Below are 72,089 nucleotides of genomic sequence, written 5' to 3' on the forward strand. Positions count from 1 at the left end.
TTGCGGTAGAGTAAAGCCTGTTATTTATTTTTTTTAAAGCTTCAGGGCATGGTTGTGTATCCTAGTTGTTGGTTTAGTTTTCTCTGTGTGCTGCCGCCACAGTATGACAACTGACAGACAAGTAGTCTGGTTCCACAAGGGGGAAATAAACCCCAGGACGCAGTGGTGAGAGCCCCAGATCTTAACCACTGGCTTGCGGTTAAGGCTGTTATTTTGTTCTAAAGTTGTTGCTTGACTTTTCAGAAATGACTAATGATTTTGTGGCCAAATATACATGGCATCTAACCTTTAGTCAGGAAATTTAAAGAACCAGGTTCTTGCCATGATTGCAAAAGATTCAGCTTAAACAATGGTGAAACCAAATGCATGAAAATTATAAGAGAATAGGCAACTCTAAAAGAAAGTAATTGCTATTTTGGGAGCTGGATGAGTGTAAGATAGGCCCAGTTCTCCAGGAGCAAAAAGAGATGAAGCTTTTGTGAAACTCAATACCAAATTACACAATGAAAGAAGAAATCACAGATAGAAAGAACTGACTGGAATTAGCAGACTATAAATGTAAAGTACAGAGACAGATTAAGTATCCCAAGTTTTCGGTATCTATTGGACACACTTTACCATTATGCTACTAAATGACAATGTCCCTGTTTTATTTTTAGCATTTTCTGTATATTTCACCTTAGCTATTTCCTCAGTACTTAAAGAGAATTTCTCTACCAATTTTCTTCAAACCTTGGAACAAAATGATGTATTGTTCAAAAGTGCAAAACTTTAGGCAGAGATAGTTTTAAAATAAATGAGATATTATTTTAAAATAAAAATATTTTTAAGGATTTCAAGTAAATTAATTTTTATCCTCCAATTTATAACATCTCTAAATGTTTAGATCTCGTATGGAATTTATCAGAAGATTAGGAAAAAAAAATAAATGATTCTGCAGCCTTTGCTTTGGGCTGAAAGCAAATGATTATTTGCCTTTCACTCTAAGTGAAGAAACCTAGTATGCCATTTTTATTGTAGGTTAGGTTGCCCTATATTCACAACCGGACTAATTTTCAGAATTATTTTGTATTCAAGGATACTGGAGAGAAAATGAAAAGGAACAACAGTCGGGAAAAGGAATAAAAAAAGGAAGGGAACTCTCATTGCTATGCTAACATTATATGCCTAGCTCTGTTCTAAGCCCTTAAAATATATTTTATATTTATTTTTTTGAAACAAATATGCTGAGAAATATCGTTATTCTAAGTTTACACAGGTGGAATCTGAGACTCAGCCTTAAGTAACTTTCAATGGCCAACGGTAATTTTTAAAAGTGGGTTTGAGATTCAGGTCCAAATCTCTCTGGAGCCATCCACATTTGCACTATGGTCACCAGTTCAGGCAGAGGGGAAATTTGCTTTGGGACGGATGGAGCAAGCTGGGTAAAACTCATTTGAATAAAAAAATGATGATGTAGAGATCCTCCTAACAGCTTATTTGAAGGGAAGAGATTCCTACTATCCAAGATTCGGTTCTGAGGCTGAAACAATTTTTTTATTCATTTTGAAAGAGCCTTAATAGAACATATTATGTATGAGGCATACACCAGAGGCCAGAAATACGGATTAACACAAGTGCCATTCCTAACCCTGGGAAGATCATATTGTAGCTGGAGACATCACTTAGATTGTATTTCTTGGTTATCGTGACTCAATAAATCACGTGATTACAGTGGTTTGAAGTTCTCTTGGGAGAAGTGGCGGAATCTCCCCCAATATGATAAGATTAGAACTGATTTTGACGTCCAAGTTGGCTAGGTATGAAAAAGGGAAAAAGTATTCCAGGCAGAGGAAATAATACAAACGAACACACAAGGGAAATGTTTCATAGTTTAAACATAATTTACATCTGCTCTGAATAGGGAAGATTTTTTTCCCATGATTTTTCTAGAGAAATAAATAATCCTTACATGGTCATTTGAATCAAATAAGAAAAAAATCCTTAAGATTATTCAGTTTTGAAGAATTAAACATAGCAGGCAGGGAAAATTGATGGAGACAATACACCAGACTGGTGGAAATTACTCTAAGATAAAATTAAGCTGATGACATTTCTGCTAGAATAAATCGCAAATAATCCTATGTGTATATAAAAAACTATCTATGTATGGAAATTTTGCTCTCCTAAATATAAGGAAAACATGATCATTAATTCATTTACTCATGATCCCTTAAATTATAATTATTACAATTATTTTTGTATGTTTCATATTTAAACTTGGCTGGCAATAAAAAGCCATAATTAATCTAAGAGCAATACGTGGGGTGGGAAAGTCTAGATCAGATGATGACAAGAGGTAGATAATCAAAGGAAAGTCAGTGTAAATGTAACTTTTGCCCTTTTACTGACTAGAGTTCTTCTGGTTTATAGGAGCTGCAAGGAATTCTACATATTTTATGTTATTTACTTCAAGATTTTGAAAAAGCAAATCACTCTGTTTTTGCAAACCCATAGCTCGTCAACAGGAAAAGAACTGTTCCACTTTGAATAAAATCCAGATTGGTTTCTCTTCTAAAATGCTAATTGCTGCCGTGAAAGGAGGGATTTGCACAGGAGGTTTGTCAAGAAGGTAGTATCAAAGTAGAAAACCTTCCCGATGGGAGGATTCGAACAATGAGGCAGGAAAATGGTAGCAGGATGAGAAATGGTAAAAGCACAAAAACAAAACCCAAACCCATATTTTTGGTTGCAAAGGAACAGTCATAGTAGGAACCACAGTAGTAGATTGGAAACAATTTTGTCATCAGAGCTCTCAGATCCCGTGAGCTCCAATACGAATGAAAGAAACAGGAAGGCAAGACGAGTTCACCTTGAATTTTTTAAAGGATAATGACATAGAATCTTCAAAAATTTAAGAAGAAGAGAATCCTTTATGCACATCATAATAACGATTTCCTTTAACCCGTTTTTGAGAACAGAATATTTCCCTTATTAATTTCTTTTCCTTCTGTAATATATCTGATAAATTGAAAACACTTTTCTACCTATTTATCCCATTACACACACCATCTCAATTTCATTTAGTGTCATTCACAGTAATCAAGAAAATGTTCCATCACAACTTTTAATCTCATATCTCAGTTTAATCCCTACTCTCATGAATCAACTTGTTTAGGATAAGAGTCTATAGAACTCAGGGGAATGTAAGAGCTTTTCTACCTCTCAACAGCATCCTTCTTACTCACATCCCTTAACAATAAAGACAAGATTAGACTTCAGAGGTTTTAATCTTGGTTTTGAGGGAACTATGAAAGGCTTATTGTTCTACTCATAAACCAACCTGACTATGATCCACTTTATGGTTAACAGTAATGTGGATAGTATTTTGAACTTGCTTACTCAAATGTATTGAATTAAATCTTCCTATAAATTATTGATCCAAAATGTCTATAGAAATATAGTATGAATTTGAAAGTCAACATCCAAGGTTATTGTGAAAATGGAGGGACTGTTCTTAATATTCAATTCTCTTCTTACACTAAACTTGTAGTAGGTAAACTATATACTTATATAGTGGGTCAAATAACTTAGTAGCATACAATATGTTTTTAGTTTGTTGGGGTTTTTTTCTTCATTGTATAACTTAAAATCTAAGAGCACGTGGATAGATAGCTCACTTTGTATACAACGAGCACATCACTTACACAACTGAGAATTTGGAATTTACATTTTCATCATAAATCCACAAGATTCCTAACATTAGGGCTTAGTCACTGTAAAGGGGACTCTGCCTCAATTTCTTGGCCTCATATTCCTCTTTATTTATTTACTTGAGGAAAGTAATTTTAAAATTATAGACCACTTAAAAATATGGAAAAATACAGAGACTAGATAAAGAATATCCACGTATCCACTGACAATCTTAACATTGATACTGTTTGTTTAATGTCTTTTCATAACTTTGATACACAATATTTTACACATAAAGAGAATATGTGTAACACAAATGTAAATTAAGAAGCAAAATGATGAAACAAACATCTACAAACCCAAGCTACCTATGTTCTCCTACCCCATCCCATTGCCCTGCTTCAGATCGCTTTTCCTAAGGAATAAAATATTCCCAGTTTAGTTGAACCCCCCATGTGCTTCTCCCAATTCTCTATCCTTTCTTCTCCACTCTCTTGAATTTGTTGTTTGTAATTCTATGTAGTTTGTTTTTCCTAACACTTTTACAACAAATATATGAAACTCTAAACAATGTATTTTTGTTATGCACGGATTTGTTCAACTGATACTTGGAATTTCAGTTAATTAATTTTATTCATATATTAAATGAATATATCAATATTATTTATCCCTTTTTCAGTTGATAGTGTTTGGATGGTGATATATATAATATAATAATATATATTTTTATACATATGTATAAATACATATAAATATAGAACACATTTTATTATAATATATATTAATAATAATAATAGATATATTTGCTGTTTGTGTTAATGCTTCTATGAACATTCTTATGCAAGTTGCACACAAATGTTGATGTTTCTCTAAGGTAGAGGTTCTTGACTTTGCACATTGAAGTCACCCAGAGAGTGTTAAATTCTGATGCCTGAATCCCATCCCTGGAGATTCTAGCTTAACAGAATTTCTTGTCCATTGAGATTATATTAAAGGTTCCCATGGTGAATTGAGTTAGGTTTAGGATTATATATCTAGAGGAAGAAATATTAGGTTGTAGGTAATTGTGTATAAACACCTTCAACTTTACCGCATATTACCACACTGTTCCTCTGAATCAGCGTTCCCTTTTACAATTCTAGCAGAAATGCATGAAAATTCCCTTTTCTTTCTATCCTTGGCAACGCCTGGTATTTCCAGGCTTTTATATTTCTGCCAATTTAATTAGAGTACAACGTTTTATCATCTATTGGTTTTAACTTGCCCTTTGCCTGATCATTAACAAGAGTGAGTAATTTTTCAATTTTATTGGCCATTAGGCTTTTGTTGCATGGATTATCTTTTAATATTTTTATGCATTTTAATTACTGAACTTTTTCTTCCACACTTAAGTCATTAATCAGTTCTGCATTGTTATTTGTGTATCGTGTAAAAAATCTAAGTTTATAAAACACTTCTATATGAATGAGCGTCCCCGCATCATAAGTCTAAATAATCCATCTTTTCTCCACAGATAAGGCAGTGTTACTTCAATGGTATATCAAATTTCCATATTTGTGTGGGTCTGTTTCTTGGCTCTCTATTCTGTTTCAATGGTTTGTGTATCCCTGCATGAGTAAGACTCTTCTTTAATGATAGCTTTATGACAACTATTTATATCTGTTAGGATAAATCCCTTTGTCTTTTTCACCTTTAACATTGTCTTGACTGTATTTGATCTTTTGTTCTTCCTTACTAAGTGTAGAATTAGCTGGTCAAGTTAAGATTTTGATGGTAATGATGGTAATTGCAATGAATGGCGAAACCTGGGCTGCTGAAGCAGAACATGCGAACTTGACGGCTAGCGCCACCAGGCTGGCCCCTCTAGCTCATCTTTTATGGAGGGTGAAGGCTTCCAAGAGTCTCAGCTTAGGATGATGGTCTTGAAACCGGCAAACAGCCATTGATGATTAAGTATCTAAGTACTAAAGTTGTTTTTCCTTTCTGCAATTACTGATTATAGCTTTTAGCTTTTTAACCCACCCATTGTTAACTGTGCTGCTTAGGCAATATGCTATCTGACTCCCACTAGGCTCCTATAGATAACATCTCCCTGGAGCCTGGATCACCATGGAAATGGGTGTATGAGCTGTTTTTCAGGAATTAGAATTCCTTGTCCACTTCAGGCCAGTTGAGACCACCAACTCAACTGGGCATGCAGAGATGTCTGATAGCCGACCTTTTCACGTCAAGAGGCCAGAAACTCCACGCTCAGATCATGCTAACGCCGCCATTTTGTGAACATGGGTCCTATTGATGTGGATTAAGGCTGCCCCAGCTAAAGAAGCCCAAGGTGACCTGGCCTACATGCCAAACTATATAACCCTGTGGATTTTTTTTATGGTATGAATTATGGCTGTCCCAGAGAGAGAAGCGCAGGGCATCCTCACCTGCATGCCAATCTATATGACCAGATTCGTACCTAAAGTTATACGACCGCAGAATAACCAGACCTCATCTGCACTGAAATCATTTAATGACTTTTTACATCATCTTTTCTTTTTCCAGTAAAATTAAGTCACGTACCCATGCCTTATAAATTTAGCCCTAACCCTCAATTCAGGGCAGCAGCAGGAGCTCTGACTGCCCATGGGTCCTGTCCCCATGCAGCAGCAGCAGCAGCTCTGACTGCCCATGGGTTCTGTCCCCATGCAGCAGCAGCAGGAGCTCTGACTGCCCATGGGTCCTGTCCCCATGCCTGCAGCTCTTCACTGCCCATGGGTCCTGTCCCCATGCGGCAGCAGCAGGAGCTCTGACTGCCCATGTGTCCTGTCCCCATGCAGCAGCTCTTTACTGCCCATGGGTCCTGTCCCCATGCCTGCAGCTCTTCACTGCCCATGGGTCCTGTCCCCGTGCTATTCCGTACTATTCTCTAAATAAAAGAGCACCACTGCCAGACCTTGAGAGTCCGAGAGATCTTTCTTTCGACTCCTCGGCTCACCGACCCTGCATCACTATGAAGAGGTATGAAGTCTGACTATGCTTGCACAGATCATTACCTCACCTCGCCTCACCTCCAATCACCTCTCTGCACGTTTCAGACCACCTTGCCCCCATCCCATAAATACCCCTGAGTCCCTACTTTCAGGGAAGTGAATTTGAGGCTCATGCCCTCGCTTCCTCACGTGGCTGCCTTGTGATTAAACCCTCTCTTTGCTGCAATCTTGTCGTCTCGGTGTTTGGCTTTCTGGGCAGAGGGCAAAAACGAACCTGGTTCGATAACAGTCTCAGTTTCAACTTGCTGCCTCAGGAAGACTCTATTCCTACTAGTGTGTTGAAATCCAAGCTCTTGGTTCCTGAGATGAGCAAAAACCACCCCTTTAAACTTCTTTCCCAATGACAGCATAGTGTCAGCTTGTGTGCTTGTAACTATTCTTTCCAGATCTGCAAAGATTTCCCCAGTTATTTGAAAGAGCTCACCAGAGTCCACAGAGCAAATCACATAAGGTTTCTACCTAAAGGCAAAGGATGTGGTGTGGTAAGAGAAAGAGAATGCAGCAAAGATCCAAAGTCCTAGACATCTCCTGGACAAAGTCCCCAAGGATCTTATGGACTCACACACTGGGACTGCACTGTGTCCCCAAGTTGGACTCCCAGGATCTGTGTGAGGAATTATGGCTTTGAGAGAGCTCAAAGGAAAATTTTCAAGGAGGCCTTTCAAGGACTTAAGCTAGGCTTATCAAATCAGTCTAGTTGCAAAAGGTGGGCAAAGAATCTGACTCTGGAAGCCACCAGGGAAACTTAAACAGGACATTTTAAACAGTGCACCTTAAATTCTACTTCCCTTATCTTGGCTCAGAGTAAAAATCAAACATACAAGCTTCTCTAGAGATAAAGACAGAGCTTTTCCACTCCATCTGTAAATCAACTCTATCTCTACAGGGTCTCTTTTTGTTTTGGTTCCTGGAATTTTCTCTTATTTTATGTGAGTTTAGTTATACAATTAAAGGTTGTTTAGGATGGTTGCTGCATTTTACCCAGAATTTTTAGGTGATTTTTAATAGGGAAATTTTCGAGTTATCTAGATGTTATTCAAATCAGTAGTCCTATTATTTTTATCAGTGAGAGTGTAGGGGAGGAAAAAATTTTTCCTCTATCCTTTTAGGTTCTTCTGGCTAGTCTAAGAATTAAATTGACGTGAGATTAACAAGAGAAAACTAAATTTAATTATGTATGTACCGGGTCGGGGGGTGGGGGGGCACACAAGAATATGCCACCCAAAGATAGGCAATTGAGGCTTATATGACATCCTGAGCTAAGGAGAAGGAGGTAGGGATCTGGGATTTCAAAGGGGAAGAAGATAATTCACAGGGAGATGGGAAGAGCAAACATTTGGTAAACAAAGTTTTCCCCTGCCTTGCGGAGAAGTCTTTCTTACGTAAAAGAAAGTTATCTTTGCCGATAGCTCTCTTCTTGGTGCAGGCTCCCTGTCTAAATCCTTTTAGGCAGTTAAGGGGGAGGTAAAAAGCTCTTCTTGAGTCTGTTAGGTTTTGATTGTTTTCCATTGGAAATAATCCACATGCCAAAATGGCACATTCTGGGGTAGCCTGCCCTGAACCCCATCACGAGAGAGATAATTCATTGGATTTACTACAGTCCCACTGGGCCGGAATCCTCTGAATCGAGGCTCCTTATTATGTTTTTGATCTTCCCTCTGAGGTTACTATGTCCTATTTCTTATACTTTAGGCCTCGGGCTGGGCTGGGTTGCCATGTGGAAGAACTGTTTTCCATCATACCTCATCTATTTTACTCAACTTCTGTTATTGAAACTTGCCTCACTGGTATCTGTTTTCTTTTCTCTCTCTCTTTTTTTTTTTTGGCCTTGTAACTAGGACGGTTCCCCAGATGTTGTTTCTTGGTTCTAGCAATCTCTTTTTTCCACAGGCCACAGCTACTGCTGTTTGATTATACCTGCTGCTCAAATCTGTTCAATTTATAACAGGGAGCTTAAAAATTAAAGATTAAATGAGAAGAAAGAGCATATTTTGATCTTTTTTTTCTGTATGAAACAAATGTTTTTCTTCAGTTGTTTATCTTCTTGAGGATTAAAAATTCTACCACAAAGAGAGATCTGTTGACAAAAATAATCCATAACCAATCTATAAATGAAAATTTGGGTGAGTTTATTCTGAGCTTAAATTTTAGGATTATAACCCGGGAGAGTCTTTCCACAAAGGAACAGAGCACTCCAAAGAGTGGGGCACACAGGGTGGTTATATACCCTCAAAGAGGGTGTTTCACATATGATTGAAATGTCCCTCCCACAATAGTCACAAGATTGCCCTGTCAACACAGCGCTTGATGGACGCAGCAGGTAGTGGGTCTGCTATCTCGGTGGATTTAGGAGGTGGCAAGTCTATTGTCTCAAGCTGGGCGGTCACAGGTGAGCACAGCAATCAGTTTCTAGCCTAAGGAAAGATACTTAATCCTTAAGGAGGTGCCAACGTTGGGAGGAGGAGAGACGTTGCACCTTTATCTCAAGGGCCTTTGCTCTTGCCATAGGGAATCTCTAAAGCAGATATACAATGCATGCTCAATGGCCTCGGTCAGGCCCTTTTGGAAAGACAAGGTCAGGCCGAATTAGGTTTACACCAAATGGCTTCCTCATACACTCCAATATATCCTATTGCTTGCCATTTTTATTTGTCAGATCCCTCCACATAAACGTAGAAATAACACTGATTTCTTATTGAATCAGCATAAGAGAGTACATACATGTAGGTGGAACATAAAAGACTAGGAGCCAGGATGAAATTTTATACAATTTATACAGCAAAGCAGGTACAAAGTTCACTTGGGAATTGTGGTAGCTATTTGTTTAGTTAATTGACTTCCTCCAAAAGAATAACAACACTTCTCTTATCTTTGCAAAAAACCAATGATTGTAGCTGGCACTGTGCGCCTAAAGATCAGAGGAGGGAATGAAGGAAAACTTCTTTCATTCCTTAAGATCTATACTTTCCCTTTCATTATCACGTCTGAACCTCAGTGTCCTGGGGAAGGAGAAAAAAAACCCGTTTCAGATTGGGAAGACCCCAAAAGGCTGAAGAGACTTGCTCAACAACACACGCTCAGCTGGTGTAGTGTTACAACTCCTTCCTCTCATCCATCCTTCCTTCCTCATTTGTTTTTAAACAGTATGTTGGAGTCTCATATCAAAGTAAATATAGGGATGTAAGATTGTCAAAACATCGCTTTTGGCCACTCTTTAATTTTCTTTTATATCTTTTGTTCTCATTTTTATTCTATAAAGTTAAGTCATTATAATTTTCTATACATGATTAAGCTCTAAAACTATTGTAACATTTTCAAATCTCTTTCTCATTATTGAAGAAATTGAATTTTCCCTGAAGGAAAGTTATAATTAAACTTGATTTCCTTGTATCCAGAAAATAAAAGAGAGTAATATAGAACTATTTTCTAAGACAGGCTTTTAAATAAATATTTCTCACAATTGATTAAAATAAATAAATGTTAAGTGTGCTTTGAGCCATACATTATTTATATAAATATTCAAAATTGTTTTCTTTATAATTTTACCAGGAATTCTTTTGGGTGTTCCTTGATTCTATAACTATCCATTATATGCCAATTACATGTGCATATATAGGTATGCGTATATATATATATATATAATTTGTAATATGCCAAGAAGAGATTTTGAGTGAAAGGCTACAGCAATGGGTAAAGGAAAGTCTCAGCTTTCAAAAAACATATACCTCCTTGGGGGAGAGAGATAATATCCAACTCAACATGTAATATTTTTGGTGCAATGTTCTGCAGTGGTAACAAAGAGAAGCAAGTTATAAGCCTCCTGGTAACTTAAACATAATAAGCATTTAGATAAGCTCACAAGCTTCACATAATATTTGCTGCAGGCATATTGATTTATTAATCTTAAGGGAATCTGCAATGCAGACTAGTGTCCTCTCTAATAATAGTTAGTAATTATTAAGCACCTTTTCTTATTAATATACACACTTGTAACTCTGAGAATTCTGAAACACAAATCTGATAATGTCAATTTTGTGGTGAATTCCATAATAGTTTCTTATTTCCTGTAACAGTCCTTTCAAACTTTTCCACCAGAGTACCTGTGGTGAGAGTAAAGGATAGGAGAAGCTACCTTTTTGTAAGAGACATTTATATTTATAAGGAAATCTCCACTTGTAGGATGTTTCTCTCTCTGTTCCATGAAGAGGAAGACAACTAAACTCTCATCAATGAAGAAGACAACAACTTAAATCTATGCAACAACTTTACGTTTGTTTACTATACTTTTCCTGGTCACCCCCTATAATGGCTTGCCCTCTACTCCCAGCATCAGTTGTCTTTAGCTGGAGATGGTATTTAAGGTGGTGGCTTGGGCCATTTTGGGGAGTCACTCAGTTTGTCTTAGGTATCTCTCATGTATACAAGGGTTACACATGTTATTAAACTTCTCTTTGTTTTTCTTCTGTTAATTTGCCTTTTGTTACAGGTTGGTCTTAGCCAAGAACCTAGAAGAGTAGAGGGAAAATTGTTTTTCCTCCCCTACAGGCACAGTATAGTCACTCAATAAATGTCCTTTGAATAAATCAGTGAATGAATATAAGTAACACTTATTTGGCTGTGGTTTGTAAGAATGGAATAAAACATACCTACAGAGAAGTTCAGTTGGAAAATGATTGAGATATTGTTGGCAACTTGGAAGATGAATGAGGCAAAGACATGATTAAAGATTGACTCCCAAAAGTGGAACCTTGATGTAGCAGATGCTGTAGGTGTCTCACTTCTAGGTCACCTCTCTAACAGTTCATCTCTCCACAGACCCTAATACTTAGTAATTAGGACTTTGACATAATTTACAGGAAAAAAATAAAACACTATGTTTAGCATTTATCCCAGTATTTAAGAGTAGAGTTTTTATGTTTTTTCTTTTTTTTAGTGTGTTCTTAAATTCTAATGCAATAGTAATACAAAATAGAAGGATGGTACCCTGGATGATTGACTTTCCTTAGGTAAAGTTTACTTTTTGGTCCTCACCCCAGGAGATTTGAGCTGAGCAGGTAGAACTGAGATTGTTTAATACACGTCAGTCAACACAAAATAGCTGTCTTCAGTCACCCATTGATTAACAACAGGGATACAATCCGAGAAATGTGTTGTTAGGTGATTTTGTCGTTGTGCAAACATCACAGAGTGTACTTACACAAGCTGAGATAGTACAGCCTACTACACATGTAGGCTATATGATACTAATCTTATGGGACCAACATAGCATCTGCAGTCAGTCATTGACCTAAATGTTGTTATGCGGCACATGACTGTACTAAGTTCTCAGCTTTGCACCAAATCCATACAGAGAAAGCTGAGTAAGACACAATCCTACTTTACTTCAAATAACTGGTAATGTAGTCAATGAAGTAGAATATATCTACATAATTACATTTCAAGATATGTAATAGACACTCTAAGGTAAAAACCCAGAATAAAACTTAAGATATTCTATGTCAATACTGAGGAAACAGAAAATTTTTTTATTTTATGGTCTTGAGAAGGACTTCAGGGAATCCTGTGGGAATAAGTAGGACTTTGGGAAGGCATGCAAAACTGAGATAACAGCAAAATAGAAGTTAACCTTTAATTCACTCCAGCAAACTTTCATAGGGAGATGCATATATGTTGGACATATACCCAAGACCCTGTCTTCTTGTATGTATAGATTACACAAGAGACTAAATAAATGAGAGTTAATAGATGATAGAACTCCATTCTTACATTAGACGGATGAGAGATATATGTACTATCCTCTGCTCTTTTCCAGTTAATCATCAACTTCTCTGACAGTTTTAAAGTTATCTAATGTGTAAACAATGATCAAGCTAATATCTCATTTTCAAATGGTGTTCAATTATGTGAATCTTCATCTTTCATCTTTGCTTTTATTAGCATAGCAATGTCCAGTGATTATAATGGGGGAGCATTTTTTCAACTATTCAAATGTCATCTATTTAAGGAGCAAAAGTTTTGCATAATATACCTATTGCCTTCTACAAAAGATCAAATAGATAAATAATTCAGGGAATATTTATGAGTCTATTCATTTGTTTTGCAAGCCTTGCTTATCTGTAGGTGAATTAATGTGCAAATTAAATATTCATGAGCCAGTTTGTTATTGGTTTATTTTGTGATATCCAGATGTTATTTCTTTCCTCTTTGTATTCAGAAATGATTGTTTGAGATTCAAACGCAAACACTAGGCATGGTTGTCATACCTGTACATCATTAAAAAACGAATAGTAAAGCACCATAAGAAAAAACATTTAGCTTATTGCTCCACTTCACATAAGACAATACCACTGGGAATCCTATTTTCTCCCTCAGAATGATTTTGTATCTACAACATCTGTGTTTATGATGGAAACATTTTATAACGCAGTACTTGAAAATTTTTGGTCTCCAGATCCCTTTAAATTCTTAAAAATTACTGAAAACTCCAAAGAATTTGTTTTATGTGCCTTATATCTAATAATTTTGGCTGTGCCAGAAATATTATAAATTAAAATTGATGAATTTAAAAATATTTATGAATTTATTTTAAAAATAGCAATTATAAACCAATTATATATATTAACATAAATAACTTGGCTTTATAAAAAATAATTTTATTTTCCAAAACCAAAATAAAAATAACACTATCAGTCACTTGTCAACCTGAAGCTGGGTACCTGGGGTTACTGTAAACATTCAATAAAAAGGTGATTACCTTTGACCTTGTTACCAGCAAAGACATGGATGAAAAGAAGTTAATCTAGTTAATTTTGCTATTTTCTTGTTTAACCTGAGGGGTGACTCAAGGGTCATAAGGATTTATGAGCTTGTTTTGCAGAAGAAGATGAATGCCTTCAAAGAAGTTATGATCACCAGATAACCAGCCCCCAGGGGCCCTTGACACCCAGAAGTCAGATTGTCCTAAGGGCTTATCTTGAGTGAAAGCAGCAAAGATTTCCCCAAAACTCCTCCTGCCAAGCCCCTTAGCTCTATAAAACCCCTGGCTTTCTTTTGTTAAGGCTGATTTAAGAGAACCTATCCTCTCACCTTCTCATTTTCATCAATTTGAATAAACCGTTCTCCATCTCCAAATGTTGGTGTCTCAATGATCAGCTTATTGTGCTTTGGCACATGGATTTGAGATTAAGAGCTTTGGTATCAAATCCATAACAGCTGGCCTCTCTTCTTCATATTTCATTGAAACTTTATTTGACAAAGACAACCAATATTCTCCATACTACTGAATCCAACAAGTATTCTCTGTTCTTATGTCTTTATATTAATTGATTTTCTCTGTTGCACCTGAGAATAGTTATTATCATTATTTTTTTTTGCTTTAAATGATGAATTGTTTTGAAAATCTTTTTTAAATAAGAAAAATAATCTGATAACTTTACTCACACATTTATCCTTTCCACACATTCTTCATTCTTTTATGTAGAGTCGATTGTTTTAAAAATCTTTTTATTGTTTTTGCTTAGCCTGAAGAGCATCCTTAAATGTATCTTGTACTGCTGTCAACAAATTCACTTTCATTTGTGATATAGAATTCTAGTTTTCAGTGTTTGTTGGTTTTCTCTCAGCACTTTAAAGAAGTATTTTCATTGCCTTCTGACTACACTGTTTCTGATAAGAAATTGTTGGTCATTATTAACTTTAGTCCCCTGTACATAGTGCATTTTTATTATTCTGGCTTCTGTGAATTTTTTTAATAATTGCTTTCAGCAATTTGGTATATGTGTCCTGATGTGGATTTCTTTCTGTTTATTCACCTTGGGATATGTTGAGCTATCTGGGATCTATGGGTTTATGGTTTTCAGAAATTTGGAATTTTTTAGCCATTATTTCTTCAAATGTTTTTCTGCTGCTGCTATCCTTCTGGGAAACTCCAATTAAGGATATATTAAACTGCATTTTTACGCTACATGTATCACTAAGTTCTGGTCATATTTTTTTTCAGTATTTTTTATCCCTGTGCTTCAGTTTGAACAGTTTTTATTGACCTTTCTTCAAATTCATTAGCCTGGTCTTTTTTCCTATAACCTCTGATCTTCTATTAGGCCAGTTTAGTGAATTTTTCATTTTCAGATATTTTATTTTTTCAGTGCTAGAAGTTCTATATAAGTTAGTTTTATTCTTTCCATTCCTCTTTGTATTATGTTTGTATTTTCTCTAACTCCTTGAATATATTTGTAGTAGCTGTTTTTAAAGTCTTTATCTGCTAATTCCATCATCTCTGCCATTTCTGGTTCCGTTTCAAATTACTGATATTTTTTCCTGGTTGTGGATCACATATTTTCTTCTTTGTATGTTTTATAATTTTTATTGGATGCTGAACATTGTGAATTTTGTGTTATTTTGTATATAGATGCTGTCATCCTTCAATGTATTGAGTTTTGTTTTGGTGGGTAGTTAACTCACTTGTGGATCAGCTTTGTCTTTTCAAGTCTTGTTTTTAAGGATTGTTAGGTCTAGAGTAGCCTTTTTTCAAGGACTACTGTTTTAAGTAATTAAATCTTACTTTTTGTCCAATCTAATGAGCATTTTTATAATTTTAATTATTAAAATATTGATAATTTTGTCAATTAATTCATTATTAAAATATTACTAAATGTATTAACTGTCAATTATTAAAATATTAACAATGTATTAATTGTCAATTAGTTTATCAATTATTAAAACAAAGAATTTATTGAAGTCATATTTTATATGATATTCTATGATTACTTTTGAGATTGATAATTTTTCATTTGCTTAATGGCCATTTTTGTTTTTCTTCTATTCCTTGTTTGCAATCTCCATAGCAGCTTCAAGCTTTGGTAATTTGGCTAGGCTAGGAGGGGCCAATTCGTTGACAATGATCTTATATATCCTTCTAACCCTTAGTTTCTAAAATATCAAGAAAACTGGTTGATTTATTATCATCCAATCCATATATGTTTCATTCAGTTACTGGATTAAGTTGTTTCATTATAACAACTATTTTTAATGAACTAGATACTATTTAATTGTTTTCTGGTTTACATAAATGGAATAACTTAAGGTTTGTCTTGATTTTCCAAAGCTACTGCCAGTCCATTAGCACAGATGTTATAGATCTGGTTCAAGCCAGGTTACACAAAAACTTACACAATTCAGCTTGGAATTATTTGTCCCTATTAGTCCATATTCTAAAATCATTCCTCACAACGTAGGCTTTGACAAAATGTGGGAACTTTTGAGAAAAGAAATATAAATTACATGTGTCATCAAATAGAATGGAGAGATACGAATGGCAATTCAGTTCCCTCAACATGGAGAGCCATTTAGAAATGCCTCAAAAAACGCAGATGACTGAAATCATTAATGTTGAAAGCAAAGAATCAGTATTGCTTTACTTATTAATATTTTATGTTCAAGTAAAACACACATTGCTTGCAAACAATTTAAAATATTGATAACACGACAGACTCTATTTAGAAAGTCACTAGGTGGGAAGGCATAGTTCCTATCTTATGTGGTTTTAACAAAATGAAGAGATTAAGGTTGGAATTTCTGGGTTTTGTTCTGGGGTCAAAACTCTGCGTTGACAGTAGCTAGTTGTACTTTGTACGGCAAACTGTCTAAGTTTTCTGTAAAATAGTCTCTATGCTGTAGATATTTTGTTAGAATTGCATATCTGAATAATGTAAATGGTGATTTACAAAAAAAAAACCCAAAGTAAAACTCTTTTTCAACTTTAAAGAGCAAACTAATAAGAGAAAGATATCCTGTAGTCTAGACACAAAAACCACAAAGAACAATAAAGTTTCAAGTATATTAGATGATTGTGATCTTTTCTTTTTTCAATATGTATAAAAAATAGGTTTACAAGTGCTCCTGGGAAAATTAAAGTAAAATAAAAGATAAAAGAAGTATGTGAACGTAAAGACCAGATATTCCCACAAAGCGTGAGCTGTTTTTTCTGTACTTTGTGTATTTAGAATATGTGCTTCATGTTATTGTTAAAAACGATTTCTCAAAGATGAAAAGAAATTCTCCCGAAAGAGATCAGTGACTTATGAAAATAGATGAAGTCCAGCCTTACAAAGTAAACACGTCAGTATGTCTTCGGGCTGTTTATTGAGTTATCATATCTTTCTGTTCTACAGTTTTAGTTTTCTACTCTATCTTCAAATTTATCTTTTTATTTGAACCCAGATAACCAGAAATTATATGGAAAAAATGGCTGATAAATATGACTTTATAGATATGAAAGGGATGACAATTCTTCTTCGGATTTTACAGTGTGACTAAGCATCAGATAGATGCATAAAGAATTGAATGATATTTGGCACTGTGAAAGTGTAAAAGGAATTGAATGATTTTTTTTTTCCTGTCTTCAAAATTTGTACAATCTAACAGCTAGAGGATCAACGCAGGTAAAGTTAAAAAAAAAGAAATTATTAGGTAGCAATTGTCATAATCTTATATGTTTACCAACATATTGAAATTCCAAACATCCTTTATACTGTGGTCCAAATATCATTTTTTTCAACTCTGCTAGTTAAAAAATGTATAAATGTGGGCAAGGTACATAATCTTTTGGTGCTTCCCTTTCCTTATCTGAAAAATAGTGCTACAATAGGACCTGCACATGGCATGGATTGTTAATTTTTCCCGATATCCATCTCCTCATCTTTGTTTCAGTAATGGAAAACTTCCCCTCTCCTGCTCTCATCTTCTCCACCTTATAGACAAAGTGTAGGCAAGGAAGATGTCCATCTAGCAGGAGACCATAGTTTCTATCCTTGTCTCCCAGCAGCTCTGTGTGGCCATGTCAGCTGTGTCTGGTCACATAACTAAGTTCTGGCTAATGGGATGTGCACAAGCTCCAGATCATACCTTAAGCAGTAGGTTAATTTCTCTCATCTCCCTTTTCCCCTATTTCTCGGTCTGGAATTCACACAAAGTGCTAGTGAACCAGCCTTGTGGATAAAAAATTGGTAAAACAATAATCTCAATCCGTGCTATCCAGTTCAGCGCCCACTGGCTATACGTGGCGACTGAGCAGTTGAAATGTGGCTAGTGTGTTAGTTTTAATTAATTGAAATGAAAAAAAATTGATACGAATTTAGTTATTGGAAAACCTTTAAGTATGTTTGCAACATACACAAGTTAATGTATTTCTACAGCAAAAATTTTATGAGATCTAAATACGGGCCAAATATTTCCAATGAAATATATCATCCTGAGATGCAGTGCGTGTTTGAAATGATAATATTTTGGCTATCTGAGGCTAAATCAAATGTATTATTAAAGTTAACTTCATCTGTTTCCTTTTACTTTTTAGAAATATGATTAATAAGAAAATTTAAAATTACACATGCGACTCTCATTTCTTTCTTTTTTATGAGGAAGATTAGCCCTGAGCTAACTGCTGCCAATCCTCCTCTTTCTGCTGAGGAAGACTGGCCCTGAGCTAACATCCATGCCCATCTTCCTCCATTTTATATGTGGGACGCCTACCACAGCATGGCTTTTTGCCAGGCGGTGTCATGTCCACACCCGGGATCCGAATCAGCGAACCCGGGCCGCTGAAGTGGAATGTGTGTACTTAACTGCTGCCCCACCAGCCGCCCCAACAGCTCACATTTATTTCTGTCAGCTGGCACTCATCTAGGGAGTGGAAGAGCCACAAAATTAGAAGAAACCAGGTCTTTGGATGATGTCATGGAACAGAAGAGCGTGACAGCCCTGAACTACCTGCAAGTTTAGACTTCTTTATAGGAGAGAAATAAATATTCTAATTGGCTTAAGTCATTATTATTTTGGTTTCAGTTAAAGCAGCCATATGCTATTTTAACTAATAAACCACTTCATAGAGTTAGTTGTTGGGAGGACTGAAGGAGTTAATGCCTATGATAGAATAGAGCATGCCACATACTAAAGGCACAAGGCCTATAAGTTATTATCATTCTTATTATATCTCTTAATTTTAATGAAATTTCCCCATGCTCTATGGCACTTTTTATATTTGTACAATATAGTGCCATCATCATTCAATGTCATGTATTTAAATCGGAATTCACTTTGAAGGATTTTGCAGAAAGCATATGTTCCCGTCTCTACAGTCTCTGTTAATCCCACAGATGATAAAGAACTCTTGCTCCAAGTTTTACTAACACACTTACTTTCAACCACTATCCCTTCACCATTGTTTCTCCGACCATTGGGAAACCAGTCCTGTCACTCAGCTTAATCCCTTCTCTGGTTTTATACTGCTTCAAGGATAAACACCCAACGCATTCTCATGCCTTCCCACCTCCCCAGGACCATGTCTCTCTGTTGGTTTTCTGGGCTGTCCCATGCTCTCACTTTCTCTTATTTCCTCAATTGGAATCTCAAGATCTTGTGCATTTGTTTGGTTCTCCCTTGAATATGCTTCTCCTCCCGGATCACCCAGTTAAACGCTATTTATCCTTCCTATCTCACATGTCAACCTCTTTAGAGAGCTTTAGATGGCCTTCCAGACTGTATTAGTCTCCTGCTAGATACTCTCAGAGCACCTCGGTGGCACCCTCCCATGCCACTCTGTCCCGTGTCTCTACTCCAATCTATGATTATAATCTTACTGTCAATGTAGCACTTCTCTGCATTATTAAAATACAACACTTTTTTCCGTCCATTACTCTCTTTTCCGCTAAGTTATAACTTCCATGAGGGCAATACAGATTGTATGTTTTGTACATCCCCTCCTACATCAAGATGAAACTTCTAATAAATGCATTAAACTGCCAAATAAACCGTACAAAAATTGACAAATATTTGGTGTCATAATTCGGAGGAAAACAAAGATGACTTCAGCTCTGTGGTGGAGATAAGGAAATATTTATGGAGCTGCTAAGATGTGAGTCAGACCTTCTAAGATCCAAGTCAGGGTAGGGGTTAAGAGAGTGGACTCTAGAACCAGCATGGCTGGGAGGGAATCCTAGATCTGCCACTTCCTCGCTGGTGATCCTTGGAAAAGTGCACGATTTCTCTGTGCCTTAGGTTCTTCATCTGTAAAACGGAGACAGTACACAGCAGTGTTATCTTATAAGATTGCAGGGAGAATTAAATGAGTTAATATGAATCTAGCTTAAAAAAGTGGTTTGCGCATAATACCTACTCAGTAAATATGTATTATATGTGGGCTTTGGATTAGAAAAAAGAAGATATTTAAAGCAGATGGAACTGCATGAAATATAATGCAGGGAGGTAAAAAAAGGTGGCGTGTACGAGAGAGCGAGTGAATCTATATTTGAGACGAAGAAAGTTCCCGTAGATGAGCGGCAGGAAGTAAGGCAAGAAAAGAGCCAACATAAAGACTTCATAATATAGTGTATGGGAAGTCACTGAAAGGTTTTTGGGCATTGTGGTGGTATTATCAAAATTTTCTTTTTGTTTATTTTTGTGTTGTCAGTAAGGATTACCAGGGAAAATAATGATATAAAGAACTAATAGATTGTCAGGGGCCAGTCCTGGTGGCCTACTTGTTAAGTTTGGCATGCTCTGCTTTGGCAGCCTGGGTTCAGTTCCTCGGTGTGGACCTATACCACTCGTCTATCATTGGCCATGCTGTGGTGGACGGCAGCTCACATATAAAATGGAGGAAGATTGGCAACAGATGTTAGCTCAGGGCAAATCTTCCTCAACAAAAAAAAAAAAAAAGAAAGAATTAATTGATTGTCAAAAGCACTTCAGAGGCATCTTCTTGATACCATAAACCCATGAGTTGGTATTATTTAAATGCCCACTTTATTGATGGGGAAACTGAAGTAAATAGGTATGTGAAACAGAACAAGGCAATATAAACTCCTAATTCATAGAACTTCTATAAGAATACCACATATGAAAAATATTTAATACTGTATGCAAAACAGTAAGGGTCCAATGAAAGAAATCTATCGGTTTTAGTATTAGTGTTATTATCAATCCTAAGAGGAGAGTACTATTCTCTTTTCCCCCTTTTTAGTCCTGTCTGATGTGGTATAATATAAGAAAGCTTTCACCACATGCTTTGTAGAGAAAAACTGTGAGTTTTAATTTCAATTTATATGTGTTTTATAAATGTATAAAATTAGGCTAAAATGAAAAATTTTTTAAAAACGACATTAATTTCCCTTCGGGCCTTGGAGGGTCAGTTTCATGCTCAACATGTCTACAAGTAAACGTCTAATTGTCAAGAGCTAGGACATGAAGGGAAAGAAGTGGAATAATAGCTAGAGAGTGCTTTCTGGCTCAAAGCCCATTTCTTCAGAATTGGGATTGTTTGAACCTTTTTGAACATAGAGTGCTATCGGTTATAATATAGGAAGAAGGAATGGTTAAGGATGAGGATGAGGAAGGGAAAGGAGGGAAGTTTGCAGAATGAACTTCATGCGTGAGGGTTATATCACAGCTAATGCAAGCAGTGGGAGAATGTGGGTGGGTTTATTAACAGACAGGAGCAGATGTCCAGGAGTCATGAGAAGAGATCATCTTTCTGAAGGAAGACAATGAGACCATCTTCCTTAGTGGATGTAGTGGCATATTAGAGCAAAGAAGCTCTGCAGATCATTGAAGGAAATGGAAAAGCAGTTGTGGACTCCTTTGAGCTTGTTTTTTCTACCTTAGCACTTGTATGCCACTTCCACATCATCAATCAGCTCCACTGGAAAGCAGTCAAAGGAGGAAGAAAGGAAAAGAGGAACTGGTTTTCAAGTCATCAAATATATATATATCTGTTTGTTAGAGGCTCTAGTGATCTCTTTAATAGGAAAAAAACTTGCAATAACTTGCCCAAATTAGGTTGGAATGGCTTTTGATAATCTACAATATCTTTTCTATTATTATTAGAATGAATTAAGAATTACTTAATCTTTTAATAAATTGCTCCCCAGTGCCTAGGCTAATGTATTCCCAGGTGCTTTTGCTATGTGAATAATCCATCTTTTCTTGCTCTTTCATTAACAGGCTTAAAACTTGCTTAGCAAAGAAAAATAATGTTGACCAGTGCATTATTCAACAATTGTAAAACCCACGAGATAAGTTGACATTTGATAGATTCTTGAGACAATGTGTATCTGGAAATGGGGCTCAGATGTGATGATCATTATGTATTTTTGGATTATTTTAAATTTTAGAATTTTCAGTCCACAAGCACAGAGTAATTCCTGTGTTACAAAGATGTGAGTTGTACTATAATATGCCCATGCATTTTTTCATTTCTACCCTTGAATGATAAGTATGTAACACTTCACTCTGTAGATAAAAGTTGTAATCCTTAAAGGGGAAGTTGAAGCCCATTCCGTTTTTTTACACTAAATCATACTTCTAAAAAGCAAGTGATGTTTACACACAAATATCTCACAGTCATCTCTCAGTCTATTCTCTAAACAGATAAAAGCATTGTATCCCTGGCTGTTTTACAAATAGTGGAATTGCTCCAAATTTCTATGCCATCAAAAAAAGGACTTTGAAAGGCTCTGCGTTATAAGATACAGCAGGTGCACACCTTTAACGGTCAAGTTCTTTTTCATTGCCTAAAAGCACACTCTGGCTCCAGGTATTTTTTTAAAGCAGATATTTTTCTCACAGTTCATGGATTTCAAGGAGCGTGGACATAGCCTGCCAAGTAAGTTGAAATTTTGTGAGAATAAATGGTAATTAAATGGGAATTATTATTGACCAAGAAAGTAAATGTTCACAGGGTCTTTGAGTGGGATTTTGTTACTTGTCAAAAAGTGCAGACAGTCAAACAAGTCTTGCTTATTTCATAAGATGATTAATTATCAACATATTTTGATGAGCATATTAGCAATCTTTGTCTTACTTATGCATTTAAAACAACTGTTTTTTATCAATTGTAAATTTAGCATAGTTTTAGATTGTAGATTCAATGTGTAGTTGAATTATTAATGGAATATAATTCTTATGCCAATATATCACACCCTTTGGTTACATAATTTCTTCATAAACTTTCTGTAATACTGTTCCATGTATAGGGTTTTTTTTTTTTAATTTCAGTTTTTCTTGTGATTTTTGTTTCCACTAATTATTTAGAAGGAGTGATACTTCTATAACTTTAGTCACTTTAGGATTTATTTATTAATTTTTATTCACTGTTTATAGCAGTGAAACTTTAAAAAAGCAATTTTCTTCCAGAAAAAAAATTATGCAAAGAATTGACCTCATATATGTATACTGGATCAACACGTAATATAAAAATTTATTGATTTATTTTCTGTGAGGAAGACTGGCCCTGAGCTAGCAGCTGTTACCAATCTTCCTCTTTTTGTTTGAGGAAGATTGTTGCTGATCTAACATCTGTGCCCATCTTCCTCTATTTTGTATGTGGGGTGCCTCCGCAGCATGGCTTGATGAGCGGCGTGTAGGTCTGCACCTGGGATCTGAACTGCGAAGCCTGGGCCTCCAAAGTGGGGCGTGTGAACTTAACCATTACTCCACAGGGCTGGCCCTTGAAAATTTATTTTTAAGTATACTGCTAGCTTTGAAAATCATCTCACATTTCTGTAATTTACACAATCTTTTCTTATGCATAAATCTTTTATGTATTAGGATTTTATTTTTTATGGAAAAAGCTATGAGAACATTATTATGTCATACATAAGCATTTAAAAATGCTTAAACATTGTATAACCAAATTATCTTGCTACCATCTTAACAAATGCAATTCTGAAATATATAGGGAAAGACCTTATTTTATTTTAAGAAAAAAACATTAGAACTGGAAGCAATATTAACCTTGTGAAATCAAAACTGCAAAATTTAGCTTTAGATCATTTTCTGAGTACTTCATGTTTTCTCTATATAGCTATTGGTAGGTACTTTGATTTTAAGAATTATAGTTTGTACTTTCTTTTTCCCCCTACATTGCCTAGAGCATTAAAAGTTGCTTAAGAGTGACTTGTTTGCTTCCTTGGATTTTGGTTTAATATTTTTATTGGAGACGATCTTAGGACTTACTATTTTCAACTATTAATTTTTAAAGAGGATAACAATGGTTTTTGGATTCAAACATTTGTCTATAAACTCTAGTTCCACCATATAAAGCTATTTTTGTTAATAATAAGAGTATCTACGTCATAACCCTATGTTATAAGGATTGAATAGAATAATACATGTGAGATATGTAGTGCCTGGGCCATAGTATGTGCTCAAAACGTGTAAATTATTTCTATTACTTCATTTTTTAAAATCTGTTTCTTTATCTACATACTGGGAAAAATGTCCTTCTATTATAGGATTATTCTGATGATTAAAATGTATGCAAGGCACTTAGGGCGCTTAATATATAGTAGACATTATTATATACAGTTAAACGTTAATAGCAGGATCTTGCTATGTAGTAGGTATTGTTATTTATAGTTAAACATGATATGTCTTAATTACTATATTCCCAATCCTGGACACTAGGCTTATATGAAAATCACAATCAAGAATTGTACCTTTTGCTCTCTATGTGGTTATAAAAGAGCCTTACATAATTCCAGTAGAATTAATGCTTCTCTCCAGTTTACACCTCTCCACCAGAGATCACATGTGAATGTAAATAGGAATTTCAATCATTATGAATTTCTTGGAGGCATCTATTTGATTACAGATAAAAGCGGTAAATACACGTTATCAGCATGTTTTAATACTCACAAAATATTTTCCTTTTTTTGACTTAGATAAGGAACAGATGAGAAAAAAATCTGTTCATACTTTTGAATCAACTGAGAAAGATGTGAAGAAAGATACTCGTCCTGAGAATTTAATGACTAATTTATCAAATGCTTATGCTTCAGGTATGAATGTCATTAACAAGTGTTGTTTTAGTCTTTTCAATAAACTCAATGTCATCTATGCAGGTCCATTTGAAAGACCTTGAAGGACTCGTTACTCCAATGGTATTAATCTAAAAGAGCTTATTTTGGGGGCTGGCCCTGTGACATAGTGGTTAAGTCTGGTGCACTTCACTTCAGCTGCTTGAGTTTGTGGGTTTGGATGCCAGGCACAGACCTACACTCATCAGTCATGCTGTGGCAGCGACCTGCATACAAAGTGGAGGAAGACTGGCACAGATGTTAGCTCAGGGCTAATCTTCAGCAAAAAAAAAATAAAAAATAAAATGGCTTATTTTTGGTAAAAATTATTATCCAATTAGACTTCAAATGAAAGGATATGAGCAAATACTACTTCACTTGCAATTTGACCTGGCCTTTCAATGTCTCTAATTTCCGATGATCAAAACTCTATCTCATGGAGATTTTCTTTGGCACGTTACTTACTGACCTTGTTGTTTATCTCTTTTTTCCTCTAGATTTGTTGCCATCCAAGGATGGCAAAGATTTAACAGAAAGTTTTCTGCTACATGTAGTAGATATTCTTCTGCATTACATCCAAAAAACCTTTGATGTTAAGAGTAAAGTGCTGGACTTTCACCACCCTCATCAACTTCTTGAAGGTTTGGATGGATTTAGCTTAGAACTATCTGACCACCCAGAATCGCTGGAACAGTTACTTGTTGATTGCACAGATACCTTAAAATATGGTGTGAAAACAGGTGATTTTCAAAATGGTGTGTCTGAACTGGAGACTGGGTGAATGCAACAGCCTTGAGTTTACATTTGTGTTGAAAAATGGTCCAATTTTACTCATTTTTATTTAAAACATTTGTCTAGTTTATTTTCAAATTGGTGTTATAAAATGTGAATTGCTTATTAAATAACAAATAAAATAAAATAAATGGGTTTGGTTTGGGGAGTTATATCCCAATGGAAACTAAATGTACAATATTTATTTACCTTTTTTCATTTACCAATTTCATTTTATCATATTCAATATTGATGCTCAACTGATTATCCTTCTATGTCAACAAAATATATAGCACCAAAATTATCATATAGATATAGATATACAGAAATATAGCTTATATTTTAGAAATTGTCTTTTTAAATTAAATTAGCTCTATTATAACTTGATTGTTAATCACTTAAAGCAATAACGTTTCCAGGAGCAAACAATTTTGAATAGGCTCTATGAAACATTTTTTCTAAAATCTTAAACATATACTAAATAATGTATTGGCAAGAATATAGTCTTTGGAAAGAAAGAAACAAACAAACAAAGGATCCAAACACAACTTGCATCCCTGGGTTTATTATTCATTTCTTATTATGTGATCTTGGAAAATATTTTATGTATTATTTCAATAATTAGAAGTTATTTGTGTATGATGCCTTGCCTTGTATTTGATAGACATCAAGTAAATGAATACGTAACAATGTATTTTTAACATCCCAGAAACTTTGAGCATAAGAAATATTTTGTCTACAGACCAAACTGATCAACTATGCCAAGAAACAAAAATGATTCATATTTGAGAATGCTCATTGCTGCTTTAGTTTTAATAACAAAACCCAAAAGTATCCTTATTTTGACCTTTACCTTACATAAGCTATATACATCCTTTGAGAGGACTATTATGCAGTGTTACTACTTAAAGAACTAGGAAAGTCATGGGGAATTTCTCATAGAATTTTGAACATTATAAGAAGACATACCACAGAATAATATGCTCAATATGATTGCAATTATATTTAATTATATTTTAAGTTATATCTTGCAAATGTATTTATTAGAAATAGTTGGATAGATATGTAGATAGATCATCTTTGTATGTGCATAGAAAATTACCGTTCTGTATGTACTGTTTCCTATTCTATGCAGAATATTTACAACCAGAAAAATATTATTGAATAAGACAAAAAGAAATCCTTGTAATATTCCAAAATAAAAGACACGTATAAAGACTCAAATTCAACCACGTAAAGTAAATGTGAAGTAGAAATAAGTTTTAGTTAGAAATAAAAATAGTAAAAGGAAATTCTGAAAAATAGGGAAGCAATTGGGAAGCACTTCTGACAGATGTAGATCAAGGTCTTTCTCCTTCCCTTATGCAGCGCTGCAAATGAAGACGGAAGCTCTAGGAGCCCATCCCCCACTATCTATTGCCCGATGTCAAATGAGAGGAAAAAAGCAAAGATGTTAAGTGAAAAATAAATAATAAAAAGGAACACTTTGCTAACACAGTCACAAATTTCAGACATTACATTCTTTCATATTTAAGAAAGATTTATGGAATGCCTACTCATTAAGAAATCATACAGGTGCTATGGGGGTGGATGAAATCATGGATAACTCGCTAGAGGAGAAAAGAGAGAAATTTACAAAGAGCTATGATGCACGTCATCTGTAAGAAGTACAAAGAACAATCTATTTTGTAGCTAAGGAGGGGAAGATTAAACTGAGTTAAATATAGATTGTTTAGTTTGTCAACTATTGCTTGATATTCTTATTAATATAAATCTTTAAAAAATCATTGTAAGAAGAATAATTTATCCAAAAAATGTATACATAGCTTTTGAGGGAAAATTATTTCATCTTTTAACTGGTCCCTCCACATTTGCTGAGGTGGCTTTACACACTCCCATCTTTGGTCTTTCTACTTTAGACACAGGATGGGTTCCTCACCCTTGATCATACTGAGCTCTTTCTCAGCTCGATGCCTTCTCATAAGCTGGTCCTCACACTCATATGATCTTCCTCCGCTCTTTCTTTGTCTGAACACAAACTTTTGATCTTACCTTAAAATATCACTTCCCCCTAAGAAGCCTTCTCCGGAGATTGCCTCTCTCCTGACTGCCTTCTACTTTCTCCAGGGATGGTTGTATGACATCCTGATGTTTTCCTTTGCAGCACTTCTTACAATTGTAATTAAACACATTTGTGTCATTATTTGAGTAGTGTCATTCTTCCACCAGTCAGTGAGATCCACACGATAGTGACTATGTCCACCCTGTTTACTGCTGTATCACGCGCCCTGTCCTGCATATGATAGTGGCTCACTGATGTTTGCTGAATGAAATAATTAGTTTGTGTGCTTAATCTACAAATACCTGTTAACTGAGAAACTGCTATTAAATTTAACCTCTTTTTAGCCCTGCGTTTTTATTTTGGCCCATTTGCAATTCTGTCCTTTTTTCTAGGACATCCTCGCTTTTTAAACCAGCTCTCCAGCGGGCTAGATGTGATTGGACTTGCAGGGGAATGGTTGACAGCCACTGCAAATGCCAACATGTGAGTATCCTTCTGTGCCAAAGAATGTAACAAGATTAGACACATGTAAGCAAGAGTGAAGATGTAGATTGTGGAAGCTACCTTTGACTAGATATGACGGTTGCTATAACAAAAACAAACGGTATCCTTAGAGAAATCCAAAGGAGCTGCTAAGTGTTCCCCGGTGATGTGTTTGAAGTTTGCCCCATCCTCTGGACATTCTCTCTCTAGAAACTTTCAGGATCTGAATCCCCTGGTAAGAGGTAAACAGTTGATTAGCCTGAGTCATTTGTGTGCAGACTGAAAGTCTAGTTTTGGGATTAGATTCATTGCCACACTACTCAAAACATCCCACAGTACAGAATATTCTAAAGACACGTGTAAGGTTATGAAAAGTTGCCTGAATATAAATTGGAACCTCAATCTGATTGAAAGCGAATAAAGTAAACTTTTAAAGAAAAGTTAAATCTAACTCCAAAGTGATTCTTTTAAAATTTTGACCTTTGCCGCAGCAAAACTTTGGCCCTAAGAAAATTCAATAGACTGCTACAATGTTTTGAGGTAAAGTTAATTTTAGCGCAATATTTTTCAGGGTTAAAAGGGATAGGGAAAAGATTGGATACGAAATTGGAAAGAACAGTCTGTGTCAGATGTTAATACAATTTAACTAGCAATCAAAAGAGGTCGCTTGTAGAAGTTTAAACTTAAAAACCAAGAGCTGAACATTTATGATGAGAGACTGCCTTGCTATGTGGGAAAAACTGAGGTTTATTTTAACTGTTTAGATATCATAGGGATTTTAATGATGCCTAGTTCATGGTAGTAATCAACATTTTATAGATGTGAAATGCAAATAAAAACTGTGTGTGGCCTACACAGTTTACTGCTATTTTTAATTTTATTGCTTGATTATGTCCCTTTATTTAAACATGCATAAAGTAATACTTTGCTTAAAAAACTCTTTTGATACAATATGATGCATTCTATATACTATATAAATTATTACATAAAAATTAATCTATAAATCTTACTCCGTTGTTTGGAATTCCATCTTTATGAGACTTAATCATTCTCTATGTGAAGAAAATATAGATTTTTGGTTTAAACAGAGAAATAATGGAAAGAAGATCTGTGAGACGCAAAGAGAAAGGATTTAAGAGATGGTTCTTTGCCTTTGAAGTTTCTTCCTTCTTTAATGAGTGGATATCTCTTTCTGTAATCTGAGATAGTGTAAACGCATGCGAGATGGAGATGGAATTAAAGAGACCCAGATTCAAGGCTTAATTCTACTGCTGCACCTGCTGTGAAGTTTAGGGAGTCTTTGTTGTCTGAAAACAATAATACCTACTCTGTGGAATTGAAATAGTATCAAAAAGGTAATGTGTGTAGAAGCTGGAATTGATACAGCACGTTTGGGTGGAAATGAGAGCCTTGTTGAAATAAAAGTGCATAAGGCTTGCTTCTTACTTTGTTTCTTTTAGAACTAGGATTTTAATCCAAATAGACAATGGGTTTTCTTACTGGCTGTCTGTGTAGAGCCCTGGGTAAGAGCTTATGTGTTACTACTTTATTAGGCCATGCCATCTCGAGGAGCAGGGCTGAGGAAAACAGAACAGGCAGAAAGGCAATGTGAAGGGTGTTATAGATCTGGCTACCAGTTTGTACAAACGGAAGTGAGTGCTCAATCTCTTGGCATGTAGCACAACCCTGTAAATGATGGCTTCTGAGGGCAGTCCATCTGTAGGGAGGAAAGAGAAGAATTTATTCCCCACCAGGTCTCCTATGGTTCTCCACACATAACGGTTGGGCATTCTTGGGACTCCCAACTGATTCCATGACTTGTCCTAAACAATGGCAAAAGGAAGCCCCTGGGCTGGAGCTCAGTGACTGCAGTGTGGGTGGGAGGTGATTCTCTATTGGGTGTCGCTGAGAGGTAGTGGTCACAGTGGTGGCTGGGCCTGAACAATGTCCAAAGACCTTACAGACAAGGCAAGCTGAGAACATCTGAAGTGGCACATAAATGGTGCCTGATACCAGTATCTCTCTAGAAGAACACTTAAAGAGGTCTTCAAATTTCTTTTGAGGACAAATAAAAGGATTTCTTGAGAATGACTGCACCCACTCTGATTTCAGAACTGATTGTTAATCCTTCGTTATTGGTTGTAGATGGTATGTATAGAGAAAACTTTATAGCCTTCTTTTTAATCCCAGCTTCTTCTTTCTGTGGAGCTGACTCTAATCTCATAGTGTGACTCAGAGGAGAGTCCCCATAGTGGTGCTCTCTGGAATTCTTTTCCAGTGGTCTCCCATTGTTCTTCTATGGTACCATCTCCCGTCTTCAAGCTGTTATTGAAAACAATAGTTTTTAGCTTTTTTGGGTGTGTTTGTTTAAAGTACAATCTTGAGGTAGAAAACATCTATCAATAAATTTTCAGAAAAGGCTTTTTCTACCTTTTTCACGCTCTGCAACACATTGTCTGTAACTCTAGATTTCTGTCTTTCTAACTTGCCCACTAGGGAAGGTATATATATTTTCTTGATAACTGGACATTTTCTGACCCTAACAGTATTGTGTGTGTGCTGAGGGGAGAGGAGTTGCTTTAAAAGTTCTTTTCTTGGGAAAAAAATTCCCAGCTACTGTACAAGACAATGGAAAGCATGAAACTTTCTTCTTAGAACTAATAAACTTCATCTGGAAGGGGCAATTCAGAGCATATAAAATTTAACTATTTCTTGTAGAGTCTGCTACAGAATACAAAAATGTACAAAATCTTATTTAGGAAATGATGTTATTTATTCTCTTCCATTTAATATAATTCACAGTAGAATTTCTATATATGTATTATAGGTTTACATATGAAATAGCTCCAGTATTTACAGTCATGGAGACAATTCTTCTCAAGAAAATGTATGAAATTATTGGTTGGGGAGAAACAGAGGGAGATGGATTATTTTCACCTGGTAAGAAAAAGCAAGAAATCATTTCTATATGCTAAATGAATTACATGTTAGGAGACACTCAAAATATATTTTAGCTCATACTGTTATCTTTGAGACAGAAATGTTCACGAGCCATTGTGTTGGTTATAATTGCAAACAAAGTTTCCAGAAATCTAAAAGTTGTGAGTTGTGTTGTCTGGTCTTTCTCTCAGCACTTTCAGGAAGTATCTTTCAAAAATAACATCACTGATTTGGCACCACTTTAGTTTCAGAAAGCTCTCAAGTTGTCATGATTTCAGTGAATATTTCTGATTTTGAAATTAGATTATCAGTTGCTGTTTCTCTTCCATAGGTGGGAGTATATCAAACCTCTATGGTATATTAATAGCTCGTTATAAACAATATCCAGAGATAAAAAGAAAAGGCATGACAGTGCTTCCAGGCATCGTATTATTTGTTTCCGAACAAGTAAGTGTCAAGTCCAGATTTTTCCAACTTTTAAGAATCTTCTAAAATAAACTGATAAAGTAGTTGGAAGACTGAGAATGTTAGCTTCATTTTTTTCATTAAATATATTCAGTAATCTCTCTATCTGGATCTATTGATATTGGAAAGGGAAAAAAACAACCTTCCAGTCAATACAGGCTCTCTAGATTAGCAATACCAATAATTCAGGATTAAAATTTAATTTCAACATATGAGAAACTACAGAAAAAAATGTGATTATAAATATAAAACGTTCTGCTATCTTCACCAAAAAAAGAAAAATTAAGCCATAAAAGTTTCAAAGATTTAATGGTTCTCTTTAACATTGAATGAAGAGAACAAGAATGTGATTAATGTTTTATTTTTCCAGTTGGGACTAAAGAAACCAGTTGAAAACAAAGCTTTATTTTTATAGACTAGGCTATCAACCGAATGTTTCTGATATTGACAATATATCCTCAGATGGGTCTGTTTTAATGTTCCAATCTTGTACAGAGCATCAAAACTTCTTTAAAAAAATTCATCCTTCTAATAAATCTGGTCACTTTTTTCCTTCTACCACAGCAGTGCTTGTAATCTTAAAGCGTAATAGTAGTTCCAGTTTTAGAATTCTAGATAAAAATACCTGGAAAAACAGGATTTCTTTGAAATGTGTTTGCAATATGCTTCTACTACGGAACTCAAATTAGCATTATACATATGCATGTTATCAAGTGGGAGATCACTGCTGCATATGTAATTTACTATAAAGCTTAACTTAAAATGCTTGTTTACAAATGTCGTTTTCATCATTTGACATACAATTTTTAAATATAATGAGTAAATAAGCCGAAATTCCATTATGTAAATTTAACCTGTATTTTCTATTGAAATGAAAGCATGGTTAGGGTTTTAAATTTCTGTATTTTTTTTCTCTCATACCTGTAGTCTTTTCTTGGCAACTAAAAATAGGCCAGGCCAATTTGTCTTTTGCCTGCTACTATCTCCATCTTACTGATATTATTTATATCCGGTAGAATGATACAAGGAAATAATAGTTATCTAGAAGGCAAGAAATCAAAGTTGGTGTCAAAGTCAGAATTAAGTATTGCAAATATCACAAGAAGGAATGCGTTTCTCCAGGAATTGCTCTTTTTTAAAAAAAACTTTGTAATGCAAGAGTGAGAGCTGTCCTGAATATGTAAGGATTTCCCTGGAGGCCATTATCACTAAATCTATAAATGACATGTCTTCATGTGTATACAAAGAACTAGAATATTCATACACCTACTGCACTTGAAGAGTTGTGTTCTGTGACAGTGCCTTCTAGAAAGAAGAGCTACAATCTTCTTCATCTCAACAAGCATCATGATGAGGGTCTGGAAACAGCTTGGTACCTGTACTTGTGTGTATACATGTATACATGCACAAACCCGTTCAAAGTCATGCCTTTATGCCCCGAATGCCCTAGGGTAAATGATTATTTAACGCAGAAAATTCATGCCTTTCTCATTTTCATTTTTGCCCAAGGGTCATTATTCAGTAAAGAAAGCTGCCGCAATCCTTGGTATTGGAACTGATAATGTAATTGAAGTAAAATGTGATGAAAGGTATGTTTCTTAATATATTCTCAAAATTTTTTATCAGAAAATTTTTTAAGTAATTTAAAAAATTATTATAAAAATTTTATTATTATAAAAAATTTTTATTAGTCTTCGTAGACTAAAATTCCACTTTCTTATTATTCTAATCTTTAGCAAGAATACTCTACCAGATTAGTTTCAATGAATTTTAACTAGAATTAATTATTAAGAGGCACCAAAGTTATCCTATCCTATTGTTAAAATTTCTTCACTAAATATGGTCTCATGTAAGTGGGACTGCCATGTACCTGTTCCCTCTTTCGAGTATATTGACATCAATATAATGATGTTTGAAGACAAAAAAATTGTTGGCCTTTGAAACAATGAACATCTTCTAATATTAGGATCTTTTCCTATTTTATTTGCTATCTATCTATCTATCTATCTATCACCTACCTACCTAATAGATTATTTCATCAGAAAAAAATACTGTAATGTTGATGGAAGTGAGCAGTTTTATCCTATTCCTGACTTTAACAGGAACCCTTCTAGTTAATCATCAACAGATATGCTGGTCTTTAGTCTGATAGCTAAATGAAGTAGAAAAATACTGGCTTTTGTTTTTTCGCAGAAATTTGCTGTGAAGAAATGTGAGGCCAACTGAATTCATACCACTCTCTTTACCCCCTCTCAGTTTGGATACTTGATTTTTCTACTTTGATGTCAAGAGGGCTTTATTTTATAAAGAGAGAGAGAGAGAAAGGAAAGAAGGTAGAAAAGAAAGAAAGGAAGAAAGAAAGAGAAAAATAAATTTTATCATTCTCTATCTTTCTTAGAAAGACCAGAATCTTCTGATTAGTAAGTAATGCAAATTTTAAGATGACTAAATAGTAAACTAAGCACTCTTTAATTCAAACAACGTGATATGTAACATTGGTTTTAGGCAACTGAGCATTTATCTAACACCTATTTATAAACCAATAAATACCTTTGAGAGACACTAAAAACTATTTTTTCTCCTGCATATAATTTATTCTCCTAATTTATAGAATCAATATGTTTTTTCACTCATAATAGATCAATGTATATTTGCATTTTTAAGGGGAAAGATGATTCCAGCTGAGTTAGAGAAAAATATATTACAAGCTAAAAGAAAGGTATGTTCTACAGTTCCATATTTAACATGCAAATGCATCTTATTTTCTTGACCTATATTCATTATTGGAAAACAATTGATAAGATAATTGCTAGCAGAAATAAAATAATCCCTAAATGGAGGAAATTCCTTATAAAATTGAAGTGAAATAATTAAATAACAGTGCAGTATTTCTCTAATAGTTTTGTTTCTGTTAAATATCAAAAGAAAAGTTATCAAACTATTTCCTAAATAAAGGAATTTGGTCATCTCTATTTTTGTGGTGTTATTTTATGAAAATAAATTCACGGAGAAGTAGTAATAAGTGAAACTCAGGCGTGATGGTAGGGATAGCACTTCATCTGGTTAAGCTCCTTTCTCCAGCCCCCTGAGAATATCTGAAGTCGTCAGGTTCTTAACGCCCTTCAGCAATGTCACCCGGCTTCCTGAGGTGCAGACATGTAGTGGTTAAGTAACAATATTAACATGCCTGTGGACTCCATGAGACTGTAAGAATGATTTAGCTTTTGCCATCACCAGGGCCAGACTCCTTTTTGTGTCACTGCCACAGCTGGCAGCACAGTGTTGGGGGCCTTCGACCCTCTCCAGGACATTGCAGATATTTGTGAGAGGCACAACCTCTGGATGCATGTAGATGTAAGTAGGTCACATCTTTCAATCTGGTTCATCATTTCCCTTTTAAAAAAATGTATCCTGTGAACAATCCTTAAAATTTCTTAATTGGCATTGTGGGCAAGACGAAAATTTCTCTGTAAACTAATTTTTATAATGAATAAATATAGAGAAAGAATAGTCTTATTTGCACAAGTGATTTTAAATGGACTAATACAGGATCATGGAAAGAGCTACACTAGTATCAAGTGATTTTAAAAAGTCCAAAACTCTACACATATTCAACCAACAATGTAGAAAATCAATGTGAAAAAATAGCTAAACCCAATTTGAAATCCAAAGATTTAGCCCATTACTCTAATATACATTTTTTAATTAATAACTGTTAAGGAAATCGAAACTTTTGATGCTATTAATTTGGTACAGTGACGTTGGGCAAAAATTTCCTTGGCTTTGAGTAGAGTTGGACAAATTTAAAGTTATATAATATGATAGAGACTTTAATTTTTCTGTAGCATTGCCAAATTTGATGCCAACTTTTTTTTATCTGTCTCTGGCAATTATACAGAAGGTGTCTGAATTAATTAGAAACCTAAAACTTTACTGTGTCATGAATAGACAATGAGGATTCATAGGAGGAAATTTTAAAATGCATTGTTCTTGTAAGTAGGATAATTATAGCCAAGTTTATAATTATCTAGCATAGCAATTAAATCTTCATCAACTTTTGAAATAAATTTCACATAGAAAAAGTAGTCAATGCAAATTAAAAAGAAATTATTAACATAAGAACTCGTGTCCTTTGTATCCTGTTGTAGGCAGCTTGGGGAGGTGGATTGCTGCTGTCCAGAAACCACTCCTATAAACTCAGTGGCATTGAAAGGTGAGACCTGGGCTATTGCTTGTGAAAGCAAAAGAAGCTGCTTAGGCTTCTATTCCCTTCCATTAGACTGTGAGTACTCACTGGAGCTGTTTTATCACCTAGGGCCAACTCGGTGACCTGGAATCCACATAAACTCATGGGTGTCCCCCTTCAGTGCTCTGCTATCCTGATCCGGGAAAAAGTAAATGATCTCTATTTTTAAGTCATGACATAATGGATGTCTTAGTGATGACTGGCTTCATTGTGAATGTTAATAAAACCAAAATAATTATGGCCTCATTGACTTAACATAGTGTACCACAATTTGCCCTACTGAGGAACACTGATCCTTCCTCCTTGATTTTCAAGTGGCCACTGGGTAACTGAGGTGCCACAAAATCAAACAACTATGGAGCACAGGTAGTAGCTCAATGTGTGCATAAGACCTAGGATGAGACAATAGACAGTGACGACAAGGTCTGTGGAAAACCTGATCATTCATGCCCCACTTCCTAAAAACACCATGAAAAAACAAAACATTTCCTAGGTGTCAAATTTGACGCACTGGCCAATTTGTTATCTCAGAGTGTAGGACCAAAAATAGAACTTCTTTTAAGTGCAGGTAACCGAGTAACTTCGATATACTTTTAGCATAAAAAACACAAATTTACGGGTTGTGTGAAATTATTTTCTGCTTATGTTTGTGTACTTTATCTCTGTCAATAGTAAAGGTGATGCCGTACAAGGAGATAAGCCCATGATCTCCTCCAAGGAGAGGTGCAATTAAAGCTCAATGAGAGAATTCTTATCTCTACTTAGCTGTCAGAAATGCAAACAGATTTTACGTAGTTATCATTTATAGCTTTTTTTCTTTACTCAAAAGCAATCCAAAGGGTTTGGATATAAAAATAGCCTGTCTTCCTATTGTACTGCCTTACCTGGTACTCCTAGCTTACTCCTGAGTACGTAATGCCTACTTCACCTCTCCTAGTTCTAAGAGAATCTTTACCCTCTCCCAGTCTGGGCCATTGCCACCAACTTAGGCTGGAACTATTAGCGCTGCTTCAGAGTCTGCTTAGTTGGCCACATGACAGCAGAGTCTCATCAATAAAATGCAGCTGCCTTGTGTTCCAAGCCTGCAGGGTAACAAGCTAATCCTTCCTTCCCACTGGTGTGTGTCCAGTACCCAGGAACTACAGTGTGGCTGCATTTTTTTTCTTTAAGAAGCTTTTGAGTTTGTTCCCCTTTCCCCTTGCTAACACGTCTATATTAAACTTTCAGATTTCTGCTACCGTTACGTGTAGGGCTCAAATACAAATTTTCTGCAGTCTTTTCTGATTTCTTCACCCATGATATGTTGAAGTAGCCCCACGCTTACCCACCCAGCCTCCTGCAACCCAGATCGTAAACTCATGCGGGCAACGCTCTGCCACCGTTTTCCTTATCACGAATCCACTGTCCCAGCAGTGTGTGACAGATTGTAGGTGCTACAAATATTTGTTGCCTTAATGAGTAAACGTAACTTAATCTTCTCATTAGAAGGGATAGGCAGAAATCATATTGATTATACTGTTTTAGCTATTTTAAATAGTCTCCAACGCTTATCTAACAAAAAATTAAAATGGGAGTTTGAGGTAGACTAAAGAGAAAATAATTACATGTGTAAATAGGACACCCAAGATATACGCACATAAAGTACTCTCCTTTTCAAGGTATCATTTCTATTCCATTTCCCCCAAATCCTACAATGCTTCCCACCACACTGCGGTCGTTTCCCTAGATCAATAGCCTACCCTAAAAAAGAGTGTGAGTTTCCTTTCTTTGGAAGTTGGGTTTCCAGATACTCCAAGACAAACTGCCCTTTTGTCAGCTCCCAAATCCATCACTATGTAGATATATGACCTTGAAAATTACTTAACACATTAAAGTACTAGTTTCTTCAATCTGTAAAATGATGTACTAGTACCAATGTCATGAGTTTTCTGTGAAGATCAAATGATACAATATTTGTGAAATGTCCGGTGTATAATAAACACAGAATAAATATCTTATTTGCTCCCTATAGAAAGAGTTATGCTTGTTATATATTTAAACCACACCCTGTCAGTGCGCACAGATGTTGCCTTTGTTGTGCTGTAGCAACACACAGCCTTTGAGAAAAGTCTCTCTTTAATGGGGTGATGGAAAAGATTACTTCCTTCTACTGAGTATTTCTTAACCATCCAAAGCAAATGTTTCTCCACTCTTTAACACTGAGGAGGAATGTTTTTAACATCTTTTAGGTGAGAGGAAATGGCTTGGAAAGCACAAAATTAAATGAACGGATTCCTTTGTTCTCTACCTACTGTGGCCATGAGAGCAGTTTACTGACTGGCACGTACATTGGTGATTGAGGGGATAGTTTAGTTAAAGTGACCCAGGCACTCAGTTCTCATTAACTTCAAATTATGATAGGCACCTAATTTCAAAAGAGCAGCAAAACTTCAATGCTTTTGAAAAAGTTAAAGAAAAATAGACAAATATTAATCCAATTACACCACCTGCTGTTCCAGATAAATCGTAAGAACAACTGAATATACCAAAATCCTAAGCGCCTAACATTTTTGTATAGAATAAACAAAATTCTATTTAGGTGTGCATGTAAAGTAGAAATGCTAACTTAGTTGAAATAAATAATTGTGATTTCTTAGTGAAATGTATATGACTTACATGTAAGGTATATTATTGCTTTTTTAGGGTCTTCTGGAAGCCTGCAACCAGATGCAAGCTGGATATCTTTTCCAGCCTGATAAACTCTACAATGTTGACTTTGACACTGGGGATAAGACTATTCAGTGTGGGCGACATGTGGATATCTTTAAGCTATGGTTAATGTGGAAAGCAAAGGTAGGGATTTGCCACCTCTTTTATTAGGTCTTATTTATTCAGATGCAAAGTATAGACTATTCCAATTTTTTAGAGCTCTATTAGCCCCAAATTACAGCCCCATTATTTTTCTAAACATCTCCCAAGGAAACTGCTATATTTCTAATTGCAAATGGAAAGCTTCATTTCTCAGATCAAAATTCTAACTGAGTTGGAAAAAATTGGGGTATATTCCACCATTACTATATACTCTACCAAATTGCAGGGATAAAAATCTGGCAGGAATATAAACTGGTTTGCAGTTTTTTTGTTTTTTAGTTTTTCTTTTTGGCGAGGAAGATTTGCCCTGAGCTAACATCTGTGCCGATCTTCCTCCATTTTGTATGTCGATGGCCACCACAGCATGGCTGATGGGTGGTGTAAGTCCGTGCCTGGGATCCAAACCCACAAACCCTGGGCCATCAAAGTTGAGTGCACCGAGCTTAGCCACTATGCTACAGGGCCAGCCCTGCAGCTTTTTTTCATTTTGCAAGGAAGATTGACCCTGAGCTAACACCTGTTACCAATCTTCCTCTTTTTTCTTGAGGAAGATGGTCCCTGAGCTAACATCTGTGCCAGTCTTATTCCGTTTTGTATGTGGGATGCCACCACAGCATGGTTTAACAAGTGGTGCTTAGGTCCGTGCCCAGGATCCGAACCTGTGAACCCTGGGCCGCCGAAGCAGAGTGCAAACTTAACCACTATGCCACCAGGCTGGCTCCCCTACAGCTCTTTTTAAAAACTGTTTTTTCTCCTTTACTGATTGGAATTGGTAATAGGTCAAGCTACTTGACATCAATATAGATTCTCAGATGTGAACGCTTTATTGCCCGAATGTTCAATCTACCTTATAGTCAAGGTCAGCAGATAGAGTCTCTCCAAAGATTGTGACAACAGTAAGACATGTTCTGCATCTCCTGCTCCTTGCTTATAATTATTGACTTAGATAATTGACATGCTTTTAGGAAGCTATTTCTATCACCCTCTTCCTAATTCAATCCTCTATAGAAAGATGGACATTAGATTCTGTGCAGATGAAAGCTTTGGCATGAACTGACAGCATCTTTAATATATTACTGACCCTATTATTTAATCTGAAGTCTCTTCTTTTGTTAGAAATCTACTACTCCAAAACCAGAGACATCACTTTTCATGGAAATCACCCAGCAACAACCTGGTGTATAATCAGCACTCTGATATAGGAATCTATGTAATCAGTTACCCCGGAAGACATTGGCAATTAGTTCATCTTGGAGGTGTCACTGATAATTTTCGTTATTCAAAGATACGCATTCTGCAAGTTCTTTTTCCTGAAGATTTTTAATTAGCCAATTTGGAAATTTGTTAAACTTGCTTTAAAAATCTTCTAAGCTCAAATTTTTGTAAGCACGAAGCTCAAATATTTATGTAGACCTTTCAGACACTGATAATCCAAATATCCCTCAATCCGATTCTGTACAGCTTTATTTATGTAAATACTTTCATGAACCTCCTCAGCTTTTTAAGAGGTTGACATTTCTCCCATAGCTTAGCTGTCAAAGCATATAGCTTGACTTCGCTTAGATCAGAGTATATGTACCTAGACACTTGTCATGAGGTTCATCCTTGAATTCGCAAATGCTCAACATGTATCAAAACATTTTAAAAAGAAATTATATGTGTAAAGGATTATGTAAAGGGTCATATAGTTCGTCTATTCCTTCATGCAATAAAAGAGTGGCATTCAGACTTTTTAACACAATCCACAGTAAGAAATGCATTTGATGTTGTGGCCTAATGACATACACACACATACACACACACACACACACACACTGTAATTAGAACAAAAGTTTCAGGAAAAAATCTATAATTTGTGAAATTCTTTAGTATTTTCTATTCTACTCTATCTCATTGAAAGAAAAACTTAATTGTTTCTATTACCCACTTACAGGCTACTACCTACAGTTTAAAAGACACAGATAAGCAAGTCTGATATGGATTAAGCCAGACCCTCAGAGAGTTGTGTACCTGGACCACCTTGTTTGGCCTTCTATAAAACAGACTTGACCGATGATTTTTTAGTATCTATATGTATTTATTTCATCCTTCAGTAAACATAAGGTTTCTGGGTCAGAGGAAGATCAATTATTTACTTACAGAATATCTCAGTGTCAATTTCCCACACCCCACTTCCCCCTTGGGGGAACACGAGGAGGGCATGTCACATCACCCCACGTTTGCAAAGGGGATTTATATTACAGAAGAGGGAGCCCGAAGTTGGGAAGCTGGAATCTTATATATAAGCTGGCACACCCACTCTGAGAGGGAGAGAGGGAAAGGAGGAGAGAAAGAGCTTATGTTTATTCCCGAATGCAATGCAAAGAAATCTTTTGGTAGAGGAAAGAGAGATCTCTGCCCACCTTTGCCCCAGAATGAAAGCATTTGACTCCTGGAAAGATAACAAAGATTTTATTATTATATTTATTTATTATTCAATGGGAGCAGAGATTACAGAGAAACTCAGTATAGGGTGAAATGGAAATGCTTTTCTCAGAAAAGAATATTTCTATACAATGGAAATCAGGTTCAGGTAAATATCCACAGCAGGCTTAAAAAGGAGTTGACTTGCAAGTTTGTTAGCATGATTTATGACTATTAAATATTTAAACACTTGAAATGTGAGCCTCCATCAGCATTATTTACAAAATAATGGGCATTAAGAGCAAAGTCTAGAGATATAAATTTAAAAAATTCTGTTTTGTCCTTGTTTACTCTAATTACACAATAACTGCTTCATTGATAGTAGAAAGAGGAGCCATCATTAATGAAATTTATGTACCTTATAAATAAAATTAATTATAATATTCTATGATAGGTTATAAAAATAAGTTAAGAAAACATACAAGATTCTTCAAACACTGATTACATATGCAAACTCAAGTATAATGCAAAAGCTTCTTTTTGGATGGATTCTCTAAATGGGTTGGACTGGTTTTAGACTCATAACATGAATCTGTTTGGGCTGTGAGAATGCTATAGGGAGCTTAACTGTCCAAGAGCTCCATCTGCTTCTCTTAAATTCATAATTGCATTTGCCCCAAGGCTATGCTTTCCACAGTTTTTTCCCAGCCAATGACTGAGCATGGCAGCAATTCTAAGGCATTCCCATTCCTGAGAGACACGAGACTCTTCTGAGAGCTGATTTGGTGTGAAGACTCCCCAGTGGCTTTTCAAATCTTCCTTAAACTTGGTGGCAGTCTAAGATGCTTCTACCCCACCTTTCCTCTTCCCCTTCACTTAGGGTCAGACTTATTCCCAGTCTGATAGCCCTCCAAGTCTAAGTGGCTCCTTCTCCCTGTCTTTCGCACAGGTACTTTCATTAAGAAAATCCTTGCACTTTAATCTTATCTTAGTGTCTACTTTTTGGAGGACCTGGTCTAATAGAGTCCAATATAGTTCAGAATAGAAGTGCTATTGTCTTTACTATTCAGTCTCTGTAGACTTTTTATGAAGAAACTTAAAGATGCATTCACAATAAGGACGTAAGTCCTGATAGTTTTCATTGCCAATTTAATAGGCATGAATGCCGCCAAAAGTTCTATATGGAAAATTCCTGGAGAGTAATAAGCTCTATGCCAACTATTTCAAAGATCCTTAGCACCACTTCTTCAGAATCAAGAGTAGGAATATTCTTTATCAATAATTTCTATTAACTTTTCTGCAAGTTTTTCTTCTTTTCAACTACATACAGCTTCCCTCTGAAACAGATTGCCCTCAAGGAAAAATATCTGGCATAACATCAAATGATAAAGTGGTTATCTCAAGAAATTAGTCCATTCATATTTAATCACTCCTATTTTTAAGCATTTCAAAGATTGACAATGCCTTTTCCAAACCAATATTTGTTCAATATTGTGAGGGTTGGTGCTTCTGACCACATGGTCATATAATCAAAACTTTTTGCACATTTGATCCATATTCCTATGGAGAAAAACAAGCATTGAAAAAGGATAAGGAGTGAAGGAGTGCTGGGGGTGAGTATTTGTAATCTTAAATGGGGGTAATTGTCAATAAGAAGGTTACATTTGAGCAAAAATCTGAAGAAAGTGAAGAAGGGGTCATGCTGATATTTAGGGGAACTGTGGCTAAAGGGAATCTCAAATTCAAAGCCGTGAGACAGAAGCATGCCTGTTGTGTCTAAGACACAACAAGGAGATCATATATGGTTAGGGTGGGGGGAGCTGGTTAATAAAAGACAAAACTTGAATAAGAAAGATATGAAAGGGTTCCTCAGTTATTAATGCTTCTTAGAATTCCATCACCTTCTGTTTGTGTTGGCAATAAGCTCTGACTTAAACAGAAAGTGTGGCCTCTTGGGACCCTTAGTATCCCTGCTTACTGAGTTGTAGATGCAGCATGTTTACCTTGTTCTTGCATTTTGTGTCACTGAGCTCCCACTTATTGTGAGTTCAGTGGAATTCTATGCTCATTGTGCACGGTAAATGCTATGTGTGAATGGGGTGGCAAGGAATGGGAGATATGTATGTTGCATGCATCACCTTAGCTCACATGTATGATCCGTTATCCCGTTGGACTTCACTTACAAAACACAGTTCAAGATAAACTTTTAAAGTATTACAGGACAGTGACAGCACAGCATTAAATTAAACATGAAACCCTTCTGCGTATGGGGGCCTATGTTACTGCACAGGCTGTATGCCCGTGAAGCCAGCTCTGATCACAAAGGCTTAAGTATTGAGAACACACTGGAGTACCACCTCATACGGTTGGAAAGGCTCTACACTATACTAGCCTAGAATAAATGTTACTGCATACCCTCAGCATGGACAATAGATGTATGGACAGGAGCAAAGAGATCAGCTGGGGAGCACTTTGAATAATGCAGGAGAGAGTGAATGGGCCTGCATAATGGCAGTGAATAAGAAATATTAGATTCTAATGAGATTTTGAAGGTAAACCAAGTGGAATTTGCCAAAATATTAGATATGGAGTGTGAGAAAAAGAGGAAGATCAAGGATAAGAATCACTTCAATGTTTTGGGCCTTAGCAACTAAAGAGTAAAATTGTTATATTATTGAGATTGGGAAGATTGTGAGAGAAACAGTGTGTATAGAAAGATCAGGTGTTCAGTTTTGGCAATTCATTTTGAGACGTTATTACTCTTGTCAGTGGAGATTTGAATAAGCAGTTTATTATATGCCTGAGGTTCAGAGATGAGGTGTTGGATGAAATATAAGTAGGCGAGTCATCAGCATATCTGTGCTATTTAGAACCACGACATAAGCAGAAATAACCAAGGGAAAGAAGGTGAATGGAGATAGTGACTGGTCAGCTTGTCTTGGCCTTAGTTCCCCACCTCATAAGGTTCTTCTAAGAGTAAATTAGACCAAGTGTATAAGCACGAAACCACATGCCAAGGATACAGCAGAAGCTCAGCAACCGTTAGTTTTTAAAGACACTATCCCGACAAGTATGCCAAGGGCTTTATTCCTAGTATTTTTCCTACTCCTCACATCATTACATATAATTTTTAAAAACTTGCTCTACATAACAGACAGATAAAAATTTTCTGTCAAAATATTTAGCAAACATTTGTAGATCTAGGCTTTTGAAACTTAGAAAGGCTAAGTAACTTGCCTCAAGTTCCACAGACAGTAGGGAGTAAAAGCAGTTCAAGGAGATAGAAACAAAAATGCAGTGATGTAGATAACACGTGCTATTAGTAAGATAATAATCACATTTTAAAAGTAAGTACATTTAAATAAATTTAATAAATTTCAGGAAATTCTTCAATGTAGTTTAAAGAAACTTACTTCAATGGAAGCTTTCTTTTAATTCTTTTTTTAAATTACAGGGAACCTCTGGCTTTGAGGCACAGATCAACAGATATATGGAACTTGCAAAATACTTCTATAATGTTTTAAAGAAAAAAGATAACTTTAAGCTTGTGCTTGATGCAGAGGTAAGGACTCTTAGTTTTGTTTTTTTTGAGATCGTTTAATGGATGTAAACTTTCTTTGCTGGATATTCTTACCTGACTCTGTTCCCTATCTAATACTAAGGGATAGTTTTAAAAGTATACTTAACAATGATCATAAATATTTTATTTGATCTAAATGCAAACTATTTAGATTTTAAAACCTTTTTCATTTAAGTTCTATATCTTACAAGCCAAGGGTCCAAAAGCCTTAATTTGATGATTCTATTCAGCCTTTTATTTTTTAAGACAATTAAAATTATTTGACTATATTTGCTTTTCTGATTTCTCTGGCACTGAATCAAGAGTAATTTAACTGTTCCTTTAAATTATATGATCATCTTTGGTAAATCGTTATTAAGGTGCTAAGTAGATATTAATGACAAATTGAGAATTTTGCTAGCACTGTATCTGTCTTCCTCTTCAAGGCCCAGTCAACTATCCAGTGGCAATCACTGTTATGCTAATGAGAGTAACTATAAGGAAACAAAGGTGCTTTGTCTCTCTTCTAAATTGTCTTCCTCTGATTACAGCATGGTCTTAATTTTCGTTAGCTCTCTCTCAGTCTTAAGTGGAAACTAGAAGTAAAGGGGTTTGTTTTTAATACTATGCATCCTCTGATAGTTTATTTTCCTCTCTGCAAGGAGCTTTTCTAATTGATTAAATTTTATGATTGAATCAGTAGAAAAGTTCCTTGCAGAGAGGAAAATGTAAGTTCTCTTTGTCTATGTGAAAGACATCCAGTCACTGAAACCAGAAAACTTGAATTTATCTTGAAAGCCCAACAAAGATCAATTCTATGCTTTGAAGATTTTGAAAATGTAAACCCTCCTATCTATACCCACAGCCCTTGGTTTAGTGAAGTCCTCTCCGTATCCTGAATTACTATACCATCTTATTTATTAGTATTCTCTCTTCAATTATTCTTTCCTTTAATCAGTAGTCCATACTCCAACCCCAATGATCTTTCTCAAATATAAAATTGGCATTATCATTAAAATATTTAAAATATTTTGTAGAATGGGTATGGGATGGATGGCTAAAGATCTTTGAAGAAATTAATAGACCAGAGCATGGGGAGGACAACCTGCATAGATAAGGGAATCATGGAAAATTATGGTAGGAGAGGTGTTGGGGAAAGACAACAAGAGCCCATGCCAGACTGGGCTTTCTGTGGGGACAGTGGCTATTTCTTTTATTTCCGTATCTAGTGCTTGACATGTATTAGGCCCTCAAAAATTATTTTTAAATGTATCAAAAATTAAATTAATTAAAATACTTCTGAAATAATTAAGAAATTAAGTAGGGCTTTAAGGATGCTTATAAAATCACTAAGGAATTAGGTAGGGATTTAAGAAGACATAAAATTTATCTTTGGTTTAGCCTGAGTTCACCAATGTCTGCTTCTGGTACTTCCCACCAAGACTTAAACATATCCCAAAAGGTTTTGAAAGAGATCAAGAACTCCAAAAGGTAAGTGTGTGTGTGTGTGTGTGTGTGTGTGTGTGTAGAGTTTTTAATTCTAATATTTCCTTTTAAATAATGTGTCTGGTTAGTTTGATTGGTTAGTTTTTAGCGGTCATGTGGTCCCAAGCCATTGGTTTAATACTCATATGGAGCCAAGTGAAATCTCAACCTATCAGTCATTTTGCACATTAATCCAGTCATCATTTATATAATTGAAAAACATATATTGAGTGCTTAATATGCAATCAGCTGAATTTCCTCCCCTTTGGTTAATTCATTCATCAATTAATATTTGCCAGGTATTCCACTAGGAGTTAGAGGTATGAAATGAGTAAGACAGAATTCTGGTCTAAAGTTGGCTAAAAGGCTTAGTGGGAGAGAAGACAAGAATATAAATAATTATAATCTCTAAGAGCAACAGAAGAAGTACTTTAAGAAGTGTTATCAGATTTGAAATACTTATGATAAGGTCATCTGAGCAAGAATCTGAGAGAGATTTTATTACAGATCAATGACGATCTTGAAAAAAATCCAGATGAATATCATGGTAATGGGGTATTTCATCTTTACCTTAATAATATATATTAAAATAAAGAGAATCACCACCTTTATATGTTATTTATCACCTATATTTATTGTAAGTTTTTAACTATATTAAGCATTCATCATATATGTATATACATTTTATAATAATACCAAAACTTTTGAGTTATGCTGATATCACTACCACTTATCTTAGGTACTGTGAGGTGCCCTAGGATAAGTTGCACAAAACCGATACCAGTGTTTCAAGGAATCAACTTTTTCTATCATTAGATAATTTTACTTCTTTTTTAAGTTCTAAGAGAAAATAGAGATGTTTTTTTGTTTTGCTTTCTGCTTTGCATAATTCCTCTTATTTAAATATTTTATGGTTTGAAGCAAGTATTAAGTGAAGTTCTTAATTTTTTTCTTAACATATCAATGTTATCTTCCACTAGAGTGATTGCTACCAGCTGAGGGTTAGTGAGGGACGTATTTACACAGACTTAGCAAGCTGGCTCCTGGAGGTCCACACAACCCATTTACCAGACAGCTGTCTCTCTTAGGACTCTGTACAGGTTCCTGGATGGAAGGCAAGGCGGAACTATGAGACAAATTTTTTAAATATTGTGGGCAATAACTAATATTTATTATTTTATGGCCATATTGATTAATTACAATATTAAATAGGGAAGGACATTAAGTGAAATGTCTGGCTATTAAAGGAGATAAATGTATATATAAATATATGTATATATATATTTACTTCTGCGCTGCCATTATATAAATACTTATGGGAAAGTTAAATAATGGATGGCATCTGTAGCATTTTAAAGGTACACTATGAGCAGAAGCAGAAGTTTTGAGGAGGGGCATGTTGAGTAGTTGTAGACTGTCCCACTCTGGCTTTCCTGAATGTCAGTGCCACTGCTGTAAGATAATAACCAAAGAATGTACTAATGTGATCCAATGCCACATGCGTAATGTCATTTTAGGAGCTGTACAGGACAATTAAATGGAATTTGTCTCTGTGAAATTTACAAAGAAACTATGATTTGCTGCAAAACAGTGACCTTGTAGGAAAACTCAAGATGTAGTATAATAATTCAAATAATGAAACTTACAATACCAAAATATACTACTATTTTTCCATTCCCTATTTCATTTTACCTCTTGCCTAGATACTTCTATTTGAATTGCCATATAAATATAAGGAAAACGGCACACAACTTTCTTTAATGCATTCTAGCACACTTGAGTTATTTTATAAGTTTGGTAATTGTGAATCATGGAGTAGCGAGAGCTACAATATAAATATAGAAAATGCTGGGTTTTTTCTGTACTAAGCTGCTTCTTAAAAATTATCTCTGACAGATTTAAATTGCCTGTAATTTATTTTAAGATAATGATAGTTATGTAGCCATCTAGTATGTGGAAGCATATTTACTTGTAAAATTCCCTTTTAATAATATTTACATTTACACACAGATTGCTCCAAAGATTAAAGCACAGATGCTAGAGGAAGGCACAGCCATGATAAGCTACCAGCCATGTGGGGACAAAGTAAATTTTTTTCGAATGGTCTTTTCTAATCCTGCTACGAGACAAACAGATGTTGACTATCTTATTGATGAAATTGAAAGGCTTGGGAAGGATTTATGATACTTCAATATGAACTTGAATACCAAATGCAAACACCAACTTAAAAAAAAACCTACGTCTGACGATAATACGAAAGGAATACTACAGATTATATCTTCTCTCAGAACTTTTGGTTCTCTTTTATCCTATGCTATCTAAGGTGATGAACGGGGAGTTGGTTTAGATAGATAGATAGATAGACAGATAAGTTCAAACTCATGTATTTGTTATTTTCATTAATTCAATAAAAACTATTGAAAATCTATTAAATGCTAGGTACTTTTCTTGGTGTGTTTAGAATACATCAGTAAATAAGAAAGACAAAAACCCCTTTTATTGTGAAGAAAAGAGAAGTTCCATTGTGGACGTTTGGCAACTTAACATATATTTATGTACTTGAGTTAACTGAATAATGACTTCCTGAATTGAAATTATTTTCAATATCTTATGGTAGTGTTCTGTCTCTGTAAAAAATAAAATAATATGTAAGGCATTTCTCTTTTCAAACAAATCAGATGAGTTAAGTGTTCTGTATTTTGGGGCAGAGAGTCAGGGAAAGGAATGGCAGGGCTTGACACATTCACCTTTGGACCTTTGCATTTTTATTTAGGAGGGACTATGGCTTCTACCAAGCATCTATACAATGATTTAATTCATTTTTTTTTTCTGCAACACCATTTTTAACATCCCCCATAGATCAATAGCAGTGCCATCCTTTTTCAATTCTTCAAAAGTGTATTAGCTGTATTTCAAAAATAGAATCACATAGCTCCCTTATTCAGCTCCACTTTTGAGATAATAGCTGACGTTAATTGAGCACTTACTGTGTATCAGACAGTATGCTAAGGGTCTTAACTTGCATGTCTCATTTTGTCCTCTATTCATATTATGATTTAAGTGACTTATTATCTCCATTTCATGAATGAGAAGCTAAGATTTAAAGAGTTTGAATAATGTGTCTAACATCATGCTGCCAATAAGTAATAAGACCAAAATTTGCAGCTAACCAGGTTTCTTCTGAAGTCCCTATGACAAAACATCCCGCCAAATGCCTTGCTGCAATTCACACACTCTACCTACCAGTTGAACCATTTTCAAATCAGTTGACTTAAGCAGGTCTCTTTCCTCTTCTCTGAAATAGGAATAATAATGGAGGCTATACTGCAAGGTTGTTGTGAGAACAAAATAAAATAATTCAATTAAATCTTTTTAAAATTTTTGAATTACTCTGCATGTTAGTTATTTTTCTTTCACAATATATATGTATATCAAATCATCACAATGTACAATTTAAGTATCTTACAATTTTGATGATTATACCTCAATAAAGCTGAAAAATTAAAAAGATATTTTCTTAATGTAGAAAAAAATCAAAAGATTCTTTAACTTCAAAGGAAGCTGAAATCTTAAAAATTAGTATTACATGATGGGGAAAGTAGAGGGAAATACAGGGCTGAATTTAGAGAAAAACATGAAGAGGGAAAGAATTTTCCATAGTATATATGTAACTCCTCTCTTACAGCCTACTAACAATTTACCTTCTACCAGATAGACAAAGAGGAAGTTGGACCCAATAAGAGACCTATAGTCTTGGCTGTGTATAGGCTTAGGAGGTAATTAAAGTTAGTTTTGCATATTTAATCTTTTTACTATGTCAAATAGAGTCAGAGATTCAAAAACATATACTAAGTAAAAATAAAATTTCATAACCTTGGTTTTATCTTTATTAATCATTCTGTGTACAACCAAATATTGTCATGGTTCTTCATTACAGAACCATGTACGCTTCTGTTCGCCAAGTTATGTGGCATTCATTGAAGTTAAATGTAGAACTTCCATATTTTAGAAATAAGAACACATAAATTGGGATGGAGATTCTTTTCAATTGTTCTTCTGCCAAACAAATGACATTTCATATCCAAAGTTTTCTCAGAGGAAATGTAAATTGATTATGCTATAGACTTTGATAGGCTGTGTCTTTGTAAAACGTAGGAAACAGTAGTTTAATCATCTAAGTGCAATTTACCCCTTGATAAGAATTACTGCTCTAGACAGGAGGGTTTGTTCCAAATGTGACCTGGTTTGTTAGACTTAGAAACATAAATCTGTTTCTTCCCTGTACATTATGTGTGATTGCCCATCATTACATAAAGGTTGCCAAACACAGATTAAACATTTCCTTATCAAAAAGTGCATTGAAGATGCTTTATCCTTATAATCGAAATTTTAGATATTGATTTTATTTCTCAGTAAACACTTTGAAATAAGAATATATTAAATCATATTACTATTTTCATATAATATGCATATTATGTGGGTTATATAAACTAGTTAAAACAGTGCTTTCTTCCAAAATCAATTTTATGAATTAAGCAAGAATATTTTATAAAGTTTCTCCAAGAATGTTTTATAAAGAAATCTACAATCTGAATTATTCAGTAGTGTTCTATTAACAACAAGAAACCTAATACAATTTTTTTCTCTATTATTTTGAGGTATGCAGCATTTTCAATTATTTGGATATCTATTTTACATGTTGTAGGAAATTTGTGACATTTCAATTAAAGAAAGGCTAATATTCACTAACTTATGTTGCCCCCTCAACCCTTGAACTGGGATTATTTTTCATTTCATGGCCAATCAAAGTTTTTAGCCAAAGAATACTTAACCATTCCCATGTTCCCATGGCTGAATTCTCTCAAGCAAGGATCTGGCACTAGTCTTGTATTACATGAAACGATGTATGAATTTGCCTTCCATAACTTATAGGAATTCTATAAAAAGAGCTCCTTTAGTGCTGCTGAGAAATTTAGTTTAGTATAAAATTCTTAAAGGGTTGTTACTAAGTTCATTTTTGTTTCTTTTGAACCTTTCCCAAACACAGTACAATATGTTTTTAACACAATAAACAACATTCATTTAACCAATAGACATGACTATCAGAGAGACTGTGTCTCCAGAATTTAGGCTAGAGCAGGGTAGACCAAAAAAAGAAATTAATGTATTTTTTAAAAATTTTATTTTCAATTCAAAGTGCTGCTATAGAATCGTGCACAACATGTAGACTTTGATTTTGATGGCAGTTTCAAGGATGGGTTAGAGGAGGAGGAAGGCTCGAGCTCAGAATACCAGGTTTAGAGGCTATCGCAATAATCCAAGGAAGGATAAGGACCCAGCAGTGCCAGGCAATAGGGAATTAACAGCTATTTAGGAACTAAAATTGCCAAAATGCGTTGGGAAGATAAAAAAAAGTTCAGAAAGCCTGAATTTTCTAGGCTGAAAGACAGCTTAGATCTTATTGGTAGCACAGAAATCCGAACGTGAGAGCCATATTAGCACAATGTCCTTGGTCTATTTAGCTTGCATATAGTAAACAAACTGGAATTTACGCATTGATAAGGGCACAGGTTACTGGAAAATAGCACACAAGCTATGTAACTATCCGAGTAGAAAATGGAGATATTTCATGACTAAATAAGCTCCCTTCTGTGTAATTAATGTAGCATCACACATTACTTAGAAACTTCATTTGTTAATGTAGGTCCTAGGGCATCCTGAACCAGCAAGAAAGGACCCAGGGAACCATTTGACAATCCCATCCCTCTCCCTTCTTCCCAATTACTTGTGTCCTAGAAATTCTTAGTAAAGCTTCACGCTGGACAAGATCTCTGGTTCGTCTGAGTCTATTTGACAATTGGATCCTTTGTGTTATCTCAATGATTATCTGACTCAGGAGACTGAGAAGGCATCATTGAAGACTCTGGCCTACGTTAACTGCTTAAATATTTCCAGTGCAGCCCAGCAAATGCGGGCCTGAATGGGGAAGAGCCACCGAGGCACTGGATTGACTCTAAACAATCTTTCTTTGACCGAATCATGCTCGATATACTTGGATTCTTCAGTTTTCTGTCTGGCTTTTGTCTCAGCTCGGTCCCATAACTCCCTTTGATTGAAGAGTCAGGTTGTTCCTGCCTCTCCCCCAAATGTCTGGCTTTAACGTTAGTCCTCCATCTAGGACACAATTTTTAATGTTCATTCTGCCGAACCAGTTCCTTGCTTTCCCCTCTGGACTGCTTGTCAGACCTTGAACCCTGAGCACACATCAGGAGATCAGGAATATCAGTCTCAGCCAGGGGCTGTGCCTCATTTGTCACCTTTGTTGTTTGTTATAATTAGAAGGCTATCCAACTCTTTCCCTCAAAAGTACCTATCCTACAAAAGTCATTCCAAGGTACCCCCTTCCCAATGCTTTTTCCTAACCCAAACCCCCAGCGTGGAAGGTGGGTACAAATTCAGTAAATATTTTACCAGAATACTGGAATTTACTCCTCCAATCTCACGTGAGGATTTCTTATCTCTAGGTCCCCATTATAGTTTTCCTTTTGCAAATACAATAATTAATGGACATTAAATCTTTCTGATCTTCACTCCTATGTGGAATGTCCTGTCATCCAGAAAAAAAATCTTTGCAAGAAGCTTCCTTGATGAAGTGATGGTACTGGCTATGCTAATATGTTATTTAAACTCATGTAGGAATAATAGATATTCCATTAAACCATATCCATATACTCTCAAACTGATGAACAATTTATAATGAACACTGATACGCCTTAAATTATGCAGTTCATTGGATATTCGACAGTTTTATCATCTCCCAACTTCCACTTCGTATTCTGAAATTTCCTCTTAAGAATACTTTTGGGGGCTGGCCTGGTGGCATAGTAGTTAAATTTAGTACACTTTGCTCTGGCAGCCCTGGGTTCATGGGTTCAGATCCCGGGCACAGACATACACACTGCTCATCAAGCCATGTTGTGGTGGTGTCCCACATACAAAATAGAGGAAGACTGGCATAAATGTTAGCTCAGGGACAATCTTCCTCAAGCAAAAAGAGGAAGATTGGTTAACGGTAGTTTCAGGACCTCTAGTTGCAAACCTTGCCATGTTTTTAATAATAAAACAATTAACTTTGGTCAATAAACTCTAGCAGTACTTTATGAAGCTATAAGTCCTTGAAAGGCTGTGAATATTTTTGCTATTTTTACTTTGATAACAATGAATAATCTAATTGGGTTCTACAACCTCCTAAGTTTTAATCACTGGTAAATTGCATTGTGAAAATCCTATGTAAACATTTGTTGAAAATGTGATGCTAGCTAATAATAATACCTAATCTTTGGGGCTGGCCCAGTGGCGCAGCTGTTAAGTGCACATGTTCCGCTTTGGCAGCTGGGGTTCACTGGTTCAGATCCCGGGTGCGGACATGGTACTACGCAGCAAGCCATGCTGTGGAAGGTGTCCCACATATAAAGTAGAGGAAGAAGGGCATGGATGTTAGCTCAGGACCTTCCTGAGCTAAAAAGAGGAGGATTGGCAGCAGATGTTATCTCAGGGCTAATCTTCCTCAAAAAAAAAAATAATAATAATACCTAATCTTTGATAGCCATTTCCCAGTTCAAAATGGAATAATTTATTTTAGCTGATTCTGTTTTCTAAAGAAGGCATAGTCATAAACTCTGTGAAAATAATAAGTGTAACAAAGAGATTAAAAGCACGGATGCTGGACCCAGGCATGCTGGGATCGAATCCTAGCCCTGCCCCTTCCTTACTAGCAGGCGAATCAGACAAGTTCCCTGGTCTCTCTGTACCCACTTTCCCCATCTCTACAATAGCTAATAATAACACTTCCTCACAGGTAAATGAATTAGTCTGTGTATGTTAAATTCTTTAAACAGTGCCTGGAATGTAGTAAGCCCTCAATACCTGCTAATATTTTTAATACTACAAACACAAGCTCTAAAAGTGGTTTTTGAACTCACTGTTCAAAACTCCTATTCTTTCTAGTTTGTCTTTCTACCTTTTCACATGCAAAGACTTGTGCTAGACGCACGATGTAGGACAAATAGACTATAGTCAGACCTGGAAGGCTGGATAGAAATTTGGCAGGTGGCAATGTCAAGAAAGGTATGATGTGGCAATGTTTAAAGCAGAGAAATGTAAAGATTATGAATCTGTTGCTTAAGTGAAAAGCATTTCAAATAATTTGACAAAACCAGAAAAATTGAGACACTTCTCAATTGTACTCTGGTTCTATAACTTTATTTCCTACGTGCAAAGAACACCACCTTTCTGATAAAAAGACCAGACTTTATCAGAAAGTGTAACATTACTCTAGATGGGAGAGACATATCTTTATCAGGTAAAGGAGTTTTGTCTGAATTTTAGCCACGAATTGTCCTTGATCCACGATCAGTTTGCATGTTGGTGTCTTCCATCAGCGTACCCTGTGAGCTCAGTGTCTGCTGGTCTGAGATTACAGCAAGAATAAAGGTGAGTTTTGAGGATCCTACTCCCTATGTTTACCAATATAAACAGATACATAGAGAAATTTATGAGAGACTTGGGAATCTTTGAGACAGCAAGCAACCCACTTGGATCAAAACAATGAATGTTACTTTTACTGAGGTTGGTCCTATGTTCCCAGGCAGATGGAATAATATTGGCAGCAGATACCTCGCACGTGTTTGGGGCTTATACTTGGAACGGACCCATGATCAAATTTTCTCTCAGCAACCCTCAATCTTGTCTGGGAACATTTGACCACTGTGGTCCCTTGGGAATATTTCATGACACATTTAATCTTTCACAGATAGTAAACACAGTATTTTCAAGTCTTAGCTCCCTTATTCCCATTTGTCAAATCATTTAAAGGTAAATAGAAATAGAAGTGAAGCCATACCTGAATTATTCTTGGCTTAGTCAAGAGCTAGAGATATGACGTAGTTCTTAGTTTATGTTGATTGTCTTTGCCCAGATCACATATCTCAGGGAATAACTGACATAATTAAAAGCACAATAACCTCATTCAAAACAGTTCACTTGAGCACATGCACTCTATTTCAGTGATTTATGGATAACTTTGAAAATCAATGTTGCTCAGTCCCTCTCAAATCTTACAGATTGATCCTTGTGTAATTAGAGCAAATGCATTCAGTAACTGTGTTATAAATTAAAATTTTCTTTGAACAGATGATCTATTATGATAATTCAACAGTGCTGGATTTTTGTCACAATGACCCTGTATTGAAACGTTAAATACCTCTAGGAAATAAGATGACAAAAATATAAAAATGCCAACTATGTAGAGTTGTTTTATAGCTTTGCTAAATTTGGTCTCTACTTTGCCCTGATTTCCAAAATGAAGAACATTTCTGTGATTTTTTCCCCCTTACGTAAGAGAAGCAATTTTACATCATTTTGCTTTTAATTTTATGCTTACTTTTTACTCCCTAACTCCAAGCCCATAAAGGTAGAGACTTAAGGCGTTGTGAGGCAGGGTTCAGGCCAGGACTTGGCACATGGCAGGGACAAAGAGGAGCTGGATTATTCGGTAATTGATTCACCATTCACAAATCATCACAGTAATGCACACACCAAATGAGATCATCTACAAGTAAAGATAGTTTTGTGGGGAATTGGTTAAATGTTTGAGATGTTTAACTCATGAAAAACACAGAAATTTATGTTGTTTCTGTTTCCTAGGATTGGCACATGCTTGGTAGCCTTATGCTCTAAAATTGGCATAGGAAAACTCTATGCCAAAATATTGCAGGCATTGTATTCAAATGAATTAATATTTATTGCTTTCTTAATATCTTAAAAAATTCTTTGTGTTATCTAAATTGAAACAAAAACTTGGGATACAGAGCAATTGAGGCAATACCTGTTTAAAAGAAGACTGAAGACTTCAAAAGTATTTAAAGACTATACAAGATCGAAATATGAACATCAATTTTATTTCTATACTTTAGATATTAAAAATCTGAAAACGTATTTAAGAAAAAAATTCCATTTATGATAGCATCAAAAAGAATAAAATTGTTAGGAAGAAAGCTAACAAAAGAAGTGCAACACAAGTGCACTGAAAAATGTAAAATTGAATAAAATTGGAGATCCAGATGAATAGAAATAAATTCATGTTCATCATCAAAAGATTCAGTGCTATTGAGATGGCAAATACTCCTGAACTTGATCTACAGACGCATCACAGTCCCCGTCAAAATCCCAGATGCCTTTTGGACAAACTGATCCTAAAATTCACATGGAAAAGCAAAGAACCCAGAATAGCCACGATAGTCTTGAAAAAGAAGCAAGTTAGAGGAATCACACTTCCTAGTATCAAAACATACTGAAAAATTACAATGATGAAGACCATATAGTTCTGGTACAAGGACAGACACACAGTTCAGTGAAATAGAACTAAGAACCCAGAATAAATCTTGACGCTTATTGTCAGTTGATTTTTGACAAGAGTCCCAAAACAATTTAATGTGGAAAGAATAGTTTTTCAACAAATGATGCTGAGACAACTCTATATCCACAAGCAAAAGAATAAAGTTGGACTTCTACCTCACACCATATACAAAAAATAACTCAAGATGGATCAAAGTCCTAAATTTAGAAGCTAAAACTTTCAAACTGTTAGAAGAAAACATAAGAGTAAACCTTTGTAGCTTCAGATTAGGCAATGATTTCTTAGGAAAAAGACCAAAAGCACAAGGGACAAAATTTTTGAAAAATAGATAAATTATATCACACCACAATTAAAAACATTTGTGCTTCCTGATCATCAATAAAGTCAAAAGACAACCCATGGAATGGGAGAAAACATTTGCAAATCATGTATCTTATAAAGGGCTTGTGTCCAGAATATCTAAAGAAGTCTTATAACTCAATATTAAAAAGACTAGTAATCCAAATAAAAATGGGCAAGGCATTTAAACAGACATTTCTCCAAAGAAAACAGAAAAATCACCAATAATCACGTGAAAACATGCTCAACATCATTAGCTGTTAAGGAAATGCAGATCAAAACATAGTGAGATATCACTTCACTTTCACTAGGATGGCTGAAACAGGAAAGATAGAAAATATCAAGTGTTGATGAGGATGTGGGGAAATTGGAATCCTCATGCATTGCTGGTGGGGAAATAAAACGGTGCAGTGACCTTGGGAAACAGTTGGGCATGTCCTCAAAATGTCAAACATAGAGTTGCGGATGGTCCAGCAATTCCACTTCTGGGTATATACCTAAGAGAAAAACAAAACATATGCCCACAGAAAAACTTGTACATAAATGTTTATACCAGCATTATTCATTATTCCAGCCAAACAGTGCAAGCAACCTGAATATCCATCAACTAATAAATGGACAAGTAAAATATGGTATAGTAATGTGGAATATTATTTGTGGGATAATATTAAAAACAAGTAGAGTACAGATACATGCTGCAACATGCATAAACCTTGAAAGTATTATGGTAAGTGAAAAAAGCTAGGCACAAAAGGCCACATATTATATGATTTCATTTATATGAAATGCCCAGAACAAGAAAATCCATAGACAGAAGGCAGATTAGTGTTTTCCAGGAGGTATAGATGGGGAAGCTAGTAAGGGAAGAATGAGGAGTGATTGCTAGTGAGCACAGAATTTATTTTGGTGGTGAAGGAAATGTTCTAAAATTATATAGTGATGATGGTTGCATAACTCCTTGAATATACTAAAAACCATTAATTGTGCACTTTAAAAATATGAATGTTTGGTAATCAAATTATATTTCCATAGAACTTGTTTATTTTTTTATTTTTTGGTGAGGAAGATTAGCCCTGAACTAACGTCTGTTGCCAATCTTCCTTGTTTTTTTGCTTGAGGAAGATTAGCCCTGAGTTATCATCTGTGCCTATCTTCCTCTACTTTATATGTGGTTTGCCGCCACAGCATGGCTGATGAGTGGTGTGGGTCTGCGCCCAGGATCTGAACCCACAAACCCAGGCCATTGAAGTGGAATGTGTGGAACTTAATCATTATACCACAGGGCCAGTCCCTCCATAGAACTTTTATTTAAGAAAAAAACCTCCAAGTTTTTTTCAAGCTTTATTGAGATACAAATGACATATAACATCGCACAAATTTAAGGTGTACAATGTGATGATTTCATACCCATATATATTGAGAAATGACGCAATAAGGTTGGTGAACATCTTCATCAGCTCATATAATTACACTTTTGGTGTGACGAGAACAATTAACGTCTACTCTTTTAGCAACTTTCAAGTATATAATACAGGATTGTAAACTATAGTCAGCCCTGGTGGTCGAGTGGTTAAGATTCTGTGCTCTCACTGCCGTGGCCTGGGTTTGATTTGTGGTCAGGGAACCACACCAACTGTCTGTCACTTGTGCTGTGGCACTGTGTGTTGCTGTGATGCTTAAAGCTATGCCATTGGTATTTCAAATACCAGCAAGGTCGCCCAAGGTCACCCAAGCTCCCAAGAGGAGCTTCCAGATGAAGACAGATTAGGAAGAAGGACCTGGCCACCCCACTTCCGAAAAAATTGGCCATGAAAACTCTATGAGATGAGAGGATGGTGCAAAAAAGAATTAGCAGGCTTCAATTCTGCTATATATAGGCTCATTAAGAGTCAGAATCCACTCAAGGGCACGAACAACAAAAATTAACTATAGTCTTCATGCCATATATTAGATCCCCAGAGCTTACTCATAACTGGAACAAAAATTTGAGAGAAAGCCATGATTTTGGAGTTAGCTAAAATGGCACTAAGGAAAAAAAGACCAAGTATTTAAAAATAACAAAACAAATAAAAAAGCAGTTTACCATATCTATATGTAAATACTTTTGTACAGGTTTTTCTATTAATATAAATTTTAATTTCTCTAGGGTAAATAAGAAGTGGGGATTTTGAATCATATAATCATTTAACTATATAAGAAACTGTCAAATCATTTTCTAAGTGGCTGTACTGCTTTGCATTCCCACAAAGATGTGTGAGAATTCCAGCTGCTCTGAAACCTCATTAGCACGTGGAATTTTTAGTAATTTTTATTTTAGTCATTCTAATATGTGTAAAGTGGCATCTCATTGTAGCCTTAATTTGAACTTACCTAACAACATTTTTCATTTTCAAGGGCTAGATAAGACTGAATATTTTTGTATGTGGAAGGTCATTGAGTGGAAGGTTCTTGAGCAAGTAATAGAAGATAGCATATGTGTAAGTTTCCACGTAAGTTTCAACTTGCGCTCTGTTTAGTTCCCATTACACCCAACTCTTTAGCTGATTAAAATTTCCTAACACATCCCAGTATCTGGCATGATCCTTCCTGATCTAATTGCAAATCAAAATAATCTGTGAAGCTTTTAAGAAAAGAGCTACTGGGATCAGTCCAAAATCTACTGAAATGGATTCTCTAGTGCTTGGCTGTGATCGAAGTCTTTTGAAATGCAAAGGGGGATCTCCCATTGCAGAAACAGGACTGAGAAACACTGGGCTAGTAGTCAGCGGACTTGGAGTCCAGGAAGAGCCCCAACACAGTCACCTCATGGGCCATGTTGACGTAAACTCCTCCTGCCTCTATCCATGGTGACAGCCAAACTGGACACCTGCATGGGGTCTTCTCTGTGTTAAGAGAAGTGTGCACTTTACTCATTACCAGAACTGTTACTTATTTGCATGCATGACTGCACTAAATAATCCTAAATAAATGTGGTAATAGAGTGTGAATTTTATTTAATTTGTGAATTACTTGATGAAATTAAGCAGATATGCAAATGTGATGGTGTCTTCTTTACTCCTTTACAAAATGGAAGAAAGGAAATCCCATTTTTATGTGGTCTGACAACAGATTGATAAGAACAGTGAAAGATAAGAATCATCACGGAGACGTCTTAATAGCCACACTTTATAATTTATGCAACCTCAGATTATCTGAGTTCCTGCTTCCAAGCAGGACATATCCCAACCACCACGGAGCTACTTTTGCCATGTAAACCATGACCATTGGCACAGATGCATTCCATGTTAAGCACTGCCATCCTTCCTGTCCTATCTTCAATTACTATGGTTTATCCAGAAGTGATTATATTTTATCAAGTATGAAATTTCATAGTTATAAACATGTGTTGTATGATGTAATCTTGTAATGTTCTTATAGTTTAATTTGCTCTGTGTCTCATATCTTCAGTTGGCAAAAAATGTAATCTCTATAATTTAAAGTAATTTAAACTCCTTACCTTAAGATTTTATCTGAATTTTCTTCTGCTTTTATTTATTCTGGTGGCGACGTTAGTTAGGTCTGGAAATATTATTATAATATGCTGCTATGGGGTGGTTGACACGCAGTACTCAAGGCTCTGCTCATTGCATTTCATCTGGCTTCCTCTGTCTTGCATTGGCTTGTAAGGTTAATGCCCTTACCTTGACATGTCTCTAGTTATGGTAAATCCGCAATTCTGTGATCTTGTATCCATTCAGCATTTCCACAGACCTTTTGGGACTTGCGAAATCACAGATGCTTTCTCCCAGACCACAGTAGGAGTACGGGACTCTCTGAAGAATTCAAACATAACAAGATATGCAATAAGTTCTATTTTTTGGTCCTCTCCCTAAATCTGTTAGGGGTTTACCTGCTCTCTCCAGTCACCATCCTACCTTTAATTTTATCCCAGTTTGTGGTGGAGGGTGTACAAGGTGTTGGGCAAATGTTCAGTGGCTAAGCTTTAGTCACTTTCAATCTCGCTTTCAAAGTTTATCATCTAGCCCAGAAAATGTGTGTTACTCTCCTCTTTGACCACATGACTATACTGTATTGCAGACTTTTTGGTCAGTACCATAAATTTGACTTTCTGTGTCTCCCAGGCTTCTCTGAAGTGCATAATTATTGCCAATCAAAAGTACTTTGACTGACCTTATGCAACCCAATTACAAAACCTGGTATAAAGTTACAAGTAACTAGTATAAAGTAATCAAGACAGTGTGGTGTTGGTGAAAGGATAGACACATAGACTCTTAGAACAGAATAGACAGTGTAGAAATGAACCCACACAAATATAGTAAATTGATTTTGACAAAGATTCAAAGGTGAATTGATTGAAGTAAGTGGTGCAAAAAAAAAAAAACTCAACCCATAACTTACAACTTATACAAAAATTAAATGGCTCATAGATGTAAATGTACAATATAAAACTACAAAACTTCTGGGAGAAAATATAAAAGAAAAACTTGTTGAGTCAGTCAAAAAGTTATTAGCAGAATTCATAAAAGAAAAATTGGAGTTTTTATCAAAATTAAAAATGTTAGGTCTGTGAAAACACCATTAAGAGAATGAGAAGACAAGCCATAGACTGGGAGAAAATCATGTTTCTGACAAAGGACTTCTATCTAGATTATATAAGAACTCTCAAAACTTAACAATGAGAAAAGAAGTAAACTAACGTTAAAAAATGGGCAAAAGATCTGAACAGATACATCATCAAAGAAGATGTATAAGTGGCAAATAAGCATATGAAAATATGCTCAACACAATTATTCATTAGTAGAATTGATGTTAAAACATCACAATGAGGGGCCAACTCCACAGCGGTTAAGTTTGCACGTTCTGCTTCAGAGGCCTGGGGTGCGCCAGTTTGTATCCCGAGTGCAGATCTGTGCACCGCTTGTCTGGTCATGCTGTGGTGGGCGTCCCACATATGAAGTGGGGGAGGATGGGCACGGATGTTGGCTTGGGGCCGGTCTTTCTCACCAAACAGGAGGAGGATTGGTGGCAGGTGTTGGCTCAGGGCCAGTCTTCTTCTTCTTCAAAAAATTAAAAACCACAATGAAATGTCGCTGCATACGTACTGAAATGAAAAAAAAATTGGCACTCCCAATTGCTGGCAAGAAAGTAGACCAACTGTAACTCTCATACATTGCCGGTGGGAATGCAAAATAGTGCCGCCATATTGGAAAACCATTTGACCTTTTCTTATAAAGCTAGACATAGACTTACAATAAAACCCTGCAAATTGCACTCTTAGTTATTTATCTAAGAGGACTAAACACATGTTTGTATAAATCCTGCATGTAAATATTTATTTACAGCAACTTATTTATCACCAAAAACTGGAAACAACCCAAATGTCCTTCAACCAGTAAATGGATAAACACACTGTAGTACATATTCTACTGTGTATTCTCAGCAAGAAAGACAAATAAACTATTGATTTCTGTGACAATACAGATGACTGTCAAATGCATTTTGCTAAGTGAAAGAAATCATGCATAAATTGTAGGAAAAGAAAAAACTATGGAGACACAGATCAGATGAGTGGCTCCCAGGGGTTGGAGGGTGGGGGGTGGGCTTATCTTTAAAAGAACAGGATTAGATTTGGAGGATGGTGTAACTATTCTGTATCATGACCGTAGTGGTGGATATATTACTCTATGCCTCAAAACCCACAGAACTCTACACCACAGAAAGTAAATTTTACTGTTGCAATTTTTAAAATAAAAAAATTATTTGGAAAATTAAAGTATTGACTGCTTTGCTCTAGGTTGCAGTCTCCCTTCCTCTGAAGTAATGCAGTGATTCAAGTCCGGTTAGAGAGTCAACTAGAAGCAACTAATGATTACAAAATACTATGCACTAGTAAATATTTCAAAAATATTTTCTTGCTGCTATACTCCTGAAATTTGGGGATTCCCCATGTTTGTTATAGTTCTTGCATGAGGTTTATTAATCTTTGTAGCTTATAACATGGATGGACTTTATTTTTACTCTGTTCTGTAGGCAGAAACTTCAAGAAGCAAGAAATATTAGAATCCAAAAATTCATAATGGTTTCATCCAAGAAGGAATATGGATTTTAGATGCCATTTTCAGTGTGTTTGGGGCAAAGATGCCTATAGTTGCTTCTATCGCTAAAAACAAAATTTACAATGATCTATTGATAGATATTGCTTCATAGTAGGAACACAAATAATGAGATATCTGGAGACAGATAATTGACTTGAACACGTTCATTAGACATAAATCAAGGAGAGAAAGAAATTTTACAAATATAATTAAAAGAGCCTATATTTTACAACTAGAGTCACATGGAAAATTTCTACTTTGACAGAAGATCTGAACATCTACTTTGACAGATGATCTGAAGTATGAAAATAACAGTGAGTCATAACACTTTGGGAGAAAACAGTGTTTAATAAGATGCCATTTAATGGGCTTCTGACTGATTCTTCCCAGGCAAGGGAAAATAGAGAAGTTTATATCAGATTTTCTCTCCTTAATTTCAAATGACAGATTGCTCAGTGGTTCTTCTCCATTTGTTGCCATGACAACAGAGATGTGGAAATAGAGAAACTATTAACTATGGCTCTTTAGAAACTCAATTACATGTTTGATCAGATCACACAGCTAATAAAAAATGACAGTGCAACATATCGCTCCATAGGCTTAATCTGAGTTCTCCTTTACTGCAAGCTGTCTTCCTAACCACCCCATCAATTTTCATGATATCAAACCTGGTGAGATATTTTCCCTTGATCCAATGATCCTCATAGGTTATTGTTTCTTCAGACTACACAAATTTCCACAATATTCTCCACTGAAGAAGTTACTGTTGTGCCCAGTACACAATTATTACCAATTTGATAGTTTTCCTAAAACTTGTTCACCTGCCGCAGAAGAGAAAGTTCTTGCTCTACTGGCCTGTGGAGACATCAGCTGAGCTCTGAGTCCAACTCTCTTTTTACATATATATCCCCGCTGCAGGTGTTGATGACTCACAGGAATTTTTTCCCAAATAATACTGTCTCCTTTAATAATAGATACTTCTTCTATTCAGTTAGATTATTAGTGCTACAAGGACAGCAACTTGTCTAGAATGTCATTTTGTAACCAGTGCTAACGACGTGAGTGTCAAGAATACAGTTAATATATGTTTACTGACTGACAGCACTGACTATGTTACATTGAAATAATATGCTTGGCAAACTGCCTCTCTCACTGGACAGTAGCCTCTTCTGAGCCAGGGAGGATGTCTTATTCTATGCCCAGCAAATAATGGGAGAACGGTGATGCCTAGTAGATCAATGAGTGTCATGCATTCAGCAGTACGAAGGCGATGCTTGAAGGTTGTGATAATATTATACAATGGTGAAACTTAGAATTGTTGTTCTCTGTCCAACAGATGCTATTTCTCCCCCTCACCCCCGTTCACAGTAAAGAAATGATAGAGAAGTACAGAATAATTTAATACAAACAGCGTATACTACATAAACTACACATACATGAAAATTACAGAAAATTAGGAGCAATTACATAAAATCAGGAGTTAATTCTCTCATTACCTAGATATGGCCCTAAACGAGTTGTGTAATATCCAGAATTCCAAGCTTTTAAGTGAGTGTATCATGAGGAAGCGAGATCAGAATTTTAAAATACAGTTACTTTATCTGATTACTTTCCACACATTTTCTTGCCAAGGTTTTTATGGCATTCTCCTCCATCATTAAGCAGTTTCTTGTAGTGTGCTATTAGAGAAAGATGACTTGGCTGGAATTTAATGCTTTGGATGTTCAAATCTTTTTTTGTTTCTGGCAGTTCTTTAATTCTGGGTCATGGCCTCTGTACGTTGACCCAATCCAGCGGTTCTACAGGGGAGGTTTTTTTAAAAATACAAATGCACGGACCCACCCCAGACAAATTAAGTCAGAATTTCTGAGGTTGTGATCAGAATATTGATATTTTTAGGAAAGCATCCCTAGTGATTCTAAAATACAGGTAAAGTTGAATCTCTGGCTTATAAGCCAATAAAGTTAAAGAGAAAAATCTGACCTCACTGAGTTCTAGCCCCAGATAGCCATCAAGAAATTGGCTAATTTCCTGAGAGAATGGATTTACACATTTATCGTATACAATGTTTTGCTCTATCATAACATTTGACAAAAGATCAAATAATTACTTTGAGCCTAAATAAAGTATCCAATGAATCATAAGAGCTCATTATCTAACCATTTAACATGTTGCTACTATGATCTACTGTATCTGGATATAGGTTCTAAGTGGAAGAATATGTGATGGCTGAAGAAGCCTTATGATATTGAGAGAAGCAATTATTCATTCTGGAATGGAAGTAGCTGAATCTATTTTAAACATATCTCTCCCTACATCAAAAAGAAGCAGGCAATTTGTAAAACTATAGAATATAGACAAAAATTATTTGAAGGATACTTCAAGGTCTAATGTAAATGACTTCTAGTTCAGTTAAAGGGATTACAGATAGCCTATTTTATTTCTCAGTAATCTACTAATGTGTATCAACAAAATTGAGAAAACTTAAAACCAACCACTTGAAAGCAATAAAAAGAGATTGATTTATTTAAGTGCAGGGAAAGTGTAAGATGTGGCAGGAACTCCTCCTCCTCTCTGTAGCTCCATTCACCAGGGAAGGTACCAGGTGCCCAGGGTTGGTTTTCTCTCTCTCTGGTGCACAAGGCAAGCAACCAAAGAAGAGTTAACAGCTCCTGCCAGACTAGAGCTTGGCAGTGAGGGTTCCAACTTTCTCACCTGGAAAGAAATGAAGGAATGGTGTGGGGTCTCCTGGGCTTGCCCAACAGAAAATTTGTCGTCACTCCCTGCAGCAGTTGCTATTCTAGCTACAACTGAAAACATTTTTTTAATGGTCCTCACATTCATTGCTCCTCTTAGAGAAAATAGCAGCTTGTTACTCATGGACTCATTAGATGGCATTGGATACATGTGGCAGGGTGAGAGTGACAGCTGTTTTCAGGAGCTTACATTACTTTTGGATCAACTGCTTTATTCCTCTTAGAAAAATAACAGTATAATTTAAAACACAAAACAATGTTTATGGACTCTTCTTTCTGACCCATATAAACTAACGAGCTTCTCTAAATGATTTGAATCACAATATGCTTAATATCTTAATGTAAATATTTTTATTTTACTAATTTTTCACCATTTGCCTTCACCATTAATCTAGAGGTTTCCTTCATACAGGTTAATAGCTATTCCTTTTCACATCTTCCACGATAGAAGGCTTTGCAGTATCTCCATAAATACGTTCATAAACAAGTAACTTAATTTTCATAAACCCAGATTTTGAATGTGCTTTGAAGGACATGTAATATGTTAAGATAGTTATTAAGACTTTCCATCCGCCCTTTCCTGAACTTTCTTCTCAACAGTACTGATTCTTGGAGATTTATATCTTACCTAATTCTCCATTATAATGATGAGCATAGGATATGCTATAATAACAAACAACCTCAAAGTCTTAGTGGATTATAACAATAAAGGCTTATTTTTTGTTCATATCACATGCATTGCAGATTATCTGGGTGCCTGGTCTACACTGTCTTATTCTAGGTCCTAGACTGACAGAACAGCTACCATCTCTAATGTTGTTGGTCGCTATGGTAACAAAAAAGATATAAATTACACATGAGCTCTTAAAGTTCCCTGGAGGAATTGCACAGAACTTCCACTCCCTATTTGTTGACCAAAACAAGTTACGTGGCTAGGCCCAATCTCAAAAAGGGCAGATGAATACAAAATTAACATGTATCTGGAAAGCAGAGACATGGAAATATTTGGTCAATAGCACTAATTACTACCACATCTGACCTTCTTATCACCCAATTTGACTCTATCTCACTTCTTTGGGCAAACTGTGCTCACCCTATCTCCAGGAAGGTAACTCAAAAAGACCCAGTTGTGTTACAGGATCAAGGTCAAAGTCCAGGATTGTTGAGTAATGTGTAGTAATTTCACTCTAATGGGTGATTGATAGGCTGTAGTTTGTAAACAAGAACCAGAGGTGGCACCTCTTGATTCAGAGACCAATAAAATCAAAAGACCAGTCATCTGTCCTGAACAACCTGAATACACAATGATGGAATAGGGATAGAATTACCACTGTGAAACTCTCTTTCCGAAAAAGGAAAGAGGGGATACTTGGTAGTTATTGGTATATAGCAACTCTAAAATCTGACTGTGAAAATATCAGGAGGACCTTCTACCATGAGGGCAGGGAATATCCTTAATTAGGCCCCAATTTGGCTCGTTGCTGTGACCCCCAATCCACTGCTCTCCATGGTCCCTGGCTCTGCCATTTGGAAGCTTTTATTTTTCCATTATCTACCTTGCCACATCTAAACTGCAAATTGTAGCATATGACCTCTGTGTGGATGAGGAATTTTCTCAACCCACTTCCTGTCTATAGACGCTTGAGGGCCCATGCCTAATTTTAATTACCAGGCAGTCACATTCTGTCTACAGTGCAAGTTGGCTTTTCCTTTGTCAGTACATCTCTCTTAAAAACTTAATAGGCTACTTGAATATTTGATTGCAACAGCCCAGTGTGTGAATAGCTTCATCCATGGTTCTGATCTAGACTTACATTTTAGATTTGTTATGCTTCTCTGAATTCTCACCTCAGTACCTCTCCTTAGGTATATATGTCTTTTGACTTAGTTGTGGGGACTTGAGAACCCTCAGCCTTCAATGAGAAAGCTATGCCTTTAGTCTCTTCCTCCTGAGCTAGCTTTTGACCAGATGGAAGAATTTACTGGGAGCTAGCTTAATCCAATCTTTGATTCACCTAATACAGTTAGAGGAACCTGTTAGGAATGTGTCCTTCTGTTTTCAAGGTACAAAGAATGAACCTAAATTGGAGAACCTGAAATGTGTGTCATCTGTCTTTATCTAAAGGTTAAAACTCTAATAAAAGGATTTGATAAAAGAAATATTTATATGAACATGTTGACCTCCCCAAATACTCAGCTTCTATGTTGCTGACATAAGTTTAACATTTTAAAATAAAAGAAATTCTGGGCCAACCTCGGTAGCCTAGTGGTTAACTAGTGGTTAAGTTCGGCACACTCAGCTTCAGTGGCCCATGTTTGGTTCCCAGGTGCAGACCTCCACCACTCTGTTAGTGGCCATGGTGTGCTGGTGGCCCACATATTAAAAAATAGAGGAAGGATTGGCACAGATGGTAGCTCAGGGCAAATCTTCCTCAGCAAAAAAACCCCGAAAAACAAGGAAATTCTATTACCATGTGAAGTATCCCCAAGATATTCTAAATAAGTAAAACAAACCTCTAACAAAATGATTGATAAACACATAGAAGTACAAGTTAATGCTGAGATGAAAAGGAGCCTCAAATATAGATTCTATGGAGATTTTTCAAATCATAATAAAATTCAAAGAAAAAAACTGATGCTAGTAATTTTGAAAGACATATTGCCATAAAAAGTTTGAAAGAAACACTGCCATATCAGGAAGAAATAGAAAAATAGAATAAAGTGAAAACATGAAAGGAATTGGTTCAGTAACTTTTCTGCACTACGAATAGAAAAACATCAGGCCCTGGTGGTTTTATAGAGGGGTTTTACACACTCTCAAGGAACAAAGGATCCCAACTTTATACAAACTACTTTATCACGGAATAAGAAAAGAGAGAGACCCCCAATCCATTTGTATATGTATTCGTGTTTTAATAACACCAGAATATTCTGAACAGGACAATAAAGTTACGTTTTCTACCCAACTCCTTTGTGAACACTGAGATGTATATCCTAAACAAAGTGCCCTCAAATCATGTTTGCAGTGTGTGCTCCTCCAAAAGGAGACTCAACATCTTAAAATAGTATACTCTCTTAATTAATCTAGAAATTCAAAGAAACTTCCATCAAATTCTCAATAGATGGTTTTTTTTGTTTGTTTTTCAGAACTTCACAGCTGGATCTCATACTTCTTATAAAGGAATGAAGAGCCAAGAATAGTTGGGTCATTTTGAAGTACAAATATCGGGAACAAAAATGTGCCCTACAGAATTTTGAAACTTTACGAAACTCAACTCAGACACGGGAGTACCGGCACGGGAGTAGATCCATGAATCAATAGATGGCTGGAACTGAAAGTGAGAATTCATGCATATGTAATTAAAAAAGTATGACTGGTGGGCAAGCATGAGTCACACCCATTTCAGGGTTAATAACTTCCTTCTTGAGAGGGAGGGAGAGTAATGAGATGGGAAATGTTTCAAATGGCACCAAATATGGAAAGTTATATTTCTTCAAGTACTCTTAAACAAATATAAAAAAAAATTGGTTTGTTTATCTGAATGGTGAATGAATGAATGTTTGTTAATCATCTTCTCTTCTATATGATTGAAACATTTCACAATTTAAATAATCATTTTGGTGCAGTCGAGAAAGTTAAACTGACAGAAAATAAACTGACAGTCAGAAAACTTAAATTTTAGTCCCTCTTCAGCCTTTAATGATCTGTGTTACTTAACTGTCTAAATATCAGTTTTCTCATTTATAAAGGAAAGCAGCTAGAATAGATTCCTGGTTTAAGGCCACCGTCTGTGCCATTAACCACCAAATGGTAATGTCCCTGACTCTCCAACACACGTAATTCCCAAGAATTTCAATGTGCTTTGAATTTGAGCTGGACTTACCAGTCAGCCTGTATTTGTCAAGTAGGTGACTACAGTTCTTAACCCCTCCAGCTTTTCCTCCCAGGAGACGATTTTGGGGTCATCAATGTAATGCGCTAACTGGCTCTTAGTGTTTATCATTTCCCGGTCCATCCTCACTTAGTTATGGCAAATGCCCATAAATTCAAATATCCCTGTGGAAAACAGTAAATGTATACTGGGTTCCATTCAAAAAGAATGCAAACTGAGCCTGGCTGGACTCCAGTTTTGTCTTGAAAAGAAGGCCTTCACTCCATCTGTTAAGGCGTACCCATCTCTGTGGATCTCTCTCACTTCCTGTACAGGCTTTTCCATATTCGATACTGCTGAAGCAACCAAAGGTACCACCTTACTTACTTCTCTATATTCTTAACCTCCAGAGAGCCTGCTTTACATACTGACCAGACAGGATGGTTAAGAGGGGATTTAGTGAGAAACAAAACTCCTGCTTCAATCCTTTTCTTCACAAGAGTAGTGATCTCTTGCTGCCCTCCAGCCAATTCTAATAGCTGTCATTTAGCATGGTCAGATAAAACTGGGCAAAGGGCAGACTTAGACAATAGCCCACGTGAAAATGGTAAGGGCAACACCACCATTCACTCATTATATCCATCCCACTAATGCATTTGGGAAAAGACAATGAAACTTCAGAATAGTCTTTGCAGTTACACTTTCCAATTTGTAACCCAGTCACCCAATCCCCACCTTAATATCCTCTCCAACACAGAATTCCATACTCTCCCTCTACTTTCATCATTGTGCCGCTCAGAGCACCACCTCCGTCCCTCAAAGGATTACTGTGCCTTGATCACCCATACCTGGCAAAACTAAAGCGTTTTGCATCTACCACTCCCTGGCTGCTTCATTCAAATTGTTACATAAGACCTAAGTTCCCCCGCCAAGTGTTGAGTGATTGGGTGAGCTGATCACGGGCTCTCAATCTTTTTCAGATTCTATCCCTTTAACTGAGAGAGTCAACTCAGCACTGGCTCAAACAGTTTTCATTCTAAACCATTCTTTCATTAATTCATAATTGAGTTTGAATTCTTCAGGGCCTTGCAGGCATAAGGAGAATGGATTTTGTCATCTTCATTTGCAGAGTGCTGAGTTTTGTTTGGAGAGGCACTTAGTTACTGGAATTACATTTGGTCTTGTCAGGCTTGGTTTTATTCTTCTTCACGGCAGATCTATCTCAGTTTTTATCTTAATCCTAGGGCACGTGTTGTTTATTTTGGAGAGCGGACTTTAGTCCTAAAACCTGGTCTTTCTGGCATCTCAGCTGAATGCCTGAGGCCCTCAGCAAGGCCTCTTTACTCTAGACTGGAGCTGTCAGTGCCAGTTAGCCCCACTAGAGCTGGTCTCTGCCAAGCCTCAGGCTGTCTCCCTCTGTTTGTGTGTAACTCAGCCTGGGAGACCCACGGTGAACCCACACTCAAGCTTCCCCAAGCTCCCTCTGCACAGCGGCCTCTTCTGCGATCCACCGCCCAGCGAATCCCAGCTGCTTCAGCAGCCCAGATCTTCAGTTGTGGCTTCTCGGCTCAGCAAGACCGTCCACTTGGGCCCCACCTCCTGGCACTGCAGCAGGCTTGTGCTCCAGGCAGAAACGGTGATGCACGTGGTCCTAGTTAGCTTCTCTCAAGGATCACAGTGTTGCCCTGCCATTGTTCACTGCCAGGAAATTGCTGCTTCAGACATTGTTGTCTGTTTTTATAGTTACTTATAACTAGAGGTCTAGCAAGTACCAATTACCCTGTCAGGCCTGAAAGTGGATGCCTGACTCTCTTTTTTCCAGGACAATTTTCTAAAATAGCTGAATAAGTATATTTTCATGAAAATGCCAGCAGATGTCATCAAAAGGCAAGGTAGTGATATATGAATTTTGTATTTGGATGTCAGATATTTAATTATCAAAGTGAGACTTTAGTCAAACATCTCAATTTTCTAAATGTAATGACTCCACCTGTAATTCCTTTTGTGTGTGTGTGGGAGGGGGAAGTGGATAGGTCATAGTGAGAGAAGGAATTTGATCTTCCAGGCTAGCAATAGAAGTGCTCTGGTCATTCAATTGTTCTGACCTCTCATATGGCCCAGGGAATTCAAACCCGGAGGGTATTTACGAAGAATTCTTACAACTGTCAATGAAAATAATCCATAAATAATCTATAAATCAAAACTGGGGTGAGTGTATTATGAGCCAGATCTGAGGACTAGCCTGGGACCTTCCTTCCACAAAGAAGGAAGGGCACCAAAGACGTAGGGTATACAGAGTGGTTATGCACCATCTTGAAACAAAGAGCGTACATCACATAAGATAAGAATGTCCCTTTTACAAATGTCACAAGATGCTTTACTGGCACAACAGATGGGTGAACACCTTGGTCAGTGGTCACAAGGTAAGCCCAGCAGGTCAGTAACTAATCCTTGGTTTAGAAAGAGATATTTATCCTTAAAGAAATGCTGAAATGGGGGAAGTTACATCCCTATCTTTAAGAACATCATTCCTGTCTTTGGGTCATAGGAAATATTTAAAGTAGATGTACAATGCATGCTCAACAGGTCACATTAGTCCCTTTTGGAAAACCAGTGTCAGGCTGAGTTAGTTTTAAACCAAATGACTTCTTCATGTACTCCAATATATAGCATTGCCTTTCATTTGTTTATCAACCTTGAAGGGGCTGGTACCTCATATGCCTGACCAAGCTGGCCTTAAGGTTCCCCTCAGCTTGACTAAACTTTAGACAGGCTTCTTCCTGACTCTCA

General features: G+C 35.9%; 1 protein-coding gene across 1 annotated transcript; it reads left to right on the forward strand.

The window, feature by feature from the left end:
• Window positions 1–30,729: 30,729 nt before the first annotated feature.
• Window positions 30,730–48,248, forward strand: LOC100055638 (glutamate decarboxylase 1-like). The gene is made up of 11 exons (XM_014727809.3): window positions 30,730–30,812; window positions 31,144–31,259; window positions 32,787–32,866; window positions 33,942–33,996; window positions 34,515–34,631; window positions 35,426–35,490; window positions 35,593–35,671; window positions 38,206–38,355; window positions 44,231–44,338; window positions 45,737–45,826; window positions 47,831–48,248. The coding sequence occupies exons 1-11, from the start codon at window positions 30,734–30,736 to the stop codon at window positions 48,002–48,004; spliced, it is 1,113 nt and encodes a 370-aa protein (XP_014583295.3). The 5' UTR covers window positions 30,730–30,733; the 3' UTR covers window positions 48,005–48,248.
• Window positions 48,249–72,089: the final 23,841 nt, after the last annotated feature.

Source organism: Equus caballus, chromosome 8 (assembly GCF_041296265.1).
Source record: "Equus caballus isolate H_3958 breed thoroughbred chromosome 8, TB-T2T, whole genome shotgun sequence".
NCBI classification, from domain to species: domain Eukaryota; kingdom Metazoa; phylum Chordata; class Mammalia; order Perissodactyla; family Equidae; genus Equus; species Equus caballus.

Bases quoted from the DNA above. Each gene is read 5' to 3' on its own strand.
- LOC100055638 (XM_014727809.3), top strand. From the start codon at position 30,734: ATGGAGACAATTCTTCTCAAGAAAATGTATGAAATTATTGGTTGGGGA. The intron at 35,672-38,205 runs GTAAATGATCTC...TTGCTTTTTTAG, and splicing joins CTATCCTGATCCGGGAAAAA to GGTCTTCTGGAAGCCTGCAA. The intron at 38,356-44,230 runs GTAGGGATTTGC...TTTAAATTACAG, and splicing joins GGTTAATGTGGAAAGCAAAG to GGAACCTCTGGCTTTGAGGC.